General features: G+C 42.4%; 1 protein-coding gene and 1 long non-coding RNA gene across 2 annotated transcripts; both read left to right on the forward strand.

The window, feature by feature from the left end:
• Window positions 1-23,675: 23,675 nt before the first annotated feature.
• Window positions 23,676-25,282, forward strand: LOC146863853 (uncharacterized). Its single transcript, XR_014976575.1, has 3 exons — window positions 23,676-23,733; window positions 24,481-24,646; window positions 25,036-25,282. It is a non-coding gene; the product is annotated as an uncharacterized LOC146863853 (long non-coding RNA).
• A 5,831-nt stretch (window positions 25,283-31,113) lies between these two features.
• LOC146863854 (uncharacterized) lies at window positions 31,114-50,728 on the forward strand. Its single transcript, XM_085637047.1, has 10 exons — window positions 31,114-31,258; window positions 32,688-32,839; window positions 33,990-34,034; window positions 34,123-34,191; window positions 34,497-34,562; window positions 41,777-41,865; window positions 42,056-42,164; window positions 43,127-43,235; window positions 44,450-44,517; window positions 50,591-50,728. The coding sequence occupies exons 1-10, from the start codon at window positions 31,114-31,116 to the stop codon at window positions 50,693-50,695; spliced, it is 957 nt and encodes a 318-aa protein (XP_085493173.1). The 3' UTR covers window positions 50,696-50,728.
• Window positions 50,729-72,089: the final 21,361 nt, after the last annotated feature.

The raw sequence follows: 72,089 nt of genomic DNA on the forward strand, positions 1-72,089 counted from the left end.
TTTCCTCTCCAACATGTTCTTCATTGCGCTTCAACTCACATGTAAAACCTTACTTAGAAGAAAATCTTAATATTCTTGTAGTAACCTTTGCTGTTTAGCCTGGTCATATTGCGTGATCTCACTGCTGATCCTATGTTAGGCTTTTCCATTGCAGATCTCAAAAAAACACTGGTGAACTGATTCACCAAACTAATTTAAAACAAAATTCTCAAGTTACTACTTTGACTATTCACTGAAGGCATTTAGTAGGATTACATTTTAGATTTTATATCAATACTGTGCCATATTAATTTTGGAAGTTGTCAAAGGCATTTAGTAATCTTAAAATGAGGATTTTTTCGAAAGTTTGACTTAAGACATACTTAAAATAGAATTAAGATAAAATCCTAACGTTACTATAAGTAGATGTCCTTTTTTTGATACCAACATTTTTTATGGGTGGTTTTGTCGTAAGTTACTTCTGAGATTTGGGACCAGATTTGCTAGACTTGCCAAGTTTTGAATAGGCGTTCGCAACACCTATGTTTTGTTTGCTACATCAGCCAACGCCACTTATTCACTACTTTGGCGGTCAGTCAAATACCAAACCTGTAACAGGCGTGTAAGTATTTCTAACCCCAGTATTATTCAGGGTAACCATTACTTTTTTTAAAATATGAGTACTGATTCGTATGTCAATTAAAATGTGTTTCTCTTTTTCAAATATTAATTAACATTTTTTAAATGCCATTTTTCTTCACCAACTTTTTAGACTTTAGACCAGCTTTGTAAGTAAAAACCTTTAGCATCCCGAACCAGCAATTTCACAGTGAGTTTATTTTTTGTTTAATTATATCTCTTCTGCCTGCCCGCTTTCTATTGTCTGAGAGCTGTGCTATCCTGATTTAACAGCCTTAAAAATAAATGATAAACTGTGAGCTATTTGACTTTTTGGAAAATGTGTCCGTTATTTAAAAAGGTTCATACTTTGTTCAAACTGTGCTATTACAAATGTGGCAAACACATAACAGTATTTTCAATCGTATTTTTAATTGTGAAATTTTATACTTTGCAATGCCAATTATTGAAAATGTATTAATAATGTCAACGGTCAACATTATCCCTTTATGGTTTTATACATAGCCTACCATTTTATCATGTTTACTTGTATTCATTGCTTGCTTTGAGAGTATGCTTTAATTTAGAAAATAATAGACAAAACTATATAAATGTTTTTTTTTTACTTGTTCATGAACAAGATTTTAATGTTTTTATGTCTGGTTTGTTTTTGCTGAGAGTAAATTCAATTTGGCATTGTAAATGGTATATAGGTTCATTAGCTTCTATTTCATTTTTATACTCACTATGTTTTGTACTCATTAATATTTGTTTTGTAAAAAGGTGTATTGTTCGTTTTTTCTACAGGTTGAAAATATTTATTTTAGAGATGCTTATCCTTTCCTCTACATTAGTCCTACCACCAGCCGCTGCAGATTCCACTTCTAAGCAAAACGGTGCAGACACCATTTATCTCTCCAATAGCTTGCTTTATCAACGCATCGATCAAAGTCAATCTTACATTATCACCATGTGCCACAAGGACCCTGTTTGGAGGGAGATTGATATTTTTTAACCTCTAATTAACTCTTTAAATTTTCAGTGTGTCTTTCATTAAATTCATCACGCAGCACACAATTTTCCTTCGTTCTCGATTTCATTTTTCCTCCCACTCTAGCACCAATTTACAATCCAAAAGCAACTCCTTGAAAAACTTTGAAAGGAGGTACCAGATTTTCGTAAAAAGGTAGTATTTTCATTAAGCATTGTACATGGAAGTAAGTTTGGTATGCTATTTCCTGGAACACAAGAAGCATGTTTTCTGTCGTCCATTCCCGAAGGCTATTTTAGTAAAAAGTTTTAACAGCTTCATATATACTTGTTGTTATCATAGCCCAAATTTTTCTTTAATACATGTTTTGTGCTGCCATCAGACTTTGTGAAATTAACTACAACTCTTACTAAACGTTTAAAGTTCACGCTTCTTTCCTTCTTAGCAAAGTTAATCATTAGCTTCCTCTAAAATGAAAATACTAAACGCATTTGTAATGTTCACTTTCGGTGTGAATCGTCTGTAAATTGAAAGAGAATACTGCCATTGTAGTACTTCTTTTAACACCTATTAATATAGTACTTAAGTTATGTCTCACTTATCTGGTTACCAATATGTTTTGTGCAAGTTTAGCTTTACACTTCAGGAGACTACTTTTACAACCAATTGATTCTCTGTATCACCCAACACCTATAAATGAATTTTTTTTTAAATCATGGCCAGGCATTTTTATAAGTTAACTGTCTCTTCATTTTAAACATCCTGCGGAAACCATTCTTTAACAGTTCAATTATTTTCTCTAAGACATAAAACCTGTTGTAAAATCGAACTTTTTCAATCTATCAAAAAGGAAACTACCAATTCTATAATCCTATGCAGAGTAAAGGTTTATCATTTTCTATTTCTAACAAATTTATTTCTATTATTCTTTTATAAATTTGCAATTAAAAACATTTTCCAGTATTTTTTGCAAAATGGCAACTGAAAATATACAACAAAATTGTCCACTTGTGCAGCATTGCATTAAATCCCTTTTCAACAAACATTCTCTGGCCTTCTTTTTCAGCTTTTAAGATCACATGCAGCAATTTTTGGGATGTTCGATGTTTACGTTCATCCTCAACCAAATCAAATAATCCTTTGAAATCTCGAATATTGGAACAAACCGTTCATCCTCCTAATGAACAAGTCATTTGAAGAACAAAATAGAAGCCTGGATAACAATCCAATTAAGCAAGTACAATCACAATAAATTAAAATATGTAATTTCACATGCATAAGTATTATTTCTGGTATGTGCTTTGAATGATCACTTGGTCGAATCCTTGCCTACGCATCCTTAATAGAATTGAACACTTCCTTTTTAGAAGAGGAAATTTTGCATTCTATGTTATTGAGTGAGGCTGTGGATTAGGCTTGTTCAAAGCTTGACCAACAACAAAGATACCAGTTATGTAACTGAGATGAAATATAATCTTTTAAAATTTTGAATCCGAGTAACAATCTCCCGAATTATGGATATTATTGAGCAATAGCCCTATACAGAAATCTATGGATGGCATTGCCCCACTAACAGAGTAGGCTCAATTTTAATCGGTGTTTCTTCATTTCTTATGCATAGCCCTGCAAAATCATCTCTCAATCGCAGGTAATGAAACTGCATCGTCGGCTTTATTGTGAGCTTTGAGCAGTTGTCTTGCTCACTGTGGACGTATATCTACTGTTGCCTCTTAATAAGCCTCGAGCCCTATTACCAAACATGATTTGACGCCAGTTGGAAAGGCAGATTAGGACAATGACTTTCAATTACAATTATGTCTTACAAATATATTAAATGGAACACCCTTATGCGTGAACTAGGACAGTGAGATTACAGTTCCTCATGTTGGAAACCCTGCACCAGGATATAAAACATAGAATAGTTGCCAGTTTTAATGACATCTTTTTTCTGTACAAGTACTTATTATTTATCCATGTTTACAACTACTTTAATACTTTGTTCACATCCCATCGGGTGTACTACCAACGGCGGCTAGGCAGGGATAGTATGATTGGATTACCATCTTCAGGTAAATTTCCAGCCAATCTTTCCGATCCTAACGTGTTGAATTTCAAAAAATCTTGACTTTTTGTCGGTTTCAACAAAATCAGGCAAAGAAGTTAAGAAATTGACAACATCATCCCGAATCCGATCTTTCTTTTGTCAAAGTCACCAACTCACACATCTTGAACAGTTTGAGCAGGAATTTTTAGCCAGATCTCTATGACCAATAACTTGTTAAAAGTAAGTTATTCTCGGTCCAAACTCCTTCAAAATGAATGTATTTAATGTTACTCGCTAGACGTGCAGGTGAGGAATTCATGTGAAAAGGAGGTGAAGGGGATTACCTTTATAATCAAGGAGGATATTATGAAATTTTAGCACACCCATTGAAAAATCACAAAAGGTCTCAATAGTACTGGCAACCTTCCTTGTACCCTCGATATTGTGGGCATCACCTCCTGATCCGCCAGCGTTGTCATCATTTGTTTTTAAACTCTTATTCACATTCTAAATGGGGTAAATTAATAACCATGCTCCACATGCCATACCTGAATCAATTCAACAACTCCAATTGCTTCCGTGCTGCATCTGTAATTTGCCTCCTGTAAACAATCCAGTAAAGAATGAAAACATATCTATGAATAAGTCCCTCAACGTTACTACAGTTTTTAGAATACCCTGTGGTCTACTTTACAAACACTGGTAGCCTTATAATGGCAGGAGCGGTTGTTTTCACATTTGTTTGACGTTCCCGTAAGGTCTTCCACCTATAGCCATCTCATGTTGGACAGACAGTATTCACATAGATCTTGCACCAGATCCTATAGGGCTTTTTATTCGGTACGATCTAGATTATTTATGTATCGGTTTGCTGTCACGTTGTCTATTTTGAGGAATACACAGAATTGTTCCTTGACCCAACTCCGACACTTCACCACAAACAATCCTGTAATTAAATAAGCCCATTTTAGTACAGACTGTTCTTCATAACAACATTTTCCGCTGCTAGATATAGCCATGCACCGAGCATCCCCGTCTGAACCACTGGCGTGTGATTATCGCTAAATGTCTGGTTGGGAGCTGAAAATTGGCAAACAGATCCACGCCTACATGTGAGAGAATCAGCATTTCATTCCTGTCATGGCTTCCTCCTAAAGGCCATTTAATTGTGAATAAGTGTGGCCTCTAAGTAGGTGTGATCACTTCAGGCGATGAAGGGCCCTGTAATGGATCTGAAGCAGAAATATGAACTGTATTCATGACGTTAGGAGATCCACCACTTGTGCCCGATGACAAACCGATATTTTGCTTTTGCTACTGTACGTTGCAGTTAGTCTATGCTCCTGTTCAATTTGCGAGAAGGAAAGTTCACATGTGCGTGGACTGAGTCTTATTTGAATTTCATATACATAGAGCAAAGGAGATATTACTTGGATTAGTAGACCACAAACATCCGGGACTATAACTGGTTTACAGTTTGTTGCAGTGGAGCGTGCAAGTGTTGAGTACAAATGGGTTCATTATAAGCATATTTCATTTTATAGACTATCAGTCTGAAGGCTTTACATCGCAGCTGCTCCAACACCAACTTCATAAACTGGTTTATGCACCAAGGATGGGAGCAGAGACAGAAAGTGAGCGAGGAAAACACAAATATATGTGCTTTCCATTGTAACTGAAATAAAATTCTGTGAAGGGCATAAATATAACGATTTAAAGGTATGAATCCTTGAATTCAAGGCAGACCATCAAGTACTTGCACGGTTCAAGGTCCATGAGAACACGTATACCTTATATGTTGAAGTGGTGGTAAGTGAGCCACTGCATCAGTGGGCGATGGGCGATATCCTACATGTTGTTCATCGTGAACATGTTGATGATGAAACGCCCTGGGTGGAGTGTAGCGGACATCATGGTCCTTTTCTGCATGACATCTTAAATCTTCTGTCTATTAATTTAATGTTTTCCCTAAGGAAGGAAAGTTTACTTTTACGTTCCAAATCAGTAGAGTGATCTCTAAACTCTAACTTAAAGTCTTTTAGATTTTCTTTAAAAAAAAAAACATGCATACCACTTTAAATAATCACTATAGTGTACCAAAAAATCATAGTATGGCACTTTTTATAGATCTTGGAAACTCAGAACTCACACCTTGTTGGTTTTTCGAAGAACTGTTTCCTGTTCCTCGATCGCCCCAGGGGTATGTGTACAATCTGGTATTTGGACGATGTGGTAGTGTTTAAAATCAAAAAATTAATTTGTTCTTGTAACTGTCTTCTGCGTGATACTGCATACCGGGAGGAGTCTTGTTTTTTGGGACGGACTATCCAGCACCCCCTGCCAAGCCTGGCTGCACAAAAAACACGCTGGGTGGAGAAGCGTTTGATTCTCAAACTAGTTGAAGTTGTTAACAATTTACACAATTACTTTACTATTTTTGGTTTTAAAAAAAATGGCTACAACCATGGCGACTGCTTCAGACTTTGCCTGGTGCTCTAACAATGGTTTAACTTTGTTCATCTACATTTGCCAACATTCTGTTGAAAGTGCTTCAATTGCATTCACAAGAAAAATTTCTCCTCAGCATTCAGAGCTCGATAGGGTCTCTGCATACATATGCGTTAACTATGACTTTCAAACATCCACAATATTACTTTTTTAGGCATGATGTCCCGGATTGTCCATTAGTATATCCAGTCACAACCTCAACTAATGGTCCATGCCCTTTTTAGGATCACGGATACTTTTTGCTACCAACGTTGCCATATAAGGGTACACTTCTGCCGTGATGGATAATTTCCCCTTCTTGGCCATTCTTTAAAATATCAGCCATTACCAGCTTCTAACCTCCTAGACAAGACGTTTCAAAATTATGGGAGCCATACAAGTTGCTAACCAATGGTCCATTTTTTATTACGGTTACCTGGGGTGTAAGATGTGATCAGGGTTCAATATATTGCTCACTGCCTAGGGATCTGCAGCCTGAACTACCTCTGCCGGGCACAATGCCCTGCTTGAGTCACCATCTCTGTCCGCGGTCTGTGGGACTCGTATGGATCTACTCTAATTAAAGAATTGTGTTATCCTGATGGTAACCGCTAGATCATCAATTTTGTTTGATGGGTTGAGGGTGACTGGGCATCACAAAAACCTTTCTTTCAATCCACAACAGAGTTGGTATCTACGCAAGAGTCTTCAATGTGCTTCCTTTTAGGGTCTACAGTAGTGCTGGGTGGCAGACCTGAAGTTTTGGTGTTATGAGTACCAAAAAGGTATTCATACCAATCATGGAGTTGATGCCACTGGGCAAGAAGTTGACTTTTTTAACTTTGGAGTGCTCCTCATACTTTGAAAACTGGATTGATGATGGAGTTGTCCTTGACATGGCTGAAGTGTACATCAGTGGTCAGGTAAGTTACCTCCTCCTTGTCATTAATTATCTACAAAGTAATATGTAAACAAATTAAGGACTATAGTCAGAAAGGTGTTCATGTAGGTGTCTATCCTCTATTATATCACAGATTCTCAGGTTACAATATTATGCATGATCCCTTGCACCACTTCTACCTACTTTTAATGAGGGTGTTATCCAAACTGTGATTGTTCCCTTAATTTTAAATCAATATCCTTACCTGTGTCAAAGCTTTCAACCTCCAAGCAGGGGCTCCCAACCTTTGCACCTAGCATTTGGAGCATTAATTGAAACATTAATCTTTCCCCTTGTGTTAACAACATAGTAGATTTTCATGTGAGTCCCCCCAGCTTCGTATTCAGGTCGTAATGAGACTAGCTAGCTGCCCCGGGGTAAAGACCCGCTCATTCACGCATAATCATGGATGTTGTACCCCTAGAGGTGACAATGACATAAACAGTCCATGACGTCCACTTATGGTCCGGTTGGGTTGCAATTGAAGTCTCACATTTTAGCCTTTAAACATCCACTCTGCTTGACTGTCACGCTGCCCTCCAGAGCATGAAATTATTCTAGATATGTGTGGTCTGCTGCTGTGCTGTTTAACAGTTATTTCCTAGTTGCGTGGCCTCCTGGTACGTGCTTTGAAAAACAAAATTCAGGCTCCAAGTCTTTGCCAGTTTTTTAAAGCATAAGTTTGTAACGCATGTGTACAAAATTAACCATATTTCATACAAATGTTATCATGAAAAAATTGTGTACTGCCATCTATGATGTCCTCCTAACTTTAATTTTTTTCTTTTGCTTTTAGGGCGCAATGGATTCTACAAAATACAATGAGCTTCTTGCTTATGTGCGCAGTAATGTGTATCCGGATGGTTACACCAAAATCCAGAAGCAGGGCTTACGTAGACTGTCGAAAAAATTCACCATAGACGGTATTTCTATTTTTTTAAATATTTGTTTATTTATTAAAACTTTATGCTAGACATGCACTTAAGGGATTTGTTTAAATTAAAAAATATTATTTGGGTATCCTCTAACTTATATTTAAATAGCAATTTTTTTAATAACACATATCGCATATTATTCATCTTTACTTTTAAATATCTGAAGGGCCTTTATTTGATACCTATCAAAATTCCATCAGCCTGGCACAGACTCGACTCGTTACAGCCTTCCAATAACACCTTGTCGTTTGTCCCAAACTGCCTATTACAATGCCAAATAACACTGTCTGTTCGCCTTTCATTGTTCTCAATGTGAGCTTCTTTGACGGTAAGGGAAACCAGTTCTACAGTATTGTGGTGTCTTTCCCCCGTCGTCAAAGTGTGAGTCACACAGTACATACAACAGGCAATAAGCATCATCTACTTAAATAAGTACAAATATATAACATTTAAAGACATATATAAATAAACATTATATATTTCAAAATAACATACAAAGTCAAAAGTAACATAGGATAATAATAACACATAGGAATAGATTTTTCAATAAAGCAGTTTACTGACATAGCCAGGTCGTTCTTATAGTACAATTACAAGACAATCGGGCACAAACACCCTCTGTAACCTTCTCCTCAGAGGCTCTGGACCTCTGATTTTCTAACGCATGTCGTGTGAATGGAGTCTCCCTGAGCTCTGCACATTTTTTTCCTCAGGTTTTGTATATCATACACTTTTCCTGATGTCTTCAAGTTAGATATCTATTTTCCATCCTTGCGCTTCTTATGTCAAGTAGAGTCTCTAGTCAGAGGACCCTAACGAGAAGTCTATATACTGCCTCTACCCTGAATATCTGGTAGGAAACTCCATAATTTGCAGGATTTTTTCTCAGAAGACTAAAGGATAGAGAGGGCCGCCTCCTTGTGTGGATACAGAAGTTTAAAGTCTCAGATAATCCTCGCTGAGGGCAAAAGTGTGGCTTTGGGATGCACTGGAGCATCCTCTAAGCGTCTCAGTGTGCATTACTTTCCCTCCCCCTTTCTTAAAAAGAGAAAGCTTCAAGTTTTGTAGGTTGCTGAAGTGCCAATACACTATGCTGCTACGCCCACGCTCCCGATATCACACTCTCGGGCATCTGTGGTTCTCCCAGCGCATGTTTCCTCTCATAAACGTGCCAGACCGTTGACGGTCACTACGTTGTATAAATCTGCAGCTTCTACTACTTTGTCAATGACGTTAACAACGGGTTTCAGCAGGTTCCCTATGCCTTCGTTGGTAGCTTCGTCGACGCTATCTTTGTGGACGTTTGTTTTTGTCTTTTTGAAAGCTGTCTTGTCGACGATTCCTATATCTTCGTTGACAACTAATAAACCTGTGGCTGTCACGTTAACATCTAAATCTTCATCGACAATCTTGAAGAAGATATCCTCCTCAACGGGGGCGACTGAGGTTTCGTTGACGGCGGATTTGTCGAAGGCGGCGTTGTCTACCGCGGCTTCGTCGACGCTTGTGACATCGTCGACGGTGGTGGCTTAGTTAACGGTGTTGGGTTCTTCCACGGTGGCTTCGTCCACGGTTGCTTCTTCGACGGTGTTGTCTCTTTTCTTTATGGCAGGTCTCTCGTCTAAGAAAAATTTTGCATCTCTTCCATTGGTGCCTGTTTCTACGCTAACGCCTGCTGCTGTCGACGATTCGCTCATGTGGCGTCGCCAGGCTGTTTTGGATTACATTACAGTGCCACCAACAACTCAACCACCGCCAAAACTGTTTCCTTCTGCCAATGATTATGATTCTGCCTCGGAGGATGACATACATACAACATTACGGGCTGCTCGCAGTCCATCTGACCTTTTCATAAAAAGTCAAGATTTTGACAATCAGGACCAGGATTACCATTATTCTCAGGAGCAAGAGGAGGAACCTCCTGCACAGATTCAAATGGCACATTTGCCATTATCCCTCATTTTTAATCTCCAATTTATGCAGGACGATTACAAACGCCGTTTCCCATTTTATTCCCACGCCTCTCAACGAGAATCGCCTCCAAATACTCCAGCTCCTCCTCGGCCGCTGGCGGAACCAACACAATCTGTCCCTTTACAAGTACCTCCTACAGAGGGTGACTCTGAAATGCTTCCGCTTACCGAAGAAGGTGAACTCCCGGGTGACGATGATCATGATTCTATGGCTGACTGGGACCATTACCAGATCAATTCGCCTGATCTGCCTCCGGGGTCACCAATGAATTCACCTCCTGTTGATAATACAGGTTGATGGAAAGGGCGGCACAGCGTTTTCATCTTCCAATGTTAGTGAGAGAGGAGGATTGCTTTCTATATCATTCTAAAGCTCAGCTTCAGAAGCATGTTCGGGCTGTGCCCATAGTTGATTTTATCTGAACAAGGGTATGAAATTGAGTAAAACACCAAATAAAATTCCTTCAGTTCTCACGAGGTTTGAGAAAAAATGTAAGGCTCCAGACTCTTCTCCTGCTTGCCTTTTATCCCAGGCAAAGACGTATTTTGTGATCACCCGCTTGGCACAACGTCACTCAAACAATCACTCTTCTCTAATTACCTCTTCACCTGACCTTGATGGTCGTTGCTTGGATGCCATTTGTAAAAATAATTAAACCAATTCCTCTACAACTGTCACAGCAGCGAATACCATGTCCATCTTGGGTCTATACGACCAACAAATGTGGTCCGAGAAGGCTGGTTTCATTAACCTCTTCCCAGAGCACTCTAGAGAGGACGCTCTCAAGATACGTCATGAGGGAGAAAGAGCATCTTTATAGATCATCGATTGCTCTGTGGATATTCCCTCAACTGCTTTTCGCCAGCTAGCTTGTGCAGCTGTTCTAAGGATGCATGGTTGTCTTTGCTCTACTTCTTTTCTCCACGAATTACATGCAAAAATACTAGACATGCCCTTTGATGGGGAGTTGCTGTTTTGCCAGCACGTAGATTATGTGCTCCAAATAATAAATAAGGACACAGAATTAGCTTGTTCCCTTTGGCACACTTAAGTTTAAAAAACAGCCTGCTCTGGGTGCTCGTTGACGCAGCACCACCTACTCCTTTTGTGGCAGATCAACACAATACCGCTCAAACAATCAAGGAAATCAGCATTTTTCCTCAGTCTTATCAACAACAGACTAAAGGCCCCCCCCCATCAGTGTTGGAGGACGAATCTCGAAATTAAATTCAAATTGGTCACAAATAACTTCAGAACGTTTGGTATTGGACATTGTTTCAAAAGGCCATGCTCTGGAATTTGTCAAATTCACTCGGAACAGCCCCAAAATCAGTCCTCCTCCCGCTCATCTCAAGGAGCTTTTCCATCAGATCAAACTCATGCTCCAAAAATCTTCAATCTAAGTCATTCCAAAGACTCACAAGGGGCTGGATTTCTATTCACGTTTTTTCCTCATTCTAAATAAGTATGGAGAGTGGCGCCCTATCCTCTACTTGAGGGCTCTGAACAAGTTTGTAAAGTATCAGACTTTATGCATGCTTACACTGAGGGAAATTATTCATCTTCTCTATCCACAACTTTATGTCGATAATTCATCTATAGGATGCCTATTTCCATTTCCCGATTCTACCACGCCACATAAAATACCTGTGCTTCCGTGTAGGCTACATAGACTTTCAATTCAGAGTCATGCACTTTGGTCTCCGCTACGCCCCCCGGGTCTTTACGAAGGTCCTCGTCCCGGTGATGGCCTATCTACGATTGCGGCGCATTAAAATCTTCCCACATTTGGATGATTGTCTCATCAAGTTTCAGTTTTACCATCATGCATCTTTAGACACTCAGTTTTTACGGACTCTGTTCCACTCTCTGTGAATGTCATTCAACATGCAAAAAATAAGTTCACGCCGCCTCTTCACACAGCTTTCATAGGCGCTACTCTCAATCCCTCCATGGCCATGGCTTTTGTTTCTGACCACCGGCAGAAACGGATCCTGCTCCTCGCAGCTCACATCAGATCAAACCTGTCTGTTTCAGTCTGCATCTAGAAGTCCTTTCTGTGGATGGCGTCCTCCGGCATTTTTTTTGATCCCGCATTGCAGAATGAGGAGACGTCCAATTCAGTAAGAACTGGACAAGCAGTTGCGCCATTTCTCCGGTTCATTCAGTCACTGTATCTTCGTAACCTCTCTCATCGAACAAGCTCTGTGCTGGTGGACGCAACCTCGCAGATGTGACTTCATGCTTGGCAAAGGCTCCAGAACTCGTCCTTACCACGTATGCCTCCCTGGAAGGGTGTGGCGGTCACCTTCTAGGATTGTCCATCAAAGGCAAGTGGAATCTGTCCCAATGTTCTTTGCACATAAACATGCTAGAACTGATGGCGATATTCTGTGCAATCAAATTGTTACAACTCCTGTGGCTAGAGAAATCAGTACTCATTCAAACCTACATCACCACCAGCAAGCACTTAACAAGCATGCCGGTAACAAATCTCTGATGCTTTCACAGATGGCTCAGAAGATCTGGCTTTGGTTCATACTCCATCAGATCATGCTCACAGCAGACCACCTACCAGACATTTCAAACATTCTGCCTGATTCTCTCAGACGGTCCACGTCATCGATACACGAGTGGGAGTTGCATCAGCCGACTCTGGATTTCGTCTTCAGCCTCTGGTGTCACCCGTGCTTGGATCTCTTTTCAACTCCACAGAACAGCAAATGCCAGCCTTACACAGGTTGGCTTACCCACAACCGGTTGTGCGGGAATACAATTTAGAGGGACTGTTGCAAGATATTGGCCTACGCTTTTCCACCAATCCCGCTGGTACCTCGACTGTTGTGGAAAATGCAGAGACAGCCATTTCACATTTTCCTGATTGCTCCCCTGTGGCCTCGGAACGCATGATTCTCAGAGTTACTGCTCTGCTCACAATGCGAGCATATCCTTCTTCACTCCCGGGCCGTATCTTCTCACGATTAACAACATTTGTATCTGCCATTTGAATCCCAGTTTGCTAAAATTGTCGGCCTGTAACCCGAGTGCCTTGAATTTCGTCACTTAAATATTTTGCCTGCCTACATAGAGGTTCTTGCCAGGGCGCGTGCGCCTTCCACGGTGAATACCTACAAACTAAAGTGGAAACGCTTCTGCCATTGGTGTTCGTCTGCTAACATCCACCCAGTGCACGCCTCTCCGGAACACATTCTGCCTTTCTTTTTGCATTTGCCATAGTCTTGACTTTCTCATTGAAGTCAAAGTATTTTTTCCAGCAATTTCTCTTTTTTGCCATGACGGCTCTTCCTCTCTCTGTTCCTCTATAGTGAATGAACAGTTCTATAAGGGATTCTTCAAGATGTTTCCACCCATTCGGCCTCCTCCACCCACATGGCGTCTTAACATCGTATTTGCGCAACTTATAAATGCGCCCTTTGAGATAATCCACGCAGCAGATTTTAAATTCATAACCTGGAAGGTTGCCCACCTGCTTGCTCTGACTTCCTCAAGTCGAGTGAGTGACATGCACAATTTCACAATCCAGCCTCCTTTCCTCAAATTTAAATCAGACTGTTTTATCCTTCAAACAAACCCATCTTTTATGCCAAATGTGCCCTCCAACTTCAATCTTAATGAGTCTGTGATTTTAAAAACTTTTTTTCTCATCCGCAATCTCCAGCGGAACAGAGTCTGTATTCTTTGGACTTAAAGAGGTGCCTCAAATGTTATATCAGCAGAACAGCACCATTTCTCCAATCTGACAAACTGTTCGTTGCCTATGGGCGATTCTGTAAGGGACATTCTGTTACCAAACCAACTATTGCACATTGGATTTCTTCTTCAATATTTTTATGCCATCAGAAACCTCGAAAACCTCTTCCATCATGAGTGTGGGCCCATTATACAAGGGCGATGTCCTCCATCAACTGCCTTATTCGATGGTGTGCCCATTAATCAGATATGCCGGGCAGCTACGTGGTCCAGCAGGCACACTTTCACGAGTCAGTACTGCCTGGAGGCAATCAACGAAACCGATACTGCAGTGGGCCAAGCAGTTCTTCTAAATCTTTTCGAATATGTTGAGCCTCTGTTAATTCCCTCCTCCTAGGGTTGTTTTTTTGATTCTATGATGCTATGTCATTGTATTTCATGCAACTTTGAGACTGCAACTTAACGGTTTATGATTACTGTTCACTAGTCTATTCAAGCATGTGAATCTATGAAAGACACCCCAATACTTTAGAAGTACAAATGTTACTTACCAGTAAACTGTGGTTCTCTAGTATTGTTGTCTTTCATAGATTCACATCCGAAACCACCCTCCTCCCCTCAGAGGCTCTCTTCTCCGCCTAAGACTCTTTTTTTACTCTTGTGCTAATAACATCTGAGGTCCGGAGCCTCTGAGGAGAAGGTTCGAGAGGGTGTTTGACCCTCATTGTCTGAAGTTTGGACTATAAAAACTTCATGGATATATCAGTAAACTGATTTCTTTTTCAATCCATTTCTATGTGTCAATCTTATCCTATGGTACATTTTATTTTGTATGTTGTTATGAAATATATAATGTTGAGTTATATATGGATTTTAGTCTTGTATATTAAAATAGATGAGTCTTATTGCTTTTTGACTCCCACTTCGGCGACGGGAATTTTCAAGCAGATGAATCTATGAAATACACCAATACTGGAGAACCACAGTTTACAGGTAAGTAACATTTGTTCTTCAGCCATGCACCCAGTGTCGCACACATTGAGGTGCCTGCGATTCTGAACAGGAATCCACTGGGAAGCCCCATATCTGTGTGCACCCTTGGTCTCCAACCAGAGGCCGTCAACCCAAGTAATCAATGCTGGTTCCCCCCCTTACTCCATTTCCAACATCCTTTTGGTGTCACAAACGTCGTCACGGAAAGGTGTTTGAAAACACAACATTTTAATTGCAAGGGAGAATATGCATGCCTTTGATATTACAGGCTAAATTCCAAATGACAAACAGATTCTCCAAGCCCGTCACAAGCAAGCCGCCAAAACTTCCATGTTAAATTTATGACTTCCTCACTTGAAATAAGCAGTTCACAAACTAAAACAACCAGCCTGTTTTGTTGTGGCCATTAAGGTTCCAACCCTTGTTCGTAGCCCTTTACGGTCAATTTGTAATTGTGCAACTTTTAACATTTTATTTTTTAAAGTACATTTTAAAAAAAAAATATATATTAGAAATATGGCTTCTATTACATGGCTTCATAACCAAATCCCGTGTTAAAAAATATGGGTTTTTTGAATCAACTAGTTTTTAGACATATTTTAATTACTTACATATGTTTGAGTATGTTTAGAGATAAATTTGTAGATTTTGTTTCTATTTGACATGCATACTTTGGTAATGCTTTTAACTTTTGCTTTTTCTAATAGATGGCAGTTTGGTGTACAATGGTAGAGGAAAAAGCACAAAAGTGATCAAAGGTGCAGAAGCTGCAAAAAGACTTTTTTTTTAAATTTCATTCTTCCCGTATTGGTGGCCATACTGGGATAAATAAAACTTCAAAAAGTATTACCAGCAGATTTTATTGGCCACATATGACCATTGATATTGAACAATGGGTGAGTTAGGATTTTTTTTTTTTTTTTTTTTTACCAAAAAGTTGCATATTCTGAAATGTGGCATAAATACACAATGCATTGGTAAGACATCAATAATGTCTTCTGATGCATTGTCGCCATAAACATATACACTTTCTCAACATGGCAGTAACTCAGTGAGACCTTCGAGGGCCAAGTAGCAAAAGTACTGTACTAAATGACACCACCATCACTTTAATCATCAATGAGAACCACGTAGGTCAGCCTCCTAATATTTTTTCACAGCACACCTTCCAGTCTACTATCCCAATTGGTGTGTGGCCGACACCTGAGAACTCAGCAACTCTTCATTTCTGTGCTCCAGTACTCTTCCATATCCAGACACGCAGCCTCCGGCCTTCTAGTGTGACAACCCTCCTGGCTTCGGTCCCAATGTCACCAGCGCATACTCAAGCAAATTACTGGTCAAGGGGGCCCATATGTTTCGTGGACCAGAAACACTAGGCAATAACTCAGAGTAGGTATCAAGCTTCTCTCAGCATGTCACAAGATCAGTAATCCAATCCTTCAATTTTGGGGCTCGGCCCCTGCCCCATCCACAAATAACCCTCCTCTTTGCTATCAAGAGCCCGATTTCCCCATGTTTCCTATGTGCTGGCTGTATCGGCTTGACATACCCAAGCAACGCCATCTATGGTGTGGGGTCAACCTGCGTATGCACCATATGAGTCAGCGCCTCTAAGACCTGTCGCCAATAGGCATTTACCTCTGGGCACACCCACACCAGGTGCAGAAAATGTCCCCCAGGGTCCACACATGATGCACAGCTATCCGTCTCTCTCAGCCGATACCTATACATTTAGACCTGTGTGTATTATAGTCTAGGCAGGTAATGTTAGTGTATCATTCAGAGTGTACTGCTGGCCGCCATTCTTTTAGTCTTCATACAGCAATACTCCCACTTCTCATCTGAAAGCTTCTCAGTAAGCTCCGCATCCCATCGTGCACGAGAGAGCGGGTCAGCTATTTCCCTTTGACTGTGTACTGTTCTGTAAATTAATGAGACCAATCGTGTCGCCTTCTTGCACTTCAAAATTACCTGCACCGGAGCACACGCCACTGGTTCACTCGAAGTTCGGAGTAATAGCTCGAATACCCTATCTCAACCTCATATACAGAAACGGATCAAGTGGGCTTTGGTTTGGACACCGCAACATCTGACCTGCAGTGTGAAACCTTCACTCGTGATACAAGTCACCCCAGTTCTGAATATTCATTTCTTCCATGAACTTATGCCACATTGTCTCCTGCATTAAAGGCAGATTTGGATGGTACGTGAGTGGTAACAAAGCCGCGTACTGCATGTGTGTCTTTAAAATGGGCCAAATTTGACGCTAAGCCTCGAGCGTGCAAGTGACCATCTTTGGTGTCTTATCCCTACGTGCAATATTGGTATCGGATGTGCAAGCCAATGTTCAGCCGTCACTTGTGGTATATACTTTGGCTGTGTCACCCAGTACCAAGTGTAGTGGGCCTGCGCGCTGAGGTAGTATAGTTAAAAAAGTGTGGCACCCCAAATCCTACTTGTGAGTATGGGCTACTAAGCACCTCCCATTGCAGCCTCGGCTGCCGACCTCCCCAGACCAGTTGCGTTGGCTCCGACATGAGCGTCGTAAAGAGATTTCTCCCTGGCTAAAACGGGATATTTTGAAATAAGTAGATTAATTGATGCAGGAGCACCATTTTAATCAAAGAGATTCGCCACCTCCATGGACAAGGGGAGCGTGACCCATCGGGTCACACAGTATGCAATTTGTGTTATTGCACTACCATAATTGAATCTTTAAAGGTCGTCTTTGACCCTCGTCATTCTTACCCCCAATTAGCGCAGGTCCTTATCACACCACTCCAAGGGGTAATCCAATGTAAATTTAGGCGTTGCCTGTGTTAGTTGGAATATACTGGATTTGTTCCAGTAAATATGAATCCCCATCAGTTTCCCAAACACTAGAAACTCCCGCAGTGTCGGGTTAAAATTATCTTGAGGATTCCGGATATATAATGTAATATCGTCTGCGTATAAGGATATAAGGATCTGCCGCAGATTGCATCTCAATGCCTTATCATTAAAATGTTTACGCTGTTTCACTGCTAGCGGAACGACTGCAATGGCAAAGACTAGTGCAGAGAGTGGACACCCCTGTCGGGTACCCCTCATGATTGTAAGTGGCGGCGACTTGTGTCCATTTATAAGTATCTTTGATATTGGTACATTCTAATAGTAGTCTGATCCAGGACAAAAATAGGTTGGGTTTGCCCATTCGTAGCATTACTCCAAATATATAATTCCACTCTACCAAATTGCACGCTTTAGTGGCGTCAAGGAAAACGGCCGTTAGAGGCAAATCAGGTGAGACATTGATAAGAATCGCAAACAGTGTCCGTAAGTTATCAGATGTTGCCCTTCCCGGCACAAAGCCAGACTGTTCCGGGACTCCCAAATTTTCCAAGAGCAAATTCAGGTGATTGGCAATTAATTTGGCTATTACCTTAGTATCGCAATGTAGGAGGGATACTGGTCTATAGGAATCACACTGCCGAGGCAATTTCCCCGGCTTCAGCAGCGAGACTTTAAGTGCTTCCCTCATAGATGCAGGAAGGGTGCCCACCTCCAGCGATTCCTAGTAGACTTCACTCAGAACGGGGTCCATAATATCTATATACGTCTTATAAAATTCAATAGGGGTGCCATCCGTTCCAGTGGCTTTCCCGGATTGCATACCCATAATAGCTTCCAGAACCTCGTCCAACTCAAACGGTGCACATAAAAACTATCTTTGCACCTCAATAAGCGACCCCGGCGCCACATCCCCCAAGAAACCCTCCATATCTAACTCATCCTTTCTGGGGGTGGTATACAATTGCCTGTAATGCCTCGTGAATGTGCTAAGAATGTTAGCTGTATCCCTGTACACCTCACCCTCAAGTTCTTCAATCTCCAGGATATAATTAGAATAGCTAGCTTTCCTAAATGAGGATGCCATGAACCTCCCCGGTCTGTCATCCTCTCCATAGCAGCATGCCCCCCATTATTTCCATTGAAAGCATGTCTCCCATTCCGCTGTAGCTATATTTTTTTTACGTGAGTGTGTCTCTGAAACGTGGCAGATGGTTTTCGTGCCATCTCCTCCTCCATCCATTTTACCTCCCTCTCCAGCCTGTATAATGTGTTAGTGAGATTCTTCAGCACCCCGAACACCTTGGACATGCAGAACCCTCGCATCGTTAGTTTTAACACCTCAAAAATAATTTCTACACTGTCGACTAAGCCTTTATTATGGGCAAAGAAGTCCTGTATTTCCTCCAGCAATTCCTCAACAGAAGACCTCTTTCAGCAGCATGGTGGCCTGCAACCTCCAGGCACCTCTCGGCACCCTGAGGTCCGTGTAGGACAGCGTGAGAAGAAATCGAGCATGATCAGAGTATGTTCTGGCCAGATGTTGCACCTTCTAGTTCACGTGGCCCAGCCCCCTAGACAACAACCAATAATCAAGTCTCGCCCATGATGCTGCCTGCGCCGTGTAATGTGTGCCTTCATCAAAGTTCGCGTGTGCATGCAAGCGTCTACCAATTGATATTCATCAATTGTGTCCCTGAGTATCCACATGCGCCTTGTTGTAATGGTGGGAGGCCGGGTGCAATCTATCACACCCTGGATTATAGGAGCCCGTCTCAATTATCTTGGGCCAAAGTGCATTGAAAAAAGCAGGGTCATCCAAATTTGGCCCATAACAACAGGCCAGTGTAACCGACAGCGAGCCCAATCTCCCCCACGCTATACAATATCTCCCTTGTGCATCCCCAACTGAACCCACAAGATGAAAGGCCACCTGTCTTTTCTTAAGTATAGCCGTCCCACGCGTATAAGAAGATTAGGAGGATAAAATCCTGTGTTCTGCCCACTTGGTGGCAAAGCCTCCATCCACCTGTGGAGTAAAATGTGTTTCCTGTAACATGGCAATGTGTGTTTGATGCCTGTCTAGATTCGCAAGCAATTCTCGCCTCTTCCGCGTGTCCCCTTGCCCCCGAACATTCCATGTGACAACATTCAAACTGCCTACCGTACAATCAGCCATACTCCTGATCAACATACATGCCCCCAAGTATTATTCCAGCATGGTATGGTGCCAACCCTCCTATTATATCACATAGGCTCTTTGACAATCCGAGATGCACAACTTTGAACTCAGCCAAAATCCTCCCTAGACCATGTTCATTAGCATCCTTCTTGGAGGTAAACATATTGTAACCATCAACTTCCCCATTGGTTCACACCCCCTCCCACTGAAGCAGCCCCAAATTCCCAGCAATGTATTCCCCCCCCTGCCCTCCCCAATCCAAACATTACAATCGTATATGCCACATCACCCATCTCGGATGCGTAGCGAACCGCCCCAGGGTAATACCCGCTGGGGGCTTCCACAAAGTAGACGCACAATCACCTCTCGCCCCAAAAACAAGCCGAAGCTCACACCCAACCCAAGGAAACATTTGTGCTCCAGGGGCCAGAGGGGTGCCCGGCACAAAAGATAATTCGCTCGCTTAGATCATCAGGTAGCAACAGTACTCAGCCTCAGTCTCAACGGTTGCCACTTCGAAACCAGTGTACAATAAAGTCTCGAGGGTGACCCCTTCGTGTCCCTTTGCATTAGCCTACAGGGAGTACTCTGCCTCTCTCTCCGACACCAACCGCTTCACAGCTGGACCTCCGCAACCAGTACGATTATATCTTTTCAGGTGCTTACCAAAGTCTTCCACTTGATTCGGCGCGGTGAAGAAGTGCTTATTTCCCTTATATGTCACCCTGAGGCACGCCGGATAAAGCAACGCATAGTCAATTTGTGCCTTTTTCAGTTTAGCCTTGACCTCCATAAATTTACGCCTCTCCTCTTGTACCATGGGCGTAAAGTCAGGATATATGGAAAATGAATTCCCATCATACGTCAGAGTCTGTTTGCCTCTGGCAGCACGCAGAGTCCCATTGCGGTCTCTGTAGTTTAATAGTCTCGAAATAATCTGACTCGGACTCCCCCCCCCCCCCCCCCGGCTGCAGCCACGTTCCAAGAGCTCTATAGGCACTTTCTACAATGAACTAGCTGGAGAATGCTTCTGTGGCAACCGAGGATAAAAGAAGCTTTTCCATATATTCCTCAAAGCGTCCAACATTGGTTCATTCCGGAATTCCCAGTACGCTTAATTTTAGTGCCGACTGCGCGCTTCCAAGTCCTCATTCTTTGCAGCAATTACCCTCAACAGATTATCCATCCGGCCAAGCCGCATGGCCTGGCTGGAGGTCACATCATCCACGTCTGATATGCGCCGTTCCTCTGCTGTTAGCCGCTCCTCATGCCCTTAGAATTTGTGGACTATGGCATCCATTGTTGTCGACATGCGGTCTACCTTCTCAACAACAGTGGCGAAGCCATGGCGGATATCCTGCAGGATACTTTGGACGTCTGTTTCTGGCGCCGCAGCTCCTTCCTGCGGACCATTACGTCCCTCGTGGGGTGGACCTGTTTGTGGTGCCTGGGTTCCGCGCCTTCTCAAAATTCAGTTTCGTTTGACTGGCATCTGTCTTCCCCATACTGTCTCTGTATCGGTGGTATAGGCCTAGCGTCGATCCACATCTACCTCACCATGCACCAGGTCACACTCCTGTCTCCCGTCCAGCATCCTCTCCCTGCTGCTCATTAAACTCTCCAGTCCTTGCCGCGCTCTTCGTTCTCCGCTCAGGCTAGTATCTCAGCCCTCCTGGCAATTCGCTCTGATATCGGCCCTCGGTAATATAATCGCAGGTCAGCTCTTCGGGTCTCCAATCTGCGTGGCGAACCCTGCTCCCAACGGTCACCCTTTCAGATCCGCTGCAACCTCAGCACTATCGACGCCTTTGACAATCCATATCCGGCACCCAGGTGGGCTGCACCGGTGAACGCGGGTGTCTGAAGCGTGTGATGGCCCTTCAATGTCTGCGAAATCGTTTCCCTTCCGCAGTTAAGGCAGTGACCCCAGCAGTGCATACATCCCAGACTCCCTGTTGAAAGCAGCCCGTTATGATTGGTGGTCCCCACAGGTCCGCAGCTCAATGTCTTCAAATGCCCCATCTCAGAAGTAGCTCCCCGTCTCCGAACTGCTCCAGGGTCTCAGCTCTGCCCTTTATCGGCACTCGACTCAGCAGCTGGGGGGGGTGCTCCTTCTCCGCCCCGAACGTCCTTTTATCTCCGCACCTCAGCCGCTTCCAAGCCACGATCGCGTCACGGGTCCCCCGGTCTTTTGCCACATACATTAATTATATGGAATATTGAGTAATTCAAATTTATATTTATGAAAAAGTGCTGCCTTAATTTGAAAGTGTCATTAAGTGTTTTTTTTAAGCAATCTAACAACTATACCATTGTGTTTACCATTTTAAACACGCTGTATGTTATGGATATTTTGTTTTAATATTTAATGATTTGCAGGTGTTTTTGAAATAATTAAATTTTTCAAAAATAAGTGAGGCAGGTACTGTAAGTTTTAGGTTTTTCTATTTCCAAAAATACTACGTACACTTATTAGAGATCTTAATTCAAAAAGTTGATGATAATTGGTTATTTTTTTAACCTATTTAGGAATTGTTATTTAATAGATTTCTATTGATTTTATAGATAAAGGAGTGTGATAGTTGCCAAAAAGAACAACCCGCACTCCAGATTGCAGCTGAATTAAAACCAATTAAAGTAGGTACTATATGTCTTATTTCATTCTTTATGACCTTAACTGTATGTGTGATTTATAATTTCAATTGAAAAGGATTGACACTTTACTTAATTATTAAATTTGAATGAAAGAAAAAAAAAATTGTTTTTATTTTGATTACCGTCTTTTCAAATATGTTAATTTACAGGTCCAAGAAGTTTGGGAACTTTTAGGAGTTGATTTAATGGGACCTTTACCAACCACCCATTCCGGATACAAATACATTTTGACGGCAACTGATTACTTTTCAAAATGGGTTGAGGCATTCCCACTCAAATCCAAGAGTGCTGCCGACGTGGCTTCCAGACTAGTTCAAATTTTCCTACGCCACGGAAGTCCAAAACGGGTTTTATCAGACCAAGGACGTGAATTTGTAAATGAAGTGAGTTTACAAGACAAACCTAAATACATTTCAAAGTTTTGTTATTATATATTTTTTAATTTTAAAATCTTTAAAAATTTCAATGACTAATTTTTTTTTTTAAAGATTTTGATTTACAAAGGTTAAAAAAATGTATTATGATGTATGTTTTTTAAATGTTATAACAGAAAAAATGGTGAATTTAAAATATTTCATTAAGATAAATCAATGTTTCTTCAATTATTTTTCACATACTACATTACAATTATTTGAATATTTTTATCTAAATAATTGTAATTACATCTGTCATATCTTGTTATAATCTATGCAAAATTATTATTTTTTGAAAAATAGCAATTATATTTTAAATGGATATGAATTTTACAATAAATACAGAAATTATAAATCGGTCATATTTATTTACATTTCTAACTTAAAAATGTGTATGCACAGTTTAAGTCAGTGCATGGTTGCACCCTTTGTGTCATATTCATTTTTTATTCATTTAGGGATCAGGTCTATATAAATTGCAAAACACTCATCGGTGCAGAACCAATTTGATAAAAGTCCATGTGATAAAAGTGCAATTTTTTTTATTCCTTTTTATTTTTTAAAAATAGTACATTACTACTCAAATGTGCCTGTTATTAGTTTTTATGAACAAATTCGACTTTGAAATTAACAAATCAAAACAGGCAATATCATGTTATGCTGAAGTTTACTGTTTGATTTACAACCTTGTATAGTAAAACACTTTATTTACATGACCGGTATTATTTTTCTTCCATTATTGTATGTATTATGCATTTAGATATGTTTAAGAGTTTCATCTACTATATAATTACATTCTTCTCACTTTCTGGATAATTTCTATTGTCAAATAAAACATCGTTAAATAAAATATATATGTTTTTATTTTTCAGGTTAATTTTGAATTATCAAAACCATTAGAAATACAACGTTCTGTGAGTGCAGCATATCACCCACAGACAAATGGGTTAGATGAGCGTACGAATGCTAACATTAAAAGGTAATGCTATTTAAGAGTCTTTATTTCTAAAATATTTTATCCTGGACCTTTATTTTTAAAAAATTTCTTTTTAATGTTAAGAATATTGACCGGATTTTGGTGTTTCTGACAAATAATCTCTTTAAAAACAAATTAGGATTGTGCTGTGAAATAAAGCATGCTAAATAATAGTTATTAAGCCAACCTTACCATTGCTTGGTCGGTAATCACTAGAAAATTCAGCATTAGAATTGCAAAGTTCCTTTCTGCATGTCCTTTCATAGAGTTTCTCATCACGGGAAATGGCTGTTAGACCGATGCTATGGTAGTCCATAGCATGGCCCCTTTACCCCCTGTCTGCCTACAATGTTGCCTAGTTCACCAACATCCATGGACCATGTTTGGCACTAGGTCCAGGAATGTATTTAATTTCTATGTTTTCGATTGCGCCGTGTGGTTCAGCCAGAAGCACAAGAGATAACGGTCTTCGCAATTTCAGTGAAAGTCGTACGCATCACAATGAGGGCAGCGGTACTGCGGATCAGTGTCACTTTGTCACACTTCCTATATTGTGCTGTTTGTACAATAGTCCCACCAGCATCTTAATGATGACCACTGTGCTGAATACCATTTTTGAAAAGTCTTTTTCAATATTAAAGAATACATTACATAATTGTAACTTTTTTATTTCACTAATAATATATCACACTTGATTATACATTGTCTGTTACATTCATTCTATGCGCTATTTTTTTAATAATTTTGCAGCATATTGGCGAAATATGTCAACGAACATCAAAACGATTGGGATTTGTTTTTGGACAATGCATTGTTTTCGTTAAGATCAAAGCCGCATTCAACAACAAAAGTTTCCCCTTTTCTGTTAATGTATGGCCGTGAAGCCAGATTTCCAAGTGAGGTTGCAGATGACCTGGTATGAAATAATTTTTTTCGTTTCAATTTGAGAAATGGTTAAAATGTTCTATTATTTTCAGAGTGCTTACACATATCTAATTCTTCTGATTCATATATGTTGTGTATTGATACAGATATTTACTTGCAGGATATTATTGAAATATTGATAACTATTAACAATTAATTATATCTTTCCCTTTTTCATGTATTTTCACATTGATTGTCAAAAATATTTTTAAAATTTTTAGTTTAAATTTTTTTTTTAGAAATAGAATGCTTAATTCTATTGATTATTGTGTTTTTTTTTTTAAATATTTTTTTTTCATGTATTGAAGAATTATTAAAAAACAATTAAACAACAGGAATATGATTAGCATTACATATGGAGTTTGATGTTCCCTTTAATAGATTGACTTTATACTACCGACTGAATCTGAATATGCGGACATTGTCTACCAAAAGGAAAAAAAAAGAGAAGAGCTGCAGAAGCAGACCAAAAAGAACATTGAGCTGGCACAGGAAAAACAAAAAGAAAAATTTAAAAAGAGAGTAACCAAAAAATTTAAGCCTTGCACCTTTACAGAGGGACAGTTAGTGCTCCTGAAAAATTCCAGGCTAGGTACGAGAAAAGGAGGTGTTTTACAACATAAATTTAACGGACCGTACACCATTTCAGAAATAAAAGGGAAGCGCGTTACATTGATTAATGCTAGCAACATCGCTCTACGTAGAACATACAATCTGGACATGTTGAGGCCGTATACATCAAGCGGCATCAGCGAAACAAAGAAAGGTATGTTTTGATTTTTCCATTTGGAGTAATTTGGATCTGAATTTTTAAATTATATAACATCACCCTTGATAGAGTGCACCCGCTTGGTTGTTAAGGTACTTATTTAACACAAAGAAAGCAAAACGTTTTTTCTAATAAAATAAACTTTTTGAAAAATTGTATGTTTAAAAAATGATTTTGCTATAATCTTCGTTTTACGAATGGATTGTGGTGGTTTTGGTTAATATTGTTTGTTTTTCGAAACTGAGTTGTTACTAACTTGAACTTCACCTCCTTATTTAACATACTTCTTTGCAATGCGTTCATTTAGGGAAATTTTTAACAATAATTTATAGCCCTTTGATCAAGTTAAAAAAAAATATTTTCCAGCAAGCATGACCAGTGAAGAAGATCACGAAATTCATTCAATCGAAACACTTTCAGAGGAGATGGATGTTTCAGTAGTATTAAAAGCAACTGGAATGATTGGTGGTGAGGTTTCTTTTTATATATTTAAAAAGCAATTTGAAGTTGTAAAAATCTTTATAACACCTTCATAAGCTTGTTGTACTGGTTATTGCACATGCTTGTGGCTTTTAATATATGTACTGTTATTCGAATTTTTCAAAGTCAGTTGAGAATTTAATAAATAAACAAAAAATGCAGCATGCTTGATAAAATTCACTTTTAAAACAGATTTATGTTATTACATATAAGAAAGTCACATATATTTCTCTTTATTTTTCAAATAAGAGCATGTAACATGAAAAAACTATATTGAGCCTCGAAAGCTTCTCCCTTGTTGTTTCTGTTTCCTCATTATTTCAAGCACAAACCTGATCATCATCATCACAAATCTAGCTAAACAGCATTTTAACTCATATCTTATTCTCAATCGAACGGATCAGCACTCCACCATTATTTGGAGACTTAATGATATATTTATATGATGAGTCCTTCCCCGCTGCTGCAATGTCTGTTTGGTCCACCAAGATGACAGTCCATCAAAACAATCTGTCTGTACGTCAATCCTCCATCACCACCTCCACCAACAAGACAAGGTCAAGACCGCTAAGGGGGACCGGCCAGCCCTATATTTAAATAAGTTAAAAAACAATTACCGCAGAAAAAATTGAGATCAAGACGTGTAAACACACCGTGTGTTAAAACTCAACTTTTTACACCTCTCAAATCATGCATTATTGCATCGTGAAGAAGCACGCTATGTTTCAAACTACATAGGGTAAGTTATGCGCAATTTATCAATGAAATGTATATGATGCTTAGCATTGCTGATACTGTTAGCTCTCTGTTTCCCACCAATTGATTTCCCTAAACTTCCTCCTCCTGACGATATACCAAACAATAAAATCAATCAATCCGTGGTTGGCTGAATCGCGACTACTCACCTGTAAGGCTTCTGAAGCCGGTGGGTATGCAGGGGACGGTGTAGGTTCTAGTCTAACATGGACATGTTTTTAAGTAATCTTGCGAAAATGTGGAATGAGTTTGCCTGTGTGCTATGGAGCATAATATTGTGCCATGCTCTTGCTGTGATGAAGGAGATTCGGCGTCCTCCTGATCTGTTTTTTTTCTGGTGCGGTGAACCACGGCATAGGAAAGCTGTTCTGCTGTTAGTGTTCTTTGTGGGGAGTGAACGTTTATAGTGGTTTTTAGGTATGCTGGGTTGGTGTTGTTTATAGCTTTATGTGCTTGGATCAGCATATGGAAGGTGATTATAGCCTCGATATAGAGCCAGTGTAGTGTGTGCAGGTGTTTGGATATGTGGCTGTGTTGCAGTATGTTGATAACCGGTTTCACAGCGGCTTTGTGGATGTTTCGTAGCTTGCGTGTGAGGATTTTGTTTATTCTGGAATAGAGTGCTTTGCTGTAGTCTATTCTGCTTATGACGAGTGTGTGTGTTGCGTTTTTTCTGTGTTTGTCAGACATCAAATTGAAGGTCTTCAGTAAGATGCGAAGCATGTGAAAGAAGGAGCATGTGACTATGTTGATCTGTCAGTCTGGTTTGATCTTGGTATTTCGAAGGAATCCATGTTTAAATGCACGTACAGAGTGGGTAGATGGGCTAGTGAGTGTTTGGGTAGCCACCATGTGTCCTTACATGCCTTGGGGTGTGGCCCTATCATGAATACTTATGTTTTGTTGGTGTTGATTTGTAGCCATCTTATTTTCATCCATTTTGCCAATTTTTTGTCCCTTTTTTTTACATTTGTTTTGCTTTTCTGTGGCTCTGTTGGCTTTGATGTATAGGGAGAGGATGAGGTGGGTGTTGTCTGCATACGAGTCAATGCTGATTCCGTATCCTAAGAGGATGGTGGCGAGTATAGACATGTATAAGTTCAAGAGGGTTGTACTGACTTACGGACCTGTTGGTGATTCTTCAGGTGGTAGGTGTTGGGCCCAAGAGAAAGGGTGGTAGACTTACTTTTAGTTTTCTGCTGGCTAGATCTATTAATCTATTATATGACTTGTCCATTATCCTTGCGTCGTGTAGTGTGTGTATTATGGTGCAGCGTGATAAGTGTGATGGTAGAGGTGGCCAGTATCTCTAAGTGCCGGTGTTCTATCAGGTCTGTCGTCTCTTCCGGTAGTGTGCTTAGGTGGATGTTGGAATTGTGGGCTATGGCGATTAATACTCCGTGGGGGTGTGGCTGTCCATCCTGGAGATCTTGTATCCTTTGTGAATGGCGATGGCTATATTCAGGGCCGTGGTGGTGTGGGTTTAGTTTTTGGTGAAGAATTTTACCACCATGGTTTTGCTGTTCAGGAGGTCACATACTTAGTTGGCATGTATATACAGTGAAAAGACGTTGAGTGGCTAGTATTGCAAGATCTTCCTTGGTGTGTTGTGCTTGATAAGCATTCCTGTTGGAGCTGAAGGAGTACCGGCAGCACTGACAGCTGAAGGGTCTCTGTGTGTCTGCTGGCGATGCTGGACTGCAGTAGTTGTTTTCTCCTTGGTCGAGTGCGTGGAGTGACACTAGGATGTAGCGTGGGTGGTGTTGAGGTCCAGTGTTCCTATTATGACCGGTCTCTGTAAGCCCTGTCGGCTGCTCTCAGTCAGTCTTTCCCATCTAATGTACACCAACCCTCAACACTCTGCTCAATTACTTTTACCTGGGCCACTGTATCAGTAAGTATTGGTTAACTTCTGAATTGAATGTCTGAAGAGCCTGCAAGGCAACTCCAAAATTCTAGTGCACACAAATTTGCAGCCTCATCTGGCTTTGTAAAGGTAAGTTCAATGTAGTCAAGAGAACGGTAATGAATTGTACATCGCCAAGCCCAGGCTATGTCATCCCGTACCAATGACAGACAGCCCCTGACATGGCAAATCAAATGTAAGGTCTTATTTTTAAAGGAGTCTTAGTTTTCGTGGTCAGCACGTGATTTAATCTTTTAAACACTGACCATATAGACTGTTCGCGTCTGTACAGGTGGGTAATACAAAAGTTTTTTCAAATACGAATACTCATTAGATTGCTGACAAGGATCTACTGGTGTTTTCAAAGGTCTAGCTTTTTTTCTAATACCTTGTAGAGGCAGACGTGCGGCCTTGTCAGTGAGCAAAGAGATTTGTGAGGGAGCTGTCTGTTGACAATCATGTGTCGTAATGTCCTGAGTAGCAAGTGGTTTGAGAGAGGAGAGAGAGCCATGATGTGCAATAGATTGTTCTTTTTGTGCATTCATTTGTGCCCTAGGTGGGATAGGTGTGTCACTAGCAGCCAGCAGGTGTTACATGCCACTTGGGTCTATTAGTTTAACTACTGACACTAAATCAACAATAATCACCCCCATTGCACCTATTTCTAGCCTCAGCGCATTAACAATCTGCAGAAGAGCTTCAAGTCATGGGTCACCAGTCCCTACTGGCTTATACAAAGCTGTGATGGTGTTAGGGCTTAGGATTTTGAATTTTTGCACTATCTACTCCAGCAGATCAGAGGCCTTTGGCAACGACGTAAACCGGTTATAGCTGAAAATAGCAGTAGCCTCTAAATCGATTACAGGATCTCTCATCAGTTGATTATTCTTGAACTGTGTGGAGGCAATTCCCACCTGTGCTAACACGGTATGTTTGGTCTCGCTACTAGTTTAAGTACGGCTTAGAAAAGCTTTCTGAAACAAAGGCGGTATTGTCGTACAACGGGGTTGCTCATGGTCACTTCATAATGGGTTTCTCTCGACGATAGCTGCCACAGGTAACTCTGAATGAGAATCCATTCACATTCTGTTATTAGGGTCTCTATCCTGTTGATCACACAATTATTAGCGCTGTGCTTGGAAGTTTTCCCTGCCTTTTTAACCTTACCTATCTCACTCGATGCTCCATTCTCCACCCCAAACCTTCCATTGTGTTACCTTTTTCCATGGTTACTCTAGCAATAAGCTAATTAAATGCTGTAAGGTGGAGTCAGAGCATGGGAAATATTATTTTTTAGAAGTAAACCAGTGTCACAGCAAAGTCTGTCCCAAGTATCACTACGGAAATGTATTTAAACAATAGTGTCACTATGAAAAATAGTATGCAGCACAAATCGGCACATTACCTTAATTTTAATCACATGCGTCCTTTCTATGGCACAGTAGCCATGTAATTGAGCTGGCGCTGCTATTCCTCTTCCTGGCTTTGACGGGTGCAGGACGGGCACACCCTTGGCCCGGACTTTGCCCGGGCGCTTCATTATGATTGGAATTGTTGTGCTTGTCTGATGCTGCCACTCGTGGCCGAGCAGGGGCTTCTGGAGTTTGTAGGCTGTTCTTCTAACTCCTTTGCATGGAGTCGTTGGGCTGTTATCCTCATGGCACTTGGAGGTAAGGGCCAAGGCGTTCACGTCACTGCGATACTGAATACAAGCTGGCCCTTCCCCTCACGGCAATTGACAATCACCTATAAGGCTTTGTTTATACAACTTTTTTCTTCTTTTGGTATACATTTCAACTTTGGTGAAGTAGGGATGGCCAGGAATGGTGTCGGACCATGTAGGTGACGGATCCCCACAATGTGTTTCTCTTCTGCTTCGGGCACGCCATCAACCCGAGACGTGCCCTGATTGTCGAGCCATGGCGTGGAAGACTTGCGGGAGTGTTCCCGGAAGTTTTTGGAAGCCAGGCACTCTGTCCAGCGCCACTCAAGATCACGCTCCTGTAGGTGTTCGATGTATCGCTGGCTCCGACCACACCATCGTTCATTTGAATTTGGTACAGGTAAGTCCCAATGCCATTTAAAGTCGAATAAGCTGCGTGGCTCTTCGTCTCCCCTCACTGTTCACGAGACTCGATAGATGGCGCATGGGGTCGCTCCCACACTGCTCCTTTGGGGCCTCCGTTGTTGCCTGCGGCCTACCCGCATTTTTGGGGACTGTACGCGACTCCGGCAAAGTACAGGTACTTCACTCAGCCATTGTCCGTTTACTTTCCCCATGTTGTCCGTCTGGTCCATTAGCTATGGCCTCAACACAGCAGTTTGCTCCGTCCTCGGCTCCACCGCCGTTGTTGTCGGCATAGGCACGGCCGCTGTCTGCGACCTTTGCAATGTGGCTCAGGCCATGGATCTGGCTTTGGTGCCACCGTGGATCCGGCCTCTGCGCCGCAGTGTATCCTCCCTCTGTGCCTCTATGGATCCAGCCTCGGTGCAGCCGTTGGCTTCGATCTTGACAACTCCGGCATAAGTTCAATGGCTTGGACTCAAAATGTCTTTTGGCTACGGACACTGCATCGTCTTTGGCTCATACCACGGCTACGCCGCTAGCTCCATCCTCAGCCCCGGACTTGGCGTCACACGGTGTAGTTCCCTCAAGGGCTGGTCTATATCGAGCTCAGCATCTCTACTGACCGGTAGTCATTGAAAAAATATTTTTAGGAGTCTGAATACCCTCTCACATCTCAGTGTGATGATGTAACCGCACTGGTTTATTTTTCTTGAGCGTACAGTACAGCTGAAATTATCTCCAAAACCATTGGACGCTGTCCCCTACATCCTTGCCTAAGTTAATAGTTCATTCATTTTCTGTTGTTGCGTAGGGGAGGTTCTTCCCCTCAAATTAAATACGGTGCCTATCAGGACACTCCTTACTACAGTGATTCAGCCTGCGACCTCCTCCAAAGAGTCACTTCTGCACCTTGACAGCTATCTCACGCTCGTTCTGTTGAGCACCTACTCCACCGACAGGGGCACCTGTGTATACCAGGCAAACCCGGTTACATCACACAACACACACAGCTACAGTGTCAGGTTGTCCAGGTCTCTGGCTCCCTGAGTGGCCTCTGCGCTGCTATTCGCCCTCTGTGTAGGTCACAGTGTCAAAGGAGCGTTCTCATTAACCGGCAGAGGTTCACACATTGCTCTCCTAGGCAATTGCCTATGTGTGGGGATGCAACCCCATCCATCTGACTCCATCGGCAAGTGTCAAAGCAACACCACCTCATTATAATTGTAATTTTGCTACTCAGCATGTTTCATGTTTTCTTTTTTAATGTTAAACTTCTATTGAAATTACAATTATAAAATCGATTTCACAATGTTCAATTTATTTTTTAAAAGTGCACTACATTATTTAAGTTAATACATTTTTTAAATTGCCTCAAATTGACATTGCTGCAGTTGTTGGACCAACAGCCCTCAGGTCAGCGTATGGCACACTGCTATTAGATTCTGCCCGCAAATGGGGCATTTGGAAATCCACCTTTTAATAATGTAATTTTGTGCTTAAGATAAATCGGCGCGTGTTTTAGACTCTCAATGGAAATTGTAATTTTTCAAACATCTCTTTAGCGTTGTGCAGGGTATTTGTGGACAAATGCGGAGTGCCACAGTGGAATTTGACCATGCTGGCCCACATAAAACTTTTTTTCCAACAACAAATTAATGTCGGAGAGACCAACATGGATTTAGTGTCCAAAATCAACATCATAAACACGACAGATGAGACAGCATTGTTTATGTGTATGGCCTTTAAGGAGTCATATGAACCTGACAGTTTACATTGTGATTTTGCGGTCACATTCAAAGGCTACCATTTCTGTTGCAAAGTCTCTAACCATGGGTTGGTTGATTTCAAAACCACATATCAATAATGCCAGAATAATATATATTTATTTGATGTTCTACAATAGTTTTACTCAAGAGAACTAACATTTAAAAAAAAAAAAAAAAATGTAATATGTAGTGAAATACTTTTTACATATTCGTTTTGAAATATCGAATTCCAAGTGTGATTTTTGTAAAGTATGTTAAAATTTTTGTTGATAAATTATGTATCCACAGATTTGGAACATAAAGTTTCTCCAGACGTTGAAAAACTTTTGGCTGTATGGAATAAACCTGCGATTGGACGTTTGGAAGCAATAGTTTCAAACATAAAATTGTACGATTACTCATTACATTCACTAAAATCGCCCCAATGGATAGTTGATGAGGTTTGCTTTTATATCATTTATACACAGCACATGTTATAAAATAATTAATAAAGAACTATCCTGCTGATATACAAAATTAACCACAAATGAACAAGCGTTTAAGAATCTTTTTTTGCAATAAAGTAATAGCAATTGACCCTAACTAAGAGTATAGAATGTGTTCTTTTGTAACAAAAATTTACAAATGATTGTTTTGGTATAATGTTGCAATAAATGATTTGAGATTTAATCTAGAATTGTCAAAAGTAAACATATTTTTCTTTTAAATTTTCATGCTAGTTTTTTCACTGATGACTTATCTCTGAAAAAAAAATAAACTTTTTAAATAATAATAAGTCTTTTCTTTGGTGTTCAGTATACCAAAAAACACATTTAAGTCATGGAGAATAAGTTTTAATAAAGAAAAAACATCCAAATAACAGGTACTGTAAGCTGAAAAAAATTACATCTAAGAGATTTTGTAATCAACTAGTTAATTTTAGTTTTTTATGTAAACTCATTTTTAACTACAAAATTTTTATGTTATAGATACAAACTAATTTACAAATAGAAAAAATTAAAATAGGAGGATTAAAAAGATGATTGTGTACACTTACGGCTTGATTAAGAATTTTAACCATACAAGGTCAGGTGTGTTTCTCTAATGCACGCCCCTGCCCATAGCCACCAACGATCATGCTTGCCTGCCACATTATATTTGATTTGTATTCAGTTGATCCTCTTGTAATTACAGGGAGTTTGCCTCACAATGGTCCTGCAAAACATGTACTGAAAATTCTATACCGTTCAACAGTTACTGTGCATGCACACAATAGTGCACAAGTTTTGACACCATTTGTACATCCACATGTGGATTAAGTACAAGTGGCACTGTAGGCACCCCTAGGTTTCCTCTACAACACAATGTACATGAAGTTGTAACCTCCATGTACCCATTGTTTTATAGGACACTCATAACATGCTTTGATGTACTGCGGTGAGTCCGCCAACCATATTGCATACTCTGAGTGTGCTGGCAGTACCGCTCGTGTTGCGGTGTCTGAGCCACCACTGTTAACCTTTAGCCAGTCTTGTGTTCTTCGCTCCGCCGGAGTTGTAATAAAGCATTAGTTAAATACTATGTCTTTTTTTTATTTTTTTTTTTTATTAGTTAATCGATGCGTACCTTGCAAAGTTATGCTTGTCAAGTCCCAATGTAAGTATAGTTCTACTTTGAAAAAGAATACAAAGAAAAAAACAATTTTCTGAATATGTTTATTGATGTTTTTTTCTTTTAACCTTAGTGTTTAGCACTTTCGGCGACAGTGTCGTCCTCAATCTTCATGGGCACTTATCGATCATCTGTTTTTCGGGTAACTATTTAAATTTCTTATGTTACTTGTCACACTGTGATGCTGAAATGGTTTAGCAACATAACTTTGAATCACTGCCAAGTGTCCAAGCGGCATACAAATACGAAATTACAAAATTTAAAAAAGGGTCTACATTTCAAATGTCTAAAGAGTGAAAAACAATAATTGCTTGTCTTCAAAGACAATAATGTTATTTTTGAAAGACGATTGGACAGGCATTTATACCTTAGTAATAATGTTAGTGTACAAGGTTTTTGTTCTGGAGACACGTACATTTATTCATGACCACTTTATATAATGTGCAGGTACCTTATGAGACTATGGAAACCGTTGTGTGTCCTACAAATAATGGTGCTCATTGGATTCTTTTAGTAAGTGCAACTTTTTTTTCTTTTGCTTCTAAGACATACATTTGAACATTATATATGAATAATATGAGAGGGCTTGCATTCGTTATAGAGTCCATAATGGAAAGTAGTATGTCATTTCATGGTCTCCCCTACTGTTTGCAGTTGTTATTATGTATTTATGTCAATTCTTATTATGTTACAGCAATTCAGAAACACAGTTTATGTGCTTCCTAAAAACAATTGACCAAGTGTTCACTTAGGTACAATCATAATTGGATACTTGGTTAGCATTGAAATTCCAAACTATACTGTAACAAGAAGATACAGAGTGCAAAGGTACACCAGCAGTCTCCAAAGGACAGAAGCATGTCATGTGCCACACAAGAAAAAAAAACAATAAAATTGTTTTAAAAAAAAATTATAATTTGAGCATGTGTAAGTCGGTGGTTGCACCACTTACAACATAAGTAAGGTCCCATATTTATAAAGTCAATACACTTTAAAAATTTAAGTTACACATAGTGCAGGCTCTTGAAATCATAAATTTATTCTCCATTAGAAATTGGAGGTTGCCATTGCATGAACCGGACTACCCTACAGCCTATCTAGTCTCTTCACCAGTGTGGCAAGTGAATCAGTGATTACGACATATAGAGTGACCATGCTTCAATAAGGGTTAAACAACTCAAAACAGTTATTAACAATCGATGTAAATTTTTGAAACCACACATGTAAACATTGTTTGATGTATCTTTCCATGAACGTTAAAGCTCCTCCCAGGACCTTTGTTATAGATGTGTACAGCAAGATAGAACATCTGCCACCCAAAAACATGTTTCTCCCATCCTGCTGTAGAGCCTAGCTTTCTTAAGGGTAAGGCAGAACCGAACATATCCTGTCACAGTGAGGTATGAACACCACCCGATATTATTTATTGTATTGCGTTATGGTGGGGTCGCATGGCAAAAACACTGCGACTAATTAAACAACACAATTGTTGCCTTCCCAGCATACTCCAATTTGCAACTACTTGATGGTGACCTTGCCTACCACTCTGCCGTAAAACTGTACACAGGACATGGGAGTTTTCTTCCCGACTGTCTACCCAATCTTTTTAGGTTTTGCCTAGGCACCTTGTGCCCTGGCTCTGCGAGAGATGCTTTATACAGTGTACCGGGTGAAGCTAAGCCCACTTTCAAGCCATAACTTTGATTTCCTTGAATAAAAAATAATAAACACGTTAGTTAGATTCCTCACCTTAGAATATCCCCAGGCGTCAGACTGGATCCGGAAGAATTTTCTTCAGCAATACCCCTTGCGCAACGCTAGGCGTCATCTGCGGCTCCGCGTCCATCGTTGGCGTCGTGCGCCGGAATGACGTCGGAGTACTTAGACGCACCTTTTCGCGCTGATGTCAGTTCTTCTTTTTTCCGCGCCAGTAAGTGCCGATCTGGTAGAGCTTCCCCTTTTAGTCTTTTTTTAATAAGTATTTTGATCCCTTTTGATCACTGTCTCGACATCTGGTGCCGGTAGGATGCCTGGTTTCAAGGCCAGCGATGACTGTGACCGCTTGATGTCGGTGACAGATCACCACCGCTGGTGCCTCTACTACGACGCGGAGTCGTGTTTGGACTGTAAGGCCCTGACCTCGAAAGCTAGGCGTTAGCGGTCCCGTAAGCTTCTCGAGCTTCGCCACTCGGCTACGCGCCCCTCTCGATCCCGGTCCAGGAGGTCCAAGGATCGGTCACAGAGCCGCAGCCGACATCATCATCGCCTGGCTGGCTCCTCGACCAGACCACTGACAACATAACCGCCCTCAAACACGCCACCCGCAAGCACCACCAGCTCATCCGCACCACCAAGAAGACATCTCTGAAGGATCGACTGGACAACAACGCCCACGACAGCAAGGAACTCTTCAGCATCGTCAAGGAGTTCTCCAACCCCAGCACCGGCAACAACGACATCACCCCCTCACAAGATTTGTGCTACTCCCTCGCCTCGTTTTTCCACCGCAAGATTGCCGACATCCACAACAGCTTCGGCACACCACCCTCACACCCAAGCATCAAACCAACGCCCCCCACCGCCATCCTCCGCACCTGGACCACAGTGACCACCGAAGACACAGCCCACACGATGAATACCATCCACTCGCGATCTCCGACTGACCTACCCCTGCCCCCACCACGTCTTCAACAAGGCCGCCTCCACCATCGCACCCCAACTCCGAGACGTCATCAACACCTCCTTCAACCCCGCCACCTACCCGTAGAGCTGGAAGCATGCCGAGCTGAACGCCCTACTGAAGAAACCAACAGCAGACCCCACCGATCTGAAGAACCTCCGCCCCATCTTGCTCCTCCCTTTTCCGGCTAAAGTCATCGAGGATCGCCAATTGACAGCTTGCTGCCTTCCTCGAGACAAATGGATCCCTCAACCCCTCGCAGTCCGGTTTCAGAGCCAACCACAGCACCGAGACCGCCCTCATCACAGCTACCGACGACATACAAGCCCTGCTCTACAACGGGTAAACAGCGGCACTCCTGCTCCTGGACCTCTCTGCAGCGTTCGACACTGTCTGCCACCACACCCCTGTCCAACGCTTCAGCAACACTGGTATCCAAGAGAAGGCACTGAAGTGGATCATATCGTTGCTCGCCGGAAGAACATAGAGAGTCCGCCTCCCCCCTTTTCGATCAGAGGTCACCAAAGTCATCTGCGGCGTCCCGCAAGGATCATCCCTCAGCCCCAACCTCTTCAACGTCTCCATGAGACCCCTCGCTATCATCGCACGCCAACACAACCTCAACATCATCTCCTACGCCGACGACACCAAGCTGATCCGTTCCCTCAACAGAGACCCCGATACCGCCAGAAACATCCTCCACGAAGGGATGAAAGACGTCGCCGAGTGGATGAAGAACAGCTGCCTGAAACTGAACTCAGACAAGACGGAAGTCCTCATCCTGGGACCATCACGCTCCGCTTGGGACGACTACTGGTGGCCCCCAGACCTGGGCACCGCCCCCAGGCCGACAGACCACGCACGCAACCAGGGCTTCATCCTGGACTCCTCCCTCACGATGACCAGAAAAGTCAACGCCGTCTCCTCTTCATGCTTTCACAACCTCAGCTTTCTCCACAAGATCTTCCGATGGATCACGACCGAAACCAGGAAGACGGTCACCCAGGCCCTCGTCACCAGCCGACTGTACTACGGTAACACACTCTACGCTGGAACAACAGCCAAGCTTTAGAAAAGACTCCAACGCATCCAGAATGCCTCCGCCCCACTCATCCTGGACATCCCCCGATGCAGCCACATCTCCAGCCACCTGAAGGACCTGCACTGGCTCCCCGTCAACAAGAGGATCACCTTCAGGCTCCTCACCCACGCACACAAGTCTCTTCACGACCTGGGCCCCAAGTACCTCAACAACTGCCTGACCTTCCACACGCCAACCCGCCAGCTACGGTCTGCTAGCCTCGCCCTCGCCGCCGTACAACGCATCCAAAGGGTCACCGCCAGAGGCAGATCCTTCTCCTACCTGGCGGCCAAGACATGGAACTCCCTCCCCATCCACCTTCGGTTGACCCAAGACCACCTCGCCTTCAGGAGACAACTCAAGACCGGACTGTTAGAAGCAGTAGCAGTCCCCTTCCCCCTAGCGCCTTGAGACCCTTGCGGGTGAGTAGCGTGCTTTAGAAATGTTTTTGATTGATTGATTGATAGATTGATGTATCTGTAAGAAACATTAATTAGTTAGATTCCGCACCGAACCACACAGCCTCCCCGTTCTGCGAACTGACATCTAGGGTTAAGGTTATCACTTTCAGGCACCTAGACTTTTTTGGCACCAGTGTCGGTCTCTTGCATGGCTCTGCGTTCCTGGCGCGGAAAGCTATGTACAAGAACTGACGTCAGCACACGAGTGCGGCGTCTAAGTACCTTAGAAAGGTCCTACGCCTGCTATGCGGTTTTAGCTGTGCAGCTAAAGTTAGAGGAGACATGCAGCTGGAGTGGCTGTCTCCTTCCCATAATCATCGTCACATTTTTAGATTCTTCTGTTCCCAGAAAATCTTCACACACACAACATAAGGCACAAGAGCCGTTTTCTGCAGAGAACAAAGTTGGCCCGGCAAACCAATGCAGATATGACTCTCAGCACAGCACAACATTTTTCACATTAAATCATTTTGAAAAGGAAAAAATGGCGTGAAATACACAAAAGTATGTGAGTGCTTTTAAAAAAAAAATGCAGTTCTCAGGAACACAGCTATATTGAGCGGCTGACCTCCTCACCTTGCCGGGGCACATTGTGCCCTGGCATTTGCAAATCACCTCTGTGGTGACATAGAGATACCCTACGACTTCAAGATCGAACCAGTAGCGGCACAAATCATTTTGTGTCAACAGGCATTAATCCAAAGTGAAAGGTCTCAATATTGTTGCTGCGTTAGCTCGGTTAAGTAGAAAGCAGTCAATCTTCGTTTTCATAATTGAAACATGTTGCTTTGTGAGGGTGGCCTCCTCCCCTTGTGCCAGCCCTGGTGGTCAGTATCCCAACTTTGCATCATCGTCACAAGACCTGTGCACTTCTTTGGCATGTGACCACTTTCACAACAACATGCGATGTGGCCGCCCATAACCATCCCACAACATCCGATACAAACACAGCTCTTTCTGTTTTAGCACCAAAGATGATATGATGCATTGCTTAAAACGTTAAATTTCCCAAAGGCGAAACCCGTTGCATTTCAAATACTTTTTTTTTGAGGGACACTGTCTTTATCACAACCATTTATCGATGGTACTTAAAGACTTATTGGAGGTTGGGTCCATGGAATCTTCATGTGCAAGATTCAAATAACATACCATTTCAGTTGCGACCATCTGTACACTCTGAACTCCGTTGGACATCACTTAAGGAATACATAATACAAGAGGGGAGATTCATGCTGCTCCTGGTATCGTGATCTTACTTGTCTTTTTTTCTGCAAAGTCTGTGTCTGTGCTCTATACAGGTTATTGAACATGCCTGTGGTTATCAAACACACCAGAAGCAATATCCCTTGGAGAGAAGGAGTCAATTCAATGCATCTCCGAAAACATTAACGCTGCTGCAAATTTTGCCAATTGTGGGCTCCAATGCACTCCGACATGCTGAGTAACACAGATTATAGTTCAGCATCACTATCGAGGCATGCGCAGTCTTGACAATAACTTTGAGGCCTGTTTCACCCTTTGGAAACCCTTTAACAGAACCCCTGTCCAATGAGTGAACTTGCATAGGCTGCTTGGCTCTCTAATCCATAGATCTTCAGGCTCAAATAAATTACTAACTCCAGCATCCTCTTCTACAAAGATCTCCGACCCCATCACATTATCTGTAATTTGTGTGCCTGCATCTCTTGGCTAGAGGTCCTCGTGCTACTCATGTTCATTCGGTCCGTTACTTGTACCAAGGCTCAGGTTACGCACCTGTGTGCTCCAACACTTACATGTTGCCTCCTCCGACTCACATGCATGTGCGGAGTCCCTTTGACCTTGCTGTTCTTGACACTGCTTCCTTTTTTTTTGTTAACCTCATTGTTTTTAACTGGCAAGGCATGTTTGTGTTCCTGTCGCACAGTGACTACTTTGTGCTCAACATCAGAGATTGGGACAGCTCGTATCTGGCCCCTGGTCGTCTAAGGCGTCTCCTCGTCCACAGAGCTGCTACTTAAAGGACATCATCAACATCTCCTGCATTCTGACATTGTTGGACATTCGTCTTCAGTGCCTCATGTTCACTTTTGAGTGTCTTAAACTCTGTTATCTTTGCTAGCAGGTACCTCTTAACTTTCTATCAGCTTTGGGTTCCACCGGACTCCTTCATTTTATTATCCAGTCTTAACTTTTTAAGTCATTCATTTTTGTTAAATGCCTTTTTAAAAACGGCACGTCACAGTATCCGTAAAAGAAGCATATCAGCTACAATTCTCTTCACAACTCCATCCACGGCTAAGAGAAGCACCAGCTTGCAACAGGTACGAAAAGAGCAACAAGCAGCGTGTACGACACGAACACATCTTTAATCCCATTGCAGAGGCCAAAGAAGTACTCTACATCTATGACCGGATCAGGAACCGACGCCAACAGCGCTGGCGGTAAGTCAGACACCAACCACACAAAAAAAAAAACACGTACCCGCAATCTGGACTCTGATGTTCACTCGCGCGTGTTTCTCCGCTTTGTTCGCGCTGACTGTCATACGTGTCGGTTTCATAGATCTCTATTACTTGTGCTCCCGGTTTTCTGTGCGTGTCGGTTATGCTTCTTGGGCTTTGTGCGAGTAGATCAGGGTTTACACACATTGCATCGTACAGCACAGATCGGACATCGCGGTTAGTTGTCGGTCGGGTTCATTCCAGGATGGTGTCGGTTGTTGCAACTAGCATTTGTTTTCCAGCCAGATCATTGTTTTCCCTATGGCTCGGTTGTAAGGCTTGTATTCCGTACATGACGTTTGTAATTCACACGCGTTGCATTGTACTGCACGGGTCATAGGGTGCCGGTCCATGTATGTTTGTTGCTTGTCCGGCTCCGTGTCAGTCGGTACGTTTTGTGGACGGAATCTGAATCGGCCCCTCTGTGTGCTTTTTTTTATTTTTTTCACTTAACCTATACCATATCATTTTGCATTGTGAACATAAGTGCTTTATAGTCCTTCTCGAGTAAACATGAAATCTGTTCTGCAAATCTACCACTTATAGAGCTTTGTAAAGTTGTTTTTGAAAACTGGAATCACCAAAAAAGTTCTCTCTATTGGTGCACGATGCTACACTTTCATAAGTGAGAACCATATACCAAGCCAGTTTTTGAAAGGGTGGATTATAATATTCTTCATACAAAAATATTTTTATTGTGGTTAGTACTGGGTTTTGCCATGTGGCACGACCCTACACCCCTATAAACATACTTTAATAAGGAATAGTAAACATTATAAATGGAAACATTACAGTCTAATTTCATAATGAGGAATAAGAACTATTGTTAATAATTTTGTTAGTAATTGTGTTAAATTTACAATTCATATGAGGTTATATTTATGTCTATAGAATAGAATTTAATTTAATGTTCTATACCTATGTTGATACGAACAGATATTTTAAAGTAAATATAACATTTAGTTATTGCGTTTGTCTTTCTGAGTATGTTTTCACAACAAGTTTCACTTAATTCACCACAGGTATTGAAACCTCTTACAAAGAAAATTTTACTGTATGACTCATTGACAACCGATCCCAAAAGTTACGAAAAGTTATTGACTAATTGGAGGTACCCTTTCCCCAAAATTATTTGCTTTTTCTATTTTGTATTTGTAAGATTTCTTTAAAAAAAAAAATCATATAATGTTGTTTTTCCATTATAACATTATTGGAGACCATGTTTTTTTATTGTTTGTTAAGGATTAATTCAGATGGAAAACCAGTACATTTGTAACATCTTAATTCATATGTCTCAAAAGCACTTTCCTACAGGGTGTGAAGCGTCCAGGCTACAATAATTGGGAATTGGTGGTACAATGTACCCAAAAGCAAAGAGACGTCTTCAATTGCGGTGTTTTTTGCATGATGGTAACGAATTTTCAAGTTAATATTAACCTTAACTGGTGTTATGAAATGTAACAGTGGATAATTGTAAATTAAATAATAACAGTTTGCATTGATTTTTAGTAATAATTTTTTAAACAAATATTATAAAGTAGTCACAAGTGCTTTTTCTGAAATAATTTGCAGGAGAGGGAGAGTTCATTGATGATAAAAAGCCAGCGTCATGTAAAAACACTTAAACACACATTCATCCGGATTACGATGTCGGTTTTGAATCGCATTAAACCTTCATGATTGCGTAAGCAGAATTGCCAACAAGGAGTCCAAGTTCATATTTTCAAATTATGAATCTGATATCTGAGTTTTCTGTATGATGCAGAATTTTTTCAATTGCACCTTATGCTGATCTTCGCAGCACAAGCCACATTAAAAAAATGCTTAGTTTAATGAACACTGCACAGTCTTGCAGGCTTCTTGAGGTGGCAGCCACATGTGGCTTGTATTTGATGTGGCACTACATGTGCCCACAACTACACAATGTGGAGGACAAGGGGAGTATGCAGCCCTGTTAGTGGTTACCAAAGTCATTTTTCAAAAGAGTTTTAATTGGTGTTTGGCCAGTGTGAAAGTGCTGAATAAAAAACAAAAATGTGCCTTGAATGTGGAAGCAAGGCTGTATCGGTTGCCTTTCCGAGATTAGATTGCTGACGGCGGCACAGACTAAGTTAAATCGCCCATTGGAAGCAGGTTGGGATTCCAGCTTGGGTATCAACAAAACCAAAAGTAGTGTAATAATGTGGTTTGATTGAGAACTGTGATGTTGTTCCGAATAACGGAAATAAGATGTTGTATGGCTTTGAAAATGACATCCTATTAACACAATATTTGTTTTTACGCACAATAATGTAAAACATGATCTTTTTAATAACATAGACAGTTTACTCTAAATTAATTAAGGAAAGTAAGAATTTCCAATATTTTCTTAGTTTGCAGGTCACTACCTCAGTCATCAGTCGCTAACAGAAATTACCCAAAATCCTAAATGTATGGATGATTTAAGAATCAAGATTGCGCTTGATCTAATGGAGTCATCAGGTTAGAGTTTAAAAATGTATATGTCTCTTTTTGGTTTATATGTAATCCCTTTGTGGCAACTGAATGTTTTGAATCCATTGCTAATTATTAATAAATATAAAAGTGTGTTATTATTTAAAATTAAATGTAAATGTTTGAGTATGTTAAAAAATGTCATTTTTCTTGCCATTAAGTTTTGAAAAATTATTACACCGTCAAAGAAGTATGTCAAGTTTAGAATATAAAATATATATTTATTTGGTAATTATTGAATATTACCTATATGACCTGTACTTAGGGGCTGATTTAGATAGCAGTCGGACATAAGTCAGCCCACCATATTAATGTTGATGGGACCGGCAGCCAGATTTCCGGCAGTCCCAATAGCCCAATTCGGATACGCCCCCCATTAGGGCAGGTGCATACTGGCCATTTAACATTGCGAACGGTGCTTCAGGCAACAGCACATTCCGCAATGTTAAAAGGCTCTTATGTGCATTTTAAAAGTACAAAGTATCAGGCACAAGGTGGTGCATGCCACCTTGTTCATGTAAAAAATGTGTGTGTACCCGTACACCCCAAAGGCACAGTGCGACCTCAAATAGTGCTTAATAAACGTGCACCAAAATAGACTATCAGTCTGTCTCTTTGGAGGCTGGATATCCGCCGCAAAAATACATATGGACGGGCTCATACTAATAACTAGGGCGGTGCGTGTAAAGCACCGTAGCAATGAAGACCTTTTTAAGGGTTACACAAGTCAGACATAAAATGACCGACTTGCAAGACACGCCGTGTAAACAATGTGATTTCCACCGCCATCCGAATTTTGGGGTGGTTGAATCACATTGTGATGGTGGGAGGATCAACACCACCGGCACGGGGGTGGTGATGCTGCTGCCATCATAAAGAGACCCTTTTTTTTAAAATGGATGATTAGACTTGTAGCAATGAATCCGTTAATGTAACAACAGACATGCTTCTCTCTTTACATGTATTACTTGGTATGCATTTAAACATGCACATTATCTGCCATCATAGAATTCCTGAATCTGTGGTTAAACATGCAATTTTTTCAAAATTGTAATATTCTTAATTTCCTTGATTGTAGACATATGCATAAAAAATAGTAATTTTTATAAAGTTAAAAACATGTGATTGAAACACCAGATAAGTGTAATTTCTATTTTATTTTACTATTAAGATGTTCTAATTTAACTTAATATTACATCTAGATTCTGTTGACGAGTTCTGCGGGGTCTGCAACGAAAAGAAGTCACCTGAAGATGAACATCAATTTCTGGTAATTTTTTATTTTTTATAGCAATAATATTTGTAAATATGTGAATAAAAATAACTTGGAAAGCAGAATAAACTTATTTTTCAGTAATCATTTTATTAAATTTACATTTTACATAATGCACCAATAATTTTTTTAACAGATCTACAGTGTTCCCTCCCACAAATAGTTTTTGATAAATGTGGTAAATTGTTAATGCTCCTGTTATTGGATGACCGGAACACTTGTATCTGCTTGGGGGTGGCTCATCTACCCAATGCCTCTCAGGCAGTGCGATCGAGAAATTACAACTTTTTCACTGGAGCATCACTGTGACTGCCAGCTCTTCCACCACCATGAAAATTATGGTATAAAGGAAATGAATGAGGCATTGCAGAGGCCCCGTGCTTAAAATGCATGTGCATGTACACCGGGTGTGATTACTTTTGCCCACCTATGCGCATGTTGATTGGTTCATGGACCACATGGTTTTAGAGTTAATGATGTGCATGAAACATGTAGTGCAGTTCTATTCCAAAGAGGCACCTCCGTGGGTACTCTCTGAAAATTTGGCAGGAATGGTTTTGCATAGATTTGAAGTGCAACGCGTCCCCTCAGTCCAATATTAGTCATTAGATAGCTCCAAAGCGGAGGTAGACTAGCGGTCCATGACTTAGATGTAAGTTATATGGCTTGCCACTTGTCCCGGCTGATGCAGTGTCTGTTGTTGGAAAAAAAATAAAAAAAGGTAACGTAACACGGATCCTCCAGATGACATAGCTCTATCAAAGATCCATTTACTGGTGCGGCAGAACATATTTGAAGACACAATGTAAACCATGTTGGTGGACAGCTTCTGAGCTATAAAGATGAGATTGGTCAAGACACCATACTCCATGGACCTACCTATCTCAATACTAAGTGGTCTTACACAGTGAGACTAGTGGTCGTTGAATGAGTTCTGGGTAGGGACGGGTCAGAATTTAAATAGGGGACTAATACCAATATTGTACACTGCTCACATTCAATGGAATAGAAGCAGAATAATAATTTCGGGAATGAAACTTCCTGACGCATGTGGGCCTTGCCAGAAGAATTAGAAAACAGTGGGGATTGAGAGGCATTGAGCCGCAAATCTCAGACGTATTTAGATATGTTGCTGTATCTGCTTTGAGGATGAAGACTGTCTCCTAGTCCTCAAAAGCAATGAGGCAAGAAATGCAAAGTACGGGTTGGAAATTACAGTGAGAATAAGACATGTGGATGCAGATCCCAGATGTTGAGTCGGTGGAAGATTCATTAGCGTAACCTTAAAATTATCTAACAATACACAATTATGGAAAATCAAAATCTAAATACTGGATAGAGCATACCTCACCACGTCATGTAATATGAGGTATTTTGTGATGGAGGCAGCAGCATGCCAAAAATGGGGAGAGAGAGAGAGTGACATATAATTAGTTTATTTGTGAGCTGCAGTAAACAAAAGTCCTTTTGGGAGTACGTGTTTAAACAGAGTGTTTTCTCCACTATTGACGTATGATAGTGTCCACACATGTTTCTGGATAAACTTATGAAATTAAAAATGAAAGAAATATAACGTCATTTCTTATGGAGAAAATATGAAGAAAAAAATAGAAAAACCTTTATATTGTTAACAATAACGAAGCCAAAGGGTCTTTGTGGTAAGAAGGCGGATATTGCGCTGGGTCGTTTTATGGACTCCCGGGCTACGGGCAAGTCCTTAGGTCTCTCGTACCCACGGCAGCAAACTTCTGCCTTTCGCACCTTTTGTGGCCAAGGAAGGGGTGCCTCCTCACGTCCGCCGACCCACCGGCCAACAAAACAACCTGCATGAGGTCAGGGGCGTGGTTTTCCACAGAGCCGGTATGGGAGGACAATGTGCCGGTCATTCCACATCCACCCCGACACCATCCGACTCAAAGGGCTACAAGTCCGAGATTTCTGGACCATCCCACCACAGTGGGTGGCATGGTTTGCCCTCACCTGCTCCACTGGTGGTCCATTACTTAGGACAGGTGGGTGCTGCAAATAGTCCAAAGGGGCTACTCCCTCCCCTTCGAGACGAACCCTCCAGCCATGCCACCGCAATACCACCAAAAGTCGTAGGATCACTTGAATCTGCTGCGGGAGGATTTTACGGCCCTCTTGGCAAAAGAGGCCGTCGAGCGCGTTCCTGGGCCTGAAGTAGGTCGTGGTTGCTATTCCCACTACTTTCTGGTTCGAAAGAAGGGCAAAGGGGGCCTACGCACTATCTTGGACCTCATGAGCTTCAACGCCTTGCTTATGAAGGAGCGGGTCAAGATGCTCACGCTAGCTCTGGTTCTGGCTGCCCTCAATCCTGTAGACAGGATGGTAGTGTTAGACTTGGAGGACACTTACTTTCACATCCCCGTCCTGCCGGCCCATCGGCGTTACCTGCGGTTCACTGTGGGTCAGGAGCACTTTCAGTTCACCGTGCTCCCCTTCGGCCTCACCAGTGCCACTCGGGTGTTCACACAAGTGATGGTGGTGTTTGCAGGTCATCTGCGCAGATGAGGGGTTACAGTCTTCCCCTATCTCGACGGTTGTTGAAGGCGGGCTCGCCCCAGCAAGTCTTCTCCCACCTCCAGACTACGTCCAACCTCCTGCATCCGCTGGTGTTCTCCATCAATGTGCCAAAGTCGCACCAGAGTCACTGCCAGAAGCTCCTTTTCATCGGAGCCTTTTTCGATTTGGCACATTTCCGGGTCTATCCACTGGAGCAGCGGGTCAGTGCTATTCAAGCTCTGATTCCCATCTTTTCCGCCTCTATCCTTGCTTTCGGTCAGGTTGGTGCTGTGGATTCTGTTGTTGATGGCCTCCTGCATCCTGTGAGTGAATTACACCATGCGGCGCATGCGTGCTCTGCAATGGAAACATAAGTTTCAGTGGGCCCAGCATAGAGACAACCTATCCGACCATGTCTTGATCTCGGATGGCACTGCGAAACAATTGCATTGGTGGTTCACGGACAGCGATTGGGTGAAGGGCAGATGGCTCTCCCTAACCCCAACCGGAGCATGTAGTAGTGACGGATGACTCCCTCCTGTCTTGGGGGGGCCATATGGGAGAGGCGGAGATCATTGACCTATGGTCTCCGGCTGAGTCTCGACTCCATATCAACATGCTTGGAGCTGAGAGCCATCCGACTAGCACTGAAAGCCTTCCTTCGCTCTTTCCGGGGAAGTGTCGTGCAGGTGTTCACGGACAACACCACCGCCATGTGGTATTGCAGCAAACATGGCGGGGTAGGGTCGTTGACGCGTTGTCAGGAGGCTCTGCGCCTCTGGACATGGCTGGAACACAAGGGCATCACCATGGTGGTTCAATATCTGGCGGGCTCTCTGAACACCAGAGCAGACTAACTCATCCGCCAGTGCATGATGGATCACAAATAACGTCTGAACTTGGACTTGGCGCAAGGTCTCTTTCTACAGTGGGAAGACCCTTGTTTAGATCTATTCACCAACAAAGAGAACGCGCAATGTCAGCAGTTCTGTGTGTTTGAATTTGCAAAAAGGCACTCGCTCTGAGACGCTTTTCGTCACGAGCGGAGTTGCGGTATGTTGTACACATTTACGCCTATACCACTTCTGCCCAGAGTGCTGAAGAAGATAAGGCACGCCCGGGACCTAGTCAAATTAGTGGCTCAGGATTGGGCACGAAGGTACTGGTATCCAGAGCTACTCGGTATGTTAACCGATCCTCCGATACGTCTGCCTCTTCAGGAGGACCTTATGTCGCAGCAACAGGGGGCGTACCTTCACCACAACCTGTCCAGCCTCCACCTCCATGCGTGGAGTTTCAGCGGCGGTATTTGATGCCATTTGACTTGCCTCCTGAAGTCTGGGATGTCATTCTGGCCGCAAGGCGTCCCTCAACAAAAACGGTATACGCCTACAGGTGGAACAAATTTGTGGAATGGTGCACAGCAAAGGCTGTGGATCTCCTTTACGCCCCTGTTTCTCAGGTTCTACTCTTTCTTCATTCTTTTGGCAAGCAGCGCTCTGCTATGGGGACCTTTGAAGGTTATGTTTATGCAACCTCTAAAATATAGAGGCTTCCTGATCAGCCTTCTCTTTTCAAGTCCCCTGTAGTTTCACATTTTCATAAAAGCATTACCCACATGTTCCCTCCTGTCCCTTTCGTAATGCCTCAGTGGGATTTGAATCATGTCCTGACAATTCTGATGTGCGCTCCCTTTGAGCCTCTTCATAATTGTCCCCTTCGTCTTCTGACTCTTAAGACTGCTTTCCTGTTAGATGTCACCTGGGCTAGACGGGTGAGTGAGCTCCAGGCTCTATCATCTAAGCCTCCTTTTCTGTATGTTCATACGGACAAGGTTGTCCTCCAGACTCGTCATTCTTTTCTACGGAAAGTGGTGACACCCTTTCACATTGTGCAATCTGTCACCTTGCCAACCTTCTTTCCTGCTCTGCATCGTCCAAAAGAGGAAGAGAGGCTCCACCGTCTGGATCAAAAATGTGTGCTCTCCTTGTATTTGGACGTGATCAAACATTTCCGGGAGGAGGACTAAATTTTAGTTTATACGTAGGTGCTAATAAGGTGAAAGCTGTACACAAGAAGACCATGCCAAGGTGGGTCGTTTTGTGTATAAAGATCAGGTAGTATTTGTCTAAAAAGGACCCTCCTGTTGGGCTGGGAGCCCATTCCACCCGGGCCACAGCGGATACAACTGCCCTGGGACGGGGAGTCCCTTTGCAGGACATCTGTCCGGCGGCGTCGTGGGCTTCACTGCACACGTTCGCCTGGCATTATTGCCTAGATAGCGAAGTAAGGAGTGATGGCTTCTTTGGCAGTTCTGTTCTCCAGGACTTTGTGTTGTGATCTTGGTTTGCAGACCCACCACCGGTGTTGGTATTGCTGTGGTATCTATTCTAAGGTGAGGAATATAAGTAACGTGTTTCTTTCAGATAAAAAAGTTAATTACCTTTGCTAACGATGTCTCTGTAAGAAACATTAGTTAGTTAGATTCCTAATCAGACCCATCCTGCCTCCCAGTTCAGGAAACAGACAACTAGGGTTAAGGTTACCCTTTTCAGGCCCCTAGACTTTTTTTGCACCAGTATCGGACTCTTGAATGGCTGTGTGTTCCTGGCGTGGAAATCTATGTACAAGAACTGACATCAGAGCACGAGGGCGGCGTCTAAGTACTCTGACGACGTCATTCCTGCGCAGGACGCCAACAACGGGCATGGAGCCACATTAGACGCCTATCGACGCGCAAGGGGTTTTGTTACAAAACTATTTCCGAATCCAGTCTGACGCCTGGGGCTATATCTAAGGTGAGGAATCTAACTAAATAATGATTCTTGATGATACATCGTTACAGAATGTAAGTAACTTGTTCTTTAACAGCAAACAAAATCGGTTTCTGTGAAAGCATCATGACCCTGGGAAAAAAAATAGTGGCAGTACAATTTCAGAGTTCACTTGTAAAATACTTAATTAAACTGTAAAGTGCATTGTCAGATGTGCGAATGTTAATATACTATGCCCTGGACTGTAATGATCCCTGCGGTATGTGATATAAGGCATGTTGTAAGGCTGTTTTACCAATATTTCAGTTTACTCTTTGTGCAAAGAGTAAATAAGGTATTTTTCCTGATGCTTTTAAAATCTGTAATTTTGTTTGCAGTATTTAATGCCTCCTCTATTGGAAGTTTGTGTGAGTTGATTCCAAACTACCATTATGGTGGCACAATGCAAGGTGTTGTTTAAAGGGACCCTTCTTAATACCAATGCTCTAACAACCAGGTTTTATAATTAATGAAAACTTTGAGAGGTGAAGCGCCAATGTGATAATAAGCATGCATTGACCATGTTTTGTGAAAAACAGAATAGCACTAAGGTACTAGTTTTGATGAACCTAGTGATTATCAGGAAAACTTGCATCACGTATCGTTTTTAAATAATAGTTTTCCTTTTTAAATTGGGCCCGGTTACTATGCAAATTGTTTACAAATGTCAAAAATTTTAACAGCATACAATTTAAAGGGATTAACATTGATTTATTCATTTCCTTTTCCAACAGCCGTTTTGTGATGAATGCGGTCGTTGGATTCATCTTGAATGCATTGAAACAGATGCATCATCCTTATTGGCGATTGATGGTTTTAGATGCCGAAAATGCTTATAATGCTATTTATTTGTGCAGTGCTGTAAGAGTATTAGAAACACTACCTCTGTGATGTGAAGTGAGATTTTTAGATGCATATAATCTATTTTACATTTATTTTTAAGAGTAATATAGGCGTTTAATTTGTTCACATATCATATGTATTATGTAAATTTATATGTAATATTTATTTTTCGTAAGCAGATCAGTGTTTTGTACTTGAGTGTAAATATATTTGACAACATTTGAAAAATAAAAATTTAATGGTTTGACTCTTTGTAGTCTTTGAAGCATTATTCAAAGCAAGCATGGACAAAGTCTCTTTCCTTGTCATAACATGAGAATTATCTTTTTTGAGAACATGTATCAATGGGATATGCAATCCAAAATATTTCCCCCAAAAAAATAAAAAAGGAATTGTTTTTTTGGACAATTCCTTAAGAGTTACAAAAGATCAATGTTAAATAACACATGTTGCAACTTTCTTTGTTAACTAGATTCCCAGTGTAATTTCAATATGTAATCCATGACCTGAATCTACTTTGTGTGTGAGAGATACAATAGCTATGTACAAATGCTAAGAAGGTTGGGCGACTTAGTGTTCTAAACATACTTGTCATAATGCATCCTAAGCAATAAAGACACAGTTCTTGTTTTAATTTGTTTTGGGGTCAAAGACTTTAAGAGTTATGTGTGAACTTTCTTCTTTTGTTACATTTTTGTTAGTGTGGTCTGGAAATAACATACATGATTTAAATCTAAAATTTTGTCTTACGTAATACAGTATATGTGTTCATAAACTAAGATTATTAATGCAGTTACAGCTGTAACTGCATAGAGTTCCAATGCATGATAATTAATGAAGATATATTAAAGTACAAATGTAAACCATTAAGAAATATGAAATTGTAAAATTTTAAAACAACCAACATAAAGGTTAAGTTACCTACCTTATGTAAGACATATTGTGATAGAGACATGACCTATCCAAATATTCATTAACTTTCATTTTCCAGACGTCATGATAGATATTTAAGATGATTGTTAATGGAACCCCTATATGACGTAACGGGTTGCCAGTCTACTACGCGTGTCATTTTAGGATTTTTGTCCTGCATCATTGTGATATTTGCATTGTGTATGTCGCCAACTCTAATTTGCGCTTTTCTCATGACTTTTCACTTCTTTCCATGCTTTAAGCGCCGAGTAATGAAGTGAATGGCCGTGGAGTGTTATTAATTACAACTATTGCCCTGAAGGGTCTTGCCTTTGAACCCTAAATAAATCAACACTGTTTTGAGTGAAAAGTAGGTCTGTAAGGAATCTGCTGCAACATAAGGTCTGACAGTTGATGCATTACCAAAGTGAGGGTGACTTCTCTTACATGATTGAGACCGATACCTCAGAAATTACTTAACTTTTGAACAGATACACAAGCAATACCTTCCACTTTGGTGGTACCAAGGAAAATTAAAAACAATAAATCGTGCCAAACTGACCTATCAAAATGGCCATCCATGCAAACATGAAATATAAAGAATGAAATGTCCAAAGGACGTGTACTAGGATGTAGAAGTGGCAACTTAGTAGTGTTCTTTAATGAGAATACAATGCATGATACTTGTGTTGGCTGACTTTGCCCTGTCATAATTGTCTGAAAGACCGTAAAAAGGTTTTATCTTTGCTAAATTGTTAAGGATATTGATCCGGAGGATGAGCATGCAGGATTAGGTCATCTTTTAGAAAATCTAGCCCCTTATTTGCTACAGGCTACACTATATAGAATTTAAAGATTATCCATGAACAATGTATTTAAATTGAGACAGACAACGCAAGTTTAGGTTACAAACAGTGGTGACGTTACAATAATATGGAAGGTCATCATTTGGCCTCGGTCTCTCTTCTCAACACTCGCTCTGCTGTTAAACACCAATTGGAGCTCTTTGACTTTATCAAAACTTACAGTCCTGAGATTTTGTATTTAATGTAAACCTGGTACACTGCCAATTCCATACCTGATGTTCTCACTTCTCCCCCATACTCCTACTATATCCTCCGCGCTGACCACCCTGAGGGTAAGATGGGGGGCGTAGTGGCTATGATTGTTTGTTCTAACCTCCTATTTCAACCTCTTCATCAACTATCTATTCCATCAGTCGACCTCTTGGTGGTACGTTCTACCAATCTCGAGTCCCCTCTCACTGTTGTACTGCTTTATCGTCCCCCTCAATCCATGTCCCACTTTATCCCAGCCTTACAGGATCTTGTAGCCACCCTGGTCGTTAACAACTCCTCTATTTTGTTATTAGGTGATTGTAATTTTTGGCCAGGGGACTCACGGAAGACTCTATGTCTAAAGTTTTTTCTGACACACTACATAGCATTAACTTCATTCCTCATATTTTTGTTCCCACAAACATTCACAATGACATTCTTGACCAAATCTGGAACGTCAATCTTCCCATTTCCATACCTAATATATCCCCTTGGGTTTGGTCTGATCACTTTTTGATCATTTTCTTTGCCCCTTTGCCAAATGAAAAACCTTCAACCTTGTACAAAAACACTTATGCTCTAAATTGGAATACAGTAGATACCGTCACTCTAGGTCTTTAATTAGCCCCTTTCGCTCCTACTCTGAGTGACTACCGATTAAATAAGCAGGTAACCCTTATCAATACCTGGCTCTCTGAAGCATGGAATCAGATTGCTCCTCTGAGATGTGTCAGAATCCGTCGCCCGCACGATCCCAACAGATGGTTTTCCAATAACCTAAAATCTCAAAAACTAGCACTTCGCCAGGCGGAGCGCCTCTGGCGCCGTAAATACTGTACCGATTCAAAGCCTCACTATTTGGCCCTGTTGCAGGTGTCCAAAAAGTGAATTATCTCCGCATAGCAGGAATATTTCAATCCGAAAATTCATCTGGTAACTAATAAAAAAAAAGAGATCTTTAGAATTGTGCACGAACTCTCTGGCTCTAATAGTGCTGACTCTAGGCCCATCCCTTGTCAAACCCTGTGTAATGCTCTCAACAATTTCTTCATTGAGAAGATTGCCATCATAAAACAGAATATCCCTTTGGCACCTGCCTCCTTTACCTGTCCCCCACGACCCCAGCCATCCTCCTCCATTGATCAATTCCATTTGAGGTCTTCCACTATATCCTGGGAAAAGTTACTGAGGGTTACCCTGCTGATCTTTGCCCAGCACACATCTTAAGAGCGATTAATTACGCCGATTACCTCAAGCTCATCTTCAATCTCTCTGCCTCACCTGATGGTATTCTCAAGGTGCACTCCACGCTTACGTTCATATTCAACTGGATGAACTCCAACCAATTGAAATTGAACCCCGATAAGACCGAGCTGGTTCTTTTTGGTGGCCCATCCAACCCCTGGTCTTCTGCTTTCTGGCCCCCTAACCTTGGTTCCCCTCCCTCACCTTCTGCATCTGTGCAAACCCTGTGCATTAAATTTAGTCAAGACCGCTCCATGCGCCCTCAGATTAGTTCCGTAGTGTCTTCATGTTTTTTGGCCCTAAGAACCATTAGCAAAAATTCACGATACTTTTGAGTTGAAGCTCTTAAACTCATCATTTTAGCACTTATCTTGTCCCGCCTGGATTACAGCAATGCCCTTTTCGTAGGCATTCCTGCCTATGAATGTCGCCGCTTACAACTCATCCAGAACCAAGCGGCCCGCCTAATCTATAGGCTTCCTAAATCTAGTCACATTACGCCTGTATTAAGGACTCTGCACTGGCTACCCATCCGGGAACGATCACTTTTCAAGATAGGCTGCCTGGCTTTCATGTCCCTCACTGGTACTGACCATGCTGTAGTTGGATCTAAAATAATAGCATATGTCCCCTGCCGAGACCTTCGCTCTTACACTCTGTTCCTTCTTGAGGTGCCACGTTTCCGTAATTAGAAATCTGTTGCAGCAGATGTTCTACTCTTGCACATTTTATCTGGAACTCACTTCCTCTTGCTATACGTTCCACCCCTTCTTACTTTTTTCGAGCCAAACTTAAAACTCATTTGTTCTCCCTAGCCTTCCCTTTGAAAACTCTTTCATCCCCGTCTTTTTCTCAGGTTTAGTCTCCGGCCTACAGCGTCAAGAAGCCGCTTGGTGATAGAGCGCTATATATATATGTTTTTCAACTTTCAACTTTCATTTATTTTAAAAGTCCAAATCATAAATGTGTTAACACCTTACAATGCAGGGATGACGTTTTGTTGAGCACTACCTTGTCTGCAAAGCTAGGTGTCTGCAGCTGACTCATCCTACTTGCATTGGTTTATTACCATTAAAACAGATCATTTGATAGTGAGCAACCAAAGAGGAGAGTTGCCCATTTTTAAATATGGTGTTGATAATAAAGTAACTGAGAACAAAAATAATGTACAAGTAAGGTATAATAAATGTTGAAAAGATAAAATACTGGATTAACACATTAAAAAATATTTTTTACAAAGGACACTTAAAAGGGGTGACTGGTCGTGCTGTGAAGGGGAGATGAGAGGGCAAAAAAAAATAGACATTCAGATTTTAAGCAGAAGAACACTGGATGGACAAAGAAATAATTAATAAGACAATTGCTGGAATACAGTAAGATAGGTGGTTGACAGCCCATTGTGTACAATGTTTAGAATTGTTGTCACTTTTGCAGTCATATACCAATTTTGTTGCGGGATCTCATGTTGCCGTAATAATTTCACAAACTCTGAAAATATGTTTGAAACTTGACATCTGACAATGACAAATCACCACGCAAGCTGACAAAGGTTGTACTGGTTCTGGCAGAGATTAACAACACCCGCAATCTCTGCTGCTGCAACAGAACATCCTCCATGAGTGGCAGTCGGATTGCAGGATCTGTGTTTATTGTCATCAGTTTGTGGTACCAGAATATCTAAAGATTTCTGCGCCCCTAGAATGACTTTTGGCCATTTTTTCTGGAGCGTTTGTAAGACTCTTGCCAGAAGTGGCATGGCCGTTAATGATTAAAGGAGGCGTGAACTATACTACCAACGAAAAACGTTGCTGACAAATGATCTTCAAATTCAATATTCAATCTTCCAAAATAAATACATTGATATTTATCATCAGAGGCAAAACGATCTAACAAATTTTCTTCCATAGGCTGAAAGAGTCCTTTTGCACGGATGGTGAATGCAATGGTGTTTTTCAAGGCACCGTCAGCTACGTTCGTCCGCTGTGGTATTTACTAAACCTATACAGATGTTAGGCCTACAGGGACATGACATGTTGTCAAAGCCAAACCTAAAGGCACATGGCCGCTCCACACAGGGTTCACCGCCCAAAGTCGGCCAGATTATTGCAGTACAACATGACGGTCAAGTTGTATGTGAATACAAGAACCAGCCTACCATGCAAAAAGGCTTTTCTAAACAACAATATTGTGAGGTGATCCAAAAAGGTGATATGGAGGTTGGCTTCCACCGGGGATAAGCACCCTCTGCAAACCAACTCTCACACATGGCCTCCACATGCCATAAGGTAAGCATCCCAAAATACTGTGACATATGGTTTGTGAAATAAAAGTGTTCTGCGTCTGACCAAATAGCAATTTCTTAACAGACTGAACAGGTAAAGAAATAACATCAAATAAGTGATCCAGGTAGGTGTTTTTAGACAGAAGCTGTTCCATTTTGAACGTAAGGTCACATTCCTGACCCTAACTGTGGAATTTTGCATTGTACACAAGCTGGATGCAGGAGAATGAACAGCACGAGAATCATTATCTTTTCAATCCAAGATCAATGTTCCAAGATCAGTATCATAGCCAAAATATCCTGTAATGGATGATTTGTACGATAAGCCTGAAACTGCACAGTGTGCAGAACTGCTAGGATGAAAGGAAGCGTCTGAGCGTGAGGCAGTTGCGACTTCAGCAAGTTTATAACGAACCAGACAAAATGCAGGAAGTACAGGTTTGTCGGAAGGTTGGAGATAGCTATGGATGGTCCCATCTTCAAAAAACAATTTTCGAGATGATTGAAGACAGGAAAACTTGTCTTCATAGAGGAGCTGCAATCACCTCTCTCCCCATAGTGCATTAATGAACACAAATTCACATTTGACTATGTGTGCTTGTGCTGAATACTGTGTACGCACGTAGAATAAAGTATCATACGTAGGGGCATATTCCAATGTCGGACATACTCATGTACATCCAACATTGGTCATGCGCCATAACCGACCAACCTGCTGTTGTCAATTACAGCACTGCTAGTAGGATGCGGCAGAACAGGGTTCGCTTGCAATCGTATACAACACAATGCATGCATGCATTCCGAGCGGAATGGAATGAATTCATGCATCGTTAAAAGCAGGGGAGCAGTTCATCCATGCACCATGTGTTCGGCAACCCTAAGGTGCATGCAACCAGTTACAAAGATCCACTGAGGTGCACTTTATGTGCCCCATTAGGCAGGCTCACACACAAAGACAGTTCTCGACTGCCTTTTTGTGCCTCAAATCCAAAAAATAAAAATCTGAGAAAAAATGCCATTGAAATCCCTTGGTTGCAAGAGGCGGCAGGGGTAGTACTGAGGGAGTTGCAGACGGCATACAGGCCGAGGCTGTTGACCACAATCTGGAAATACGTGTGGGATTCCTTTCCGATGGAGCCCATCGGAATGGGTTGGTCAGGAAGGAATCCGCACGACACGATAATAATCTGTCTGTAGGGCTCAGACAGTTGTTTTCAGCCGATCACAACGAGATCTAAATCTGTCCCTTACTTGTGAGTTTTGAACTGCACCATGTGTGGTCACATCCTATTTTATTTTTTTATAACCAAAGGTTTTTTGATGGCTCGGTCAGACGTTGAGATGGTGTGTGTTGGAGGCAATTCAGACCAACACAGTAATCTGTTCTCCAATTTTTGCAAGCTCTGTTATTTGTTTGCAAATCTTGTTTAAAGTTATGTAATTTTGTGAAAAGAAATTATTTTAATGTTTGTGTTTTTTATATATATATATATATATATATATATATATATATATATATATATATATATATATATATATATATATATCTCATGACACAAGTATTTAAATGATTACCTGCGTAAAAAAAACAAAAAACAATTTGAACCTAACACTAGCATACTATAACGAAAGAGTAATGTAGCAGTATTATAATAAGAAAAAGTGTTATGTCATGATCACCTTCAAACTTTTTAAACACTGTGACCCTCATTTTGATGTCATGTGGACCTCAAACAACATGCCATCGTGGTGGTCCAACAGAAATCATGAGTAACGTTCAGACTGCTAGATTTTTATACCATGGGCCAAAGGGATAAGGTTCTTGGTAAATACCTCTAACAATTGGTAAGGCAGTTGTAGATTAGTATATACAAAGAAGTTGGTTAATATGCAGTAGCCGTTATATTATTTCTAACATCCATGCCCCATAGCCTTTTCCGAGTGGTCCAACAAAATCAGAAACTTTGGAAAGGTGAGTTTGTGTCTGCCCATAACAGGGGTAACAGCAGCCTTTGCAATATTCCCCTTAATCCTGAAGCCTATATTATTTGAATCCTATTGCGGATTTTGAGATTAGCATGTAATTCCAAATTTGTAGTAAATTTGATGTTACTTGTCATTTACTTTACAAAACATTCTACAAGTAAGCATGTTGTATTAATAATGTGTAAATATTAATAATAAAATTCACACACTAGGCATTTATAAATTAAATATCGTCACCAAATAGTAGTGTTGTAGCGGTTTCCCACATTGTCTTTTTTAGATTATTATAGTAAAATGTTAGACAATGAGTAAGCATGAGAAGGAAAAAAAATATGAATTAATAACAATTTATTTTTAATAAAACATGTGTATTACAAATAGTCACAACGAAGTAAGTCTGGTAACCTTGCTTCCCGACCACAAACATGAGCATGTTCATACTATCAAAAATTTAAAGAACAAACTTATATTTGAATAAATATTAATCCTATAGTAATTAGAAACAAACTGTTACTAGTAATAGCTGATTGTTGACGCACTCTTGCTGCCATTTCCGCAATTTCACTAACATCATGTCACTAAGTCCCCGATTACCATACTGTAAGCAAAGTCTCTGAATGTCATCTGATTACCTTGAATCCCATTTCCAACCCGCATTGTAAAATTACTAAAACAGTTTTGAAAAACAACAAATTACGACGGCTGGAAATTGTACAAACTGTAAAAGTATGTTACGAAAGGCATTGGTATTATCCGAATCTTTGAAAGCGGAATGGTAGCAGGCAATGGCCTGTGTTTACAGCTGAGATAAAAGGATGTAAGATTCAGACAGCATTTACAAATTGCTATGTACGAACAAGAAAAGTTCAACGACAGGGTGAAAGGTTTTCAAGTGATTATTTCACCCATGGGAGCCAGTATTGATGGTCGAAAAAGGGGATCCGATAGTATTCAATGGTAGTCCCTACAAATGTTGTTTGGAAGCTTTGTAATTGTTGTTGTTGGGCAGGCATTATGTTTGTTCATGAATCAAAAACAATGTCTGGAAGAAAGATTACGCCCGACATCTAAGTGAGGCCCATAGTTTAGAAACTAGTAAAAGTAAGCAGTATTATACACGCAATATTTCATTTACCAATTTTTAAACATTTTGTAATGTTTGTGTAATTTACAATTCAGACTTTTAGTATTATATTTATTGATTTCAAAAATTTAAAAAACAAAAAAATGTTTGCAAAAATTTAATAAGTAAAATAAAATCCTTAGTGATAGATTCATTCCGTTTGAATTGTGCACAGCGTCAGTCTGGATATGGATAATTTTCATCATCATGATCACTGCTTGTCAGAATGTTGGCGTCCTGAGGCTCCGCGTCAGTCTGTGTGGTTGTGGTCGCAGTGATGACGTAGCGTATGCTACTTATACGCCGGACTTGCGCACTTATATCAACTCTATCTGAAAGAAACACGTTAGTTAGATTCCTCACCTTCGAATATCCCCAGGCGTCAGACTGAATCCGGAAGATTTTTCGTCAGAAATCCCCCTTGCACGTCGCTAGGCGTCGTCTGCGGCTCCGCGTCCGTCGTTGGCGTTGTGCGCGTATCAATGGCGTCGTCGGAGTACTTATGCGCCGCCCTCGCGCGCTGATGTCAGTTCTTATTTTTTCCGCGCCAGTAAGCGCCGATCCGGGAGAGATTCCCCTTTTAGTCTTTTTTGAATAAATCTTTTTGATCCTTTTGGATCCTGTCTTTGACATCTGGTGCCGGTAGGATGCCTGGTTTCAAGGCTTGCGAAGATTGCCACCGACTGATGTCGGTGACAGATAACCACCGCCGGTGCCTCTACTGTTTGGGCCTCCACCACGACGCAAAGTCGTGTTCCGACTGCCAAGCCCTGACATCGAATGCTAGGCGGAAGCCGTCCCGCAAGCTTCTCGAGCTTCGCCACTCGGCTCCGCGCCCCGCTCGATCCCGGTCCAAGAGGAGGTCCAAGGATCGGTCGCGGAGCCGCAGTCGACATCATCATCGCTCGTCGGGCTCGAAGTCCTCGGGTAAGTCCAAACATTCTAAGAAGTCCAAGAGGCGACACCGCTCTTCGGACTCCCCTCGCCGGTCGCGCGCCTCGGCCGAGGGTCAGGGTAGTTCCACCCCGTGGCTCCGTCGAAGCCACAGGCGCCGCGCACGTCCCCATACCCGCCGGTCCCTGGGACTGACGCGACGCCGGCGGAGGTCAGTGCCTTCCTCTCAGCCATGCGAAGCCTGGGCCCGCCGTCGACGGCCGCTGGCACGCCTTCGGGCCCTGCGGACTCGACTGTGCAACCTTGCGCGCCGCCGGCTTTGGCCCCGGCGCCATTGGAGACTACGGTCCCGACGCCGCAGGTCCCCACGGGGCCAATGCCTGGGCCCCCGTCAACGCCGGTCGACCTCGTCACGCCTCCTCCGCATGCGCCGACACCGGTACCACCGACGCCGACTCCGGTCAAAGTCGAGCCTCAGTTCAGCCCTGTTCAGGTCCCGAGGCCGGTGCGGCGTCGGCCGACGCCGCTTGAGACACATTATCTCTATCGTCCGACTCAAAACGTTCCTCCTGTTTATCACGAATCGGATGACGGGGGCGACTGTGAGGGGTTCGAGGACCCTATGGCTGTTCAGTCTCAGCTTTCACAGGAATGGGCAGATGAAATGGGGGAGGCCAGTGGTCTGGATACCTCGCCAGACACTGGCTTCACCTCTTCTCCGACTGTGGCTTTGGAGGAGGGTGCAGCGTTCTCTGTGGTGCTGAGCAAGGCGGCCGCAGCCCTTTGGCTTGAGCTGCCTGCCATGGCTGTGAGGACTAACATCCTCACTGAGGTGCTTCAATCTGCAGCAAGCTCCACTAAGCCTCTGCTGCAGTTCAATGAGGCCCTCACTGACGTTCTGCAGGGCACCTGGTGAAAGACCTCCACAGTTCCTCCTGTGGATAGGAACGTTGCCAGCACCCTGCTCGGGGCGACCACAGTTTTCTGTCCCAACAACCCACCCCCAAGAGTCTGGTTATCCAGGCTTCTACTTCCCAATCCTCCATCCCGACCGCTCCACCGGACCGAGACTCCAAGAGACTGGAGCAGTTTGGCAAAAAGCTGTTCTCTTCCCTTAGTTTGGGCCTGCGGTCTTTAAACACCGCCTGTATCTTGGACCGTTATTTCCAATCTCTGTGGGATACGGTGGAGGAAGTGCTGCCCCTGTGCCCGTAGGAGGCCCGGACACGACTTACCCAGGCTCTGGACGATGGGAGGGATGCAGCACGACATGCAATCCGATATGGGCTTGGCACTACGGACTCGCTGGGTAGGGCGATTTCTACAACGGTGGCGCTTAGACGTCACGCCTGGCTGCGGTCCACGTCCTTTTGAGGGGATGTCAAGAGCACTCTCATGGACATGACCTTTCATGGCAGTCGCCTTTTTGGTGAGCAAGCGGACAGTGCGCTGAATCGCTTTAAGGACTCCTGAGCTACGGCCAAGTCCTTGGGCCTCTTGTACCCGCGGTCGCAACCCTCCGCTTTTCGCCCCTTTCGTGACCAAGGAAGAGGCGCCTCCTCACATCCGCCTAGCCACCAGCCACAGAACTAACCTGCGTGCATACGTGGTTTCCGCCGAGGCGTTTCTGGAGGACGACGCGGTCAGCCCACATCCACCCCGGCAGCATCCGCCTCCAAGCCTTCCGAGTCCGAGCTTTCCGACCCATTCCTCGCCAGTGGGCGGAAGAGTTCGCCATCACTTGCTCCAGTGGCATACCATCACTTCGGACAGGTGGGTGCTGCAAATAGTCCAACGGGGCTACTCCCTCCCCTTCGAGACGAACCCTCCAGCCATGCCACAGCAATACCACCAAAAGTCGTAGGATCACTTGAATCTGATGCGGGAGGATTTTACGGCCCTCTTGGCAAAAGAGGGCGTCGAGCGCGTTCCTGGGCCTGAAGTAGGTCGTGGTTGCTATTCCCACTACTTTCTGGTTCGCAAGAAGGGCAAAGGGGACTGCGCCCTATCTTGGACCTCAGGAGCATCAACGCCTTGCTTATGAAGGAGCGGTTCAAGATGCGCATGCTAGCTCCGGTTCTGCCTGCCCTCAATCCTGTAGACAGGATGGTAGTGTTAGACTTGGAGGACGCTTATTTTCACATACCCGTGCTGCTGGCCCATCGGCGTTACCTGCGGTTCACTGTGGGTCAGGAGCACTTTCAGTTCACCGTGCTCCCCTTCGGCCTCACCAGTGCCACTCGGGTGTTCACAAAAGTGATGGTGGTGTTTTCAGCTCATCTGGGCAGATGAGGGCTTACAGTCTGCCCCTATCTCGACGACTGGTTGTTGAAGGCGGGATCGCCCCAGCAAGTCGTCTCCCACCTCCAGACTACGGCGGATCTCCTGCATTTGCTGGGGTTTTCCATCAATGTGCCGAAGTCACACCTGAGCCCCTCTCAGAAGCTCCTCTTCATCGGAGCGGTTATCAATTCGGCGCAGTTCAGAGTCTATCCACCGGAACAGCGGGTCCGGAATATTCATGCCCTGATTCCCATCTTTCGGCCTCTATCCTGGGTTTTCGCCAGGCTAGTGTTGCGGCTTCTTAGGCTGATGCCCTCCTGCATCCTACTAGTGCATGACGACAGACGTCGCATGCGGGCTCTGCAGTGTGACCTGAAGTTTCAATGGGCACAGCATCACAGCAACCTGTCCGACCATGTATTGATCTCGGAGGGCACCGCACAGCAGTTGCAGAGGTGGCTCACGGACCGCGATTGGGTCACGGGCAAGAGCCTCTCCCTTCCCCAACCGGAGCATGTCGTAGTGACGGATGCGTCCCTCCTGGGATGGGGTGGCCATATGGGAGAGGCGGAGATCAGAGGCCTCTGGTCTCCGGCGGAGTCTCGTCTCTACATCAACCTGTTGGAGTTGAGAGCGATACAATTTGCACTGAAAGCCTTCCTTCCCTCTGTCAGGGGAAGTGTCGTGCAGGTTTTCACGGACAACACCACCGCCATGTGGTATTGCAACAAACAGGGCGGGGTGGGGTCGTGGACCCTTTGTCAGGAGGCTCTGCGCCTCTGGACATGGCTGGAACACCAGGGCGTCACCCTAGTGGTTCAAAATCTGGCGGGCTATCTGAACGCCAGGGCAGACGAACTCAGCCGGTGGTGCATGATGGATCACGAATGTTGTCTGAACTCCGAAGTGGCGCAAGGTCTCTTTCAGCAGTGGGGAGAGCCTTGGTTAGATCTATTCGCCACCAAAGAGAACGCGTAATGTCCGCAGTTCTGCGCGTTGGAATTTCCAAAGCGGCACTCGCTCGGCGACGCTTTTCGTCGCGACTGGAGTTGCGGTCTATTGTACGCCTTTCGGCCTATACCACTTCTGCCCAGAGTGCTGAAGAAGATCATGCACGACCGGGCACAAGTTCTCTTGGTGGCTCCGGACTGGGCACGAAGGTACTGTTATCCAGAGCTACTCAGTATGTTGACCGATCCTCCGATACGTCTGCCCCTTCGGGAGGATCTTCTGTCGCAGCAGCAGGGGACGGTCCTCCACCCGAACCTGTCCAGCCTCCACCTCCATGCGTGGAGATTGAGCGGCGGCAGTTGATGCCATTTGACTTTCCTCCTGAAGTCTGTGATATCATTCTGGCAGCCAGGCGTCCCTCCACAAAGTCGGTATAAGCTTGCCGGTGGAAAAAAATTTGTGGAATGGTGCACAGCAAAGGCTGTGGATCCCCTTTCCGCCCCTCTTTCTGAGGTTCTCCTCTTTCTTCGGCCCAGCAGGGCTCTGCCTTGGGCACCTTAAAAGGTTATCTTGCTGCCATTTCTGCCTTCTTACGGCTTCCTGATCAGCCTTGTCTTTTCAAGTCACCTGTAGTTACACGCTTTCTTAAAGGCATTAATCACACGTTCCCTCCTGTCCCTTTTGTAATGCCTCAGTGGGACTTGAATCTTGTTCTCACATTACTGTTGTGCGATCCCTTTGAGCCTCTTCATAATTGTCCTCTTCGTCTTCCGACGCTTAAGACTGCTTTTCTGGTAGCCACCACCTTAGCTATACGAGTGAGTGAGCTCCAGGCTCTATCATGAAAGCCTCCTTTTCTATCTGTTCATCCGGACAAGGTTGTCCTTCGGACTCGTCCTTCCTTTCTTCCAAAAGTGTTGACCCCTTTTCATCTTGGGCAATCTGTCACCTTACCCACCTTCTTTCCGCCTCCGCATCCTTCCAAAGAGGAAGAGAGGCTCCACTGTCCGGACCCAAAACGTGCGCTCTCCTTTTATCTGTACCGCACAAAACAGTTCTGGGTGGACGACCAACTTTTCGTTGGATACGTGGGTGCTAAGAAGGGGAAAGCTGTGCACTAACGGACCATCTCTTGGTGGGCCGTTTTGTGCATCAAAATGTGTTATTCCTTGGCCAAAAAGGACCCTCATATTGGGCTGCGCGCCCATTCTACTCGGGCCACAGCGGCTACTACTGCTTTGGGACGGGGAGTCCATTTGCAGTACATCTGTCAGGCGGCAACGTCGGCTTCACTACATACGTTTGCCAGGCATTATTGCCTAGACAGGCAAGTACAGAGGGATGGCTTCTTTGGCCGTCCTGTCCTCCAGGAGTTTCTGGTGTGGTCTTGGTTCGCAGACCCACCACCGTGGTTGGTATTGCTTGGGTATCTATTCTAAGGTGAGGAATCTAACTAACGTGTTTCTTTCAGATGAACAAGTTACTTACCTTCAGTAACGATGTATCTGTAAGAAACATTAGTTAGTTAAGATTCCTCACCAACCCACCCATCCTCCCCGTTCTGCGAACGGACATCTAGGGTTAAGGTTATCCCTTTCAGGCACCTAGCATTTTTTGGCACCAGTGTCGGTCTCTTGCATGGCTCTGCGTTCCTGGCGCGGAAAGCTATGTACAAGAACTGACGTAAGCGAGCGAGGGCGGCGTCTAAGTACTCCGACGACGTCATTCCGGCGCACGATGCAAACGACAGACGCGGAGCCGCAGACGAGGCCGAGCGACGCACAAGGGGTATTTCTGACGAAAAATCTTCCGGATCCAGTGTGACGCCTGGGGATATTCTAAGGTGAGTAATCTAACTAACTAATGTTTCTTACAGATACATCGTTACCAAAGGAAAGTAACTTGTTCTTCTATTTCAACACAGCGCAGATTTGGAGAGCTTGTCCCACCAGTCACTTATTAACTTGAGTTTTTTCAATGATTTTTATATCTGTTTTCCAAGTGGATGGACTCCTGGTGCACTATGGATGACAGGCTTCAAGTCCTGCGGGGACTGTCATCGCATGATGTCGTTGACTGACCAGCACTGCATGTGTCTTTGAATCATGTGACACGACCACGACCCCACTTTGTGGCCCGACTGCCAGGCCATGGCGACGAAGACTTAGTGGGAACGGCACCGAAAGTTGCCAGAAGTCCGGCAGTCGGCTACGCGCCGTTGCATGTCCTGGTCTTGTGTGAGGTCAAGGGACCAGTCACGCAGCCAACACCGTCGTTCAGCGGGATCAAGTATTCACAATTGTGTTAAAGTAAGACGAAGCATTGCAAGTAGTCGAAGAAGCAGCGTTTTGCTCTCTGACTTACTATCACCGGTTGCGAAACACAGCTGGGTGTGCAGGTGGTGCTTCCCTCTTGTATGTGGCGGAGCCTACACAGTTGCTGGAAGCCTACCTGCCTTTCACGGGTCTGTCGGCGACTCCTGCACAGATTTACTAAATTTCTGTGAGCCATAGCTTTGCGCTTTTGCTCGTTGCATACTGGCTGTGCGCATTGTGTCACTGCGGGAAAGGATGGGGCAGTAGCATGTTTCCACAGGTGGCTAGGTACACGGAATAGGCGTTGGGTCGGGCTTCTGAGCTGCAGGTCAAACATGGATCCAGGGCTGGATCACGGTGGTGTACCTCGTGACACCTCCACCGATGTCGACAATACCAGCACTACTTCAGACATTGCACAGCAACGCCAGATTATGTGGGGATGTGGTTAAGGCCGGAAGTGGATACGTGGACGGAACGGCATTGCTCGATGTTGATTCCGACACAGATGTTGAATTTCTATCCCTTTGTCCATCCTCCTTATTTTTAGCCTGTCCATCAGCCTATTGGAGGAAGGGGAGCCCTAGGAGTGGTCTGAGGAGCATCTCACAGCAGAATGTTAGTTTGACCCAGACTGGCCCGAGGAGTTAGGGGACGCCAGTGGTATGAAGATCTCTCAAGAGCTTTGCATGCTGAATCCTCCTACCTTGGCTACGTAGGAGGGTGCAAGTTATGCAGTTTTGTTGCGTAGGGCGGACGAGGACCTCCACCATGAGCTAATTACAGTGGCCGTCATGACTAACCCACGACCAAAGTGCTTTAGAGCAGAGCAACCTTTGCTTTGCCGCTGCTGCGTTTTAATGATGCACTTTGGGACGTTATTTTTGGCACCTGATCCAAGCACAACACAGGTGCTCCTGTAGCTAGGAACGTGGCACAACCCCATTGCATAGCCCTGTGCGAACCCATTTTCCTATAAAAACACAATACCCCTGAGAGCTTTATATTCCAAACCTCTGCGTACACAAGAACCTTCCCTTCGACCACCCCGGACAGATAATACTAGCAAATTGAGCAATTGGGTAAGAAGAATTTTCCTCTTTCAAGTTTAGGGTTTTGGTCTGTGAACTGTGCATGCCTCTTGGGACGTTATTTCCAATCTGTGTGTGATACAGTGTCGCAAGTGCTGCCTGAATGTCAGAGGAGGCTTGGACAGTTAGCACAGAAATTGAAGGGAGGGTTGCAGACAAGTTCAATATTATTTCTGGCCTAGACACAGGAGAGAAGATGTGCACAGCAATTTCAACCACACTGTTGGTCAGTCATAAGTCCCGGATGAGGACTACAATTTTTTATGTTGATGTACAGAACTTTCTTATGTAAATGTCCTTTGATAGCAATCGCATTTTTGACAACAAAGCAGATAGTGTTTTGGACCAGTTTAAAAACTCGCAGGCCATGGCCCAAGTCCTTGATCCTTTTGGCCAAGCGCCCTCCTGAAACATTTGCTTTTCAATCATTTTTAGTCAGCTGGAATTGTGCCAAAAATGTTTGTTTACGAGGCACAGGCATGCGCAGCAACAGTCTCAGCGCGTCTGCGCAAGTTGGATCTGGCGAGACGTGTCAGGGGTACAGTGAGCGTGTGATTTCACCTCCACCAAAGCCACCACTGCCTCCAAACCTTCTGATTCAGGTCTTTCATGCCCACCAAAGTACAGTTTGCGGCAGGATTCGCTGTCAACTCCCACACTGGTGTCCCTTTACTTTGGAAAGGTGGGTTTTACAAATAGTCCCAGAGTGGCTACTCCCTACGAGACTACCCCTCCAAAAATGCCATCTCAGTTTCACTGCATGTCGGGAATCTCAACGCACTTAAACAGGAATGTGTGGCCCTCTTAGCCAATAGGGCCATTGGGCGCGTTCCGACGGCAGCATTAATGTCTGAAGTTATTCACAATACTTTCTGGTCCCAAAGTTGAACCAGGACCTGTGGCCTATTTTGGACCACCTCAACACCATGTTTGCTTCATCCTGAAGGAGAAGTAAAAAATGTTGATGCTAGCCCAAGTCTTATCTGCCCTTGACCTGCAAGACTGGATGGTGGTGTTTTACAAGCAGGATGCTTATTTTCATATAACTACAGGTCCAAAGGCGGTATCGCTGTTTCATGGTAGGCCACGAGCAGTTTCATTTGACCGTGCTCGATTTTTGCCTTCCCACCAGCCCTCTGTTCACAAAAGTGCTGGCGGTGTTTGCAGCCCATCTGCGCAGATTTGGGGTTGAAGTCTTCCCCTATCTCAATGACTGGCTGTTGAATCCGGGCTTGCCCCAGACTGCATTTCCCCCCTCCAGACTAAGGCTGACCTCCTGCATTTGCTGTGGTTGTCAATCTGCATGCCAAAATTGCAACTTATTTGCTTTCAGAAGTTCGTCTTAATGGGAGCGCTTATGGACACAATGTGTTTTAGGCTGTATCCTACTGAACTGCGAGTCCGGGATATTCTGGCTATAATTCTGATCTTTCTGCCCTTGTCCCGCTTTTCTGTCCTGATGAGCCTGAGGCTGATGGGGCTCGTGGCCTGCATCCAGATGGCATATGCAGGCTCTGAAGTGGGCCCTGAAGTTCCAGTGTGCGCAGCATCAGGGCAACCTGTAGGATTACGTACAAATCTGTGAGGGCACTGGCCAACAATAGAAGTGGTGTCTCATGTACCGACATTGAGTAAATGGAAGATCCCACTCCCTTTCCCAAACTGTGGATTCTGTGTCCGGATAGGGGTACCTGCCACACAGTGCAGGAATTATCACAACAACAAACATAGGGCGCATGGATAATGGAGGGAACAGGTAGCGGCACACAGAGATAGGTTTCCAAAGGTTTTTCATGTATTAAAGCCCACCATAGAAAGCATAATGGAAAACAACATTGTAAAAACAACAGCAAAAACATGGAGCTTAGTAAATACGGTAAGGCCTCTGACTTGTACAAGGTCTACTTAACCCAGTTGAAATTGTACATAATTAACCTTCCTGTTTATCTTTCGATAACCTGCATTGTAATGCGGCATTGACACATAACATGTAACTCCGAATGACTCAGACCTGAAATCTAACGCTCACAAATTGACCTTGTAAAGAGGCACATCGTTAACTAATGTACAATGTCAACTCCCTACTACTTCAATAAATGTTTAAAAGTGTTGATAGATAGATAAACATACCAAATGTATTATTTACAAAACAATATTATTTAAATCTAGGAAGCCGTGTAACAGTAAATATTGGGATTTTTTTTTTTATCATTCCGAAAATCAATAAATATATATATAAAAATGTTAAGAATAAATGGATAGAAATTATTCTTTCCATTCCTATTGTAACATAATTCAGTGAAGCTACTGGAAACTTAAAGGCAAATAATTAACTAACCACATTGCACAACTAAAGTAAGTAAGGTTAATTAGTAGTTAATCTGGCTAAATATTTCAATATTCCGAATAATATATTTTTGCTAAGTAATATATTGTGTATGATAATAAAAACTGTAAATATAAAATTTACATTGGATAATTAATCGAATACAGATGAAGTAATTAACAAAATAATAAACCCAAAGAACTATTCCCATTAGGAAACCTTAACGAAATTATTGCCGGTTTTGGAAAACTAAATTTAAGTAAATAACTATCACAAAGCGATAAGTAAATTAATGTTAAAAAACGTGATGGACAGTCAAAATTAAAAAATTTGCATTCTATCTTCAGTATCACAGTACCGTGTGAAGCAGCTGTAAAGTACCTAAAGGAATAGTACTCACACAAAAAATAATATGAAATCCACTGAATGTGCAGGCATTAATATGTTAAATAATTGAAGTCATATGAAACACCAAACATTTACTAAAATTTGTTATCATTAAACATCAAATTAATTCAATTATCCCAACGGAAATCTAACACCAATGATGAAATGTCAAGAGGCAAACAAAAATATAAAAATCACCCTTCAATGAACATAAAGTAGAATAAATTAGTAGTCCCTAAAAAGAAAACTTTAACTTGTCGTAAAACAAAATCAGTAACGTAACACCATATTAATATTGATGAATATTGTAAATTGCTGTATGAATTCCTAAAACATGTTTATTTAATATATATGTATTCATTACTGTATGATATATATTAAATGTACCATTTAGAAAGTTAACATTTTAAAAATATAAGAAATATAAAAAAATAAAGTCCAGATTTCAAAATTCTGAAATGTCGTAACTGTTTACCATGCAATTGGTATAGTCTACTCCCGTTGGTGGGGAGGCTGTTAGAAGGACATTGCATGTCTTCAATTTGAAACACCACATAACAAAGTTGGAAAATGGAATTTGATAGTGGCATGGAGATCGGAATGGAATCCTAAGTTGTCAATTATAATGATGTGTAGTTGGAAAGGCCTAATGATTGCTTAGAGAAGGCATTTACACTTTTTTTAAAAAGATGTTGTTTTCCTAAGTGAAATGCATGTAGGACTTTCAGGCATGTATTTGGTGTTATAGAGAGTCTTTATGGACACCAACCAAAACCCTGTTCCCCCATAACCCTATGCATGTATGAGGTGCACGTCACACTCTGCATGGATTTAGTCAAATGTGTATTTCTATATAGTAGGTAGTGCTGCGATGTGTTTCCAAATGCAGCACAATTTTCCATAGGGAAATGGTAGTTTGAGACCACACCATGTGCACTTGCATCCAGATGACAGTGTCAGGAGCAGCGACTGTATCTCTGTCCGGATTCGGGTATGTTCAACCCGACATTGTAATAATCCCCTAAGTATGAAAGGCCAAATTCTAGTATTCACCTTTTGTCAATATATAAGTAACATATAAATATTCAAAAATAAGATTTGTTTAAAATATTAAATGTAAGGCGGTATAATTTTTTTGTATTATATAATTGTAAGCAAAAGAAATGTTGACAAAGAAAGAGAAGAGAAATAAGGATTAGAAAGTATGTTATTTATTTTAAAAAAAAAGATTGTCTTGGAGATCTTCAATGTCAAAGAAAAATAGCTATATTTTGACAATACTACTCTGCCAGTAATTAACCCTCTCGTTATTTTTTTCTAAACCAAAATGTTTGAATACAATATGTGACCAACCAGTCAAAAACAAAATCTTAATGTCACCTAATCAGACTTCTATTAATAACACCTCCAAAAAAAAAAAAAAGTAATTAACTTTGTTAAAATTGCAATAGCATAAAGAAGATAATTACAATATTTTATTTAATCTCAAAGTAATATAAATAATTAGAAAAAAATGTTTTAAAAGCTGTAATTTAATTAACCTCCAAATGTTAAGGTAAAAAAGAAAAAAAAAATGTACCTCAAACATCCAACTAGGATATTTAAAGTAAATGTAGTTACATTTAAGAATGTTTTCTTTTGAAGAAACATGTTTCTAGTGTTTTTAATTAGTCCCCTTGTTTATCCGCCAGAAAAAAAAGAAACCTTCAGAGAAATTTATCATAATGTATTTATAAAGTTAAAAAAATATATATCTTAACCAATGTTAAAAAAAAAAAAAATTATAAAAATTAAATAATGTTATAACCCGGAAAAAATTTGGAGTAAAAAAAAAAAAAAACCTCAGCTAATCCAATATTAGTAGAATTCAAAGTTTTAAATACATATACATGTGGCAAAAAATATAAAAAATATTGTGATAAATTTCCAAACCATATGAAAACATAACAAAATAATGACTATTTTGACATATTTACATCTCATTTTCATAACAATGTATTTTTAACAGACTTAATTCACAAAACATAAATCAGTTCATTAAAATGTCAATTTTAGTATGGGCGATCGGCAATATTTAAAATGGTGGTGCTTCCTCAACTCATATCAGCTCCAGAATCATCCGTACAAGATTCAGCACGGTTGGTTCAGGCAGGTGAATTCGGTGCTTGGGCAATTCCTATGGGAGGGGGGTAAGGTGCGCGTGGCTAAACGGACGTGTTTCCTGTCCAGCCAATGTGGAGGGCTGGCGAGTTCGGATATTCTGTCATATTATCAAGCTTCACATCTTCTAGTCCTTAACGAATGGTGGTACGGGTACAGGGGAGAACCGGGATATGAGCTGGAACGGAAGCTTCTGGGACGCAATACGCTGCATACGCTCCTCTACTCGGAGTCACTGAGGGGTGCTATGCCCCCGGTAACACATGTAGTGTTTCAAATCTGGAGGCAGGCCTTGCGCCGTCTGGGGTGGTGGCGGACCTTGACTCGGGAGACTCCCCTGTGGCACAATGGGCGTTTACCACACTTGACGGCCCTACA

Source organism: Triturus cristatus, chromosome 2_1, assembly GCF_964204655.1.
Source record: "Triturus cristatus chromosome 2_1, aTriCri1.1, whole genome shotgun sequence".
Lineage (NCBI taxonomy): Eukaryota > Metazoa > Chordata > Amphibia > Caudata > Salamandridae > Triturus > Triturus cristatus.

Bases quoted from the DNA above. Each gene is read 5' to 3' on its own strand.
- LOC146863854 (XM_085637047.1), top strand. From the start codon at position 31,114: ATGTCTTTTGGCTACGGACACTGCATCGTCTTTGGCTCATACCACGGC. The intron at 32,840-33,989 runs GTTTGCTTTTAT...TTTTTTTATTAG, and splicing joins CCCAATGGATAGTTGATGAG to TTAATCGATGCGTACCTTGC. The intron at 42,165-43,126 runs GTAACGAATTTT...ATATTTTCTTAG, and splicing joins GCGGTGTTTTTTGCATGATG to TTTGCAGGTCACTACCTCAG.